Below are 53672 nucleotides of genomic sequence, written 5' to 3'. Positions count from 1 at the left end.
TGAACCATTTTAGGTTAATATTCGAAACGTTTATATTTACAAATAAAATATATGTGAATTACTCATTTTACCCTTTTATTTAAAATCTAACAAAACTAAAATATTTCTCTTTCTAAATAATATTACACTCTTATAGTTAAAACGCACAACAAAGTAATGAGATTTATTATTTTCTACTAGAATTATTTCAAAATAATTGGTTGTTATTTTTATTGATGAAAAAAAATAAATCTTCAACTTCTATTATTTTTGTGTTGACTTTAACTATAAAAGATACTAAATAATAAAATTTTAATTATAATTTTAACCCTCCCTTTTCTAAGTTCTCTAACAAATCCAAGCAATTTCGCCATTATGATTAAATTTTTATTTAATATTATTTAATTATATGATAATAAACAATTTATTATCATTTTTCTCTTTACTTTGCCTTACCAACTTCTTGCTAATTCCATTTCATCTTAGCTCTTTGACACGCTATGTTGCCAACTAATGAATCTTCAACATCTTCATTGTTCGATTGAACCTTAGAATAGTATGCTTTCAAACCTATTTTGTTTGTATACGAAGAAATTCTCTTTTCTCATAGATATCAAAATAGACCGCCCTTTCTTTGTCCTGAAGAAATTCTCTCCTCCCAAAAATCTTTAGTCATGATCAATTTTACAATTAGACTTTGTTTTAATCTAAATGTTGTAAAGATTTTTTTATTTAATTAAGTATTTAGATAAAACTGTTTGTTTGATTGAATATTTAATTAAATTTTAACATCAACAAAAGATTATAGAAATGTTGTCGATAATGATAGAGATATTAGTGGCATTGGCAACGAATGTAAAATATTATAATAATATTATTTATAATGTGATAAGATTCTGATAGTATCGTCAATAATAACAGAGACAACGATGTGGTGTTGTAATAATTTTTACTTTAGGAAAGACTAGTGGTATTGCCAATAATTTCAACTAAAAATTAATAAAATTTGTTATTAAATTCATGTTATTATTCCATTTTTTAAGATAATAATTTATCATTTTACCATAAAAAGGGTGGCAAATAGTCTCTCAATCCCATTATGTAACTAGTTTTGTCATTATGAATAATACTTTTATAATTAGCCTTTTAAACCATCATTAAAACCCTAAAACCTTCAACTCTCATAGCCTTTTTAATTAATCAAACATTTCAACGCAATTTCACATTTTCTTTCTTTTACTATTTAAATTTATCTTAAAAGTCAACAATTTTAATGACCTAAAATCTCATACTTTTGTGGGCTCGATGAGATTAATTATGTTTGCTAAGGAGGATTATAACCCTGAAACACGTGCAAGATAATGAAGTTGTCAACTTGTTTCCCTTTGTCAAATAATCATAGCATGTAATGCAAGTTTAATTATGGGAATTGGGTTCTTAAAAACTTGTCTAATCTAATCATATTACATAGCACTAAGCCTCACAAATCTAGAGACTAATCATATGAAGAAAAACAACACAGCGTAAATTGAGGTTAGGTTAAGGTTACGACAGTGACCAAACAAAGGCAGATATATATTAGCCATAGCCAGCTAGCCTATCAACCTCAATCAAGCTCATCTCTCTCATTGAGTCACATCAAATCAAACTGTGAAGCTTGACCATGAAACAGTAGCTCATTTAGATTATTGTTAGTTTTAATATTTATATATTTATATGCGACATTTACATTCTATTAATTTGTTCGGCTGAATGGCAGGAATTGCAGGCTACTGGAGAGATTAGGTAGAGATCGGGGAATCCTTCCAGAGTAGGGTTTAATTGTTTCTAAATTTGGTGTGTCTTCTTCGATCGACGTGAATGCTGTTTCAATTTTTTAATTATTATCACTATTTTTATTCAGATTGCAGGAAAATTCTTGCATGCAATGCAACGGATCCTATGTTTGAATCCCAGTACTGGGACTGGATGCTCTTGCGTACATGAACTCTTTCATTACTTGAAAACTTTGACTGTTCTTGTTACAGTGTTCGGTGTCTTATTCTGGATAAACAGTATTTTGTCGCGGGGAAAGCCTTATGTTTTTCGACTGTAATATAATAAACAATCCATTAATAAAATTATGCCGTGAATGATTTGCTCAATCAACATGTTATGGAGAAAAATTCTTCTTTTCAGTCATATGCAATAAATAAATTAATTATTAATTAATACACACACACACATATATATATATATATATATATATATATATATATATAAAACCTAACTGGAATGTTATAAAATGCATCATATATTATAACAATATATATCACATATGAAGTATGAGGCAACACATCATTACGTGTAGTATGAGATTGTGTTTTGTTGAAAAAATTCGGGCCAGAAGACTTACTCTCAGCCAAAAGACTTATTCCCACCAAAGGTTTGGTGTATTTTCAAACTTTTATCAATAAGTTTCAAAAATTAAAATATTTATCTTTTTGTGAAAAATTTTTATTATATTTAAAGGTAAAACCGTTATTTAATAAAAAATTTTAATAAAACTAAAATTTTATCTTATTTTTCTCATTTTCATTTAAAATTTAAAAAGTTATAATTTTATTTTAGGGATTTTTCCTCTTCCCCCTTTGGCTGCAACACCAATGACTTCCTTCTCTTTCTTTGTCACCAACAAAAAAGATGATGAAAGTCAAAGACCAAAGAACGACAATGAAGAACAAATGCAATAAATCAAAAACAAAAAGATTTATCTTCGTCTTTGTTGAATTGACTCTAGACAACAAGAATCAACTAATTCAATAGACAACGGATATAAAAAAGCTGACAAAAACAATGAGTTTCCTGTCTTCATTCGTTTCTTTGACAATGCTTGGATGAATCTTCTTTGCCAGTTTCTTCGGCTATCAATGGTGTCTCCCGAGCGATTGGAACAAGAAGATGGGTGGGAAGCACTAACTATTGGCTAGAATGGATGAGGTAGTTGGAGAAAGAAAAAAAAAATTTCAAGATAAAATAATAACTTTTTAAACTTTGAGTAGAGAAAATTTGTTAATTTTTAAAATAATAAAAAATTTAGATAAAATATTAATTTTTTATATATTTTTTATTAAATAATGATTTTATCTTTAACTATAATAAAAAAATTTAATAGAATAATGAATGTTTAAGTTTTTGAAATCTTACAGATGAAAATAAGTCTTTTGGCCAAAAATAGGGAATGAAAGTTTTGAAAATTTTAAAATAATTACAAAATTAAATTTATGATGTCATAGTAATTTGATCAAATTTTGATCACTATTATAAAGAATTCAACCAGTTAGCCTTCCATGTTATTCACCTTTCTTCTGATTTTCATGAATGTATAGGATTTCTTAATATACTTAAGAATCTTGAACTCTCCCCAAGAAATTAATTAGAGAGCCTTTGATCTCTCACAAAATTTTCTGGATCAGCATTGTGTGTGCTCCCTTGGAGAGAGACTTTAAGTTAAACTATATTTTCAATAAAGTTGAAATATGGTTTCACCGTGGGTAAACCTGTCACATTCATCGTATCAAAATTCACCTAGCATAAAAAGTAATTAAATAATATTAAATAAATATGATTTAATTTTATATTTTAATGCTGCAAATAAAACCTTTAATTGATATTTCAAATTTCAATATTTGAATTATTGTTATTTTTCACTTAATTATTTAATTCTAATTATTTTTATTTGCATAATTTCTGTATTAAAATTTGATTTCCATTAATTATTAAAACAAATTCATATTTTTAGATAATTAAATATAATTAGTTTTTATATATATTCATAATAATGAATTATTTTCACATGTTTTTGAATACCTAATTAATTAATAACTAATTTTTCTTTCTAGAAAATTCAAGTGTCACAATCATAATACGAATTTGTGTATCACGTTTCGACCTTTATGAACTCAGGAAAAACCAACATCATTACAATAGATTCTCATAATTGATTGGCCAAAAGACTCACCTCGCCCAGATATAGTGAGAATTTAAAATTTTACCTATCAACTTTTACAAACTCAAATATCTACTTATAGGATAATTTCTATTAAAAATTTCAGTTAGAATTAAGGGTAAAATCGTTATTTATTAAAAAATTAAAGTTTCATCATATTTTCCTTTCCATATTTAAAAATCTAGTAATTTTCCTCACTCAAAGTTTGAAAAGTGACAATTTTCTCTTTACAGGTTTTTCTCTTCTCTCCAATAACGATCCACTGTCTCTACCCATTGGTTATCCTCCCTCTAACCTTATCTCTCCTCTTAATCTCTCTTCCTTTGCTCTATAATAAATTTTTAGATGAAAATCCAAACGACATCCAAACAAAGGGGAGATAAGGTCAGAGAGAGGATGGTTGATAGCCAAAGATGACAGATCATTGTTGGAGAGAAGAAGAAAAAACTGTAAGAAAAAATTGCTACTTTTCAAATTTTGGATGGGGGGAAATGATGAGTTTTTAAATTTCGAGAGAAAAATATGATAAAACTTTTATTTTTTAAACTTTAATTGATTTACCCTTAATCCTAACTTATATTTAAAAAAAAAAAAATTGGTTCACAAATAAGTATTTGAGTTTTTAAAAATTGAAAAATAATACTTTGAAATTTCACTATACCTTGAATGGAAACAAATCTTTTAAGAAATAAAGGAGTAGGGTTGGCAACGGAGTGGGGATCTCAATTCCTGTCCACGTCCTCGTCCCAATAAAGAATATCAATCTTTATCCTTGACCCGTTATTGTTACAAAGATGATAATGATTTCTCTCCTCATACCCACAAGAAAAAACTTATTTTTTATACTATTTAAACACAATATAAATATACTAAATAATAAAATTAAGTGAAATTAAAATCAATCTATTATTTCAAATATCACAAATATAATATATTACCCACTTTAATATGTATAACAAAAACCTAAATAAATTTAAAAACATAAATAATCTAAAACTATAAAAATATGTTAATATTTTGAGTAAATACGTTAATATAAATAGACAAAGATGGAGGCGGGACAGGAAAGGGGAAGGGTGGGAAGAAGATACATGTATTTTTATCTCTAACCTGTCTTTGAATGTAAATTTTTTTTTTAATCTATGTCTCCATCTTCTTCCCTATTTCTATCAAATAATTTCTTTTCCATTATGATGGAGAGGTCAAAATCTATAAAACCGAGTCAAAATTATCATCCCCACAAAGGAGCTGCATATATAGTATAAATTTTATATTTAATTACTGGATTTTTTTTGGAAAGACATAATTTAATATATTAATTATTAACTTTACTTCATTTCACGGGGAAAGTAAAGTCGATCTTCTATTTATGTACCAAATTAAGATTCTCTTATAAATTATTATCAAAATGAATTTATTCTAACAAACAAAATTATTAATTTATGAATGAATCAATTCTGTTTTTATTCCAAATCTAATTTTTTTATTATTTAAAAATATATTATTGTCTCTACTTAAGAATTTCCGCTCCGCTGGTTAAGAGAAATTATCGCATGGATTTACATCACATTATAGTCTTATCGTGAATGAAGGGTATTTCTTCATTCTCTTGATTGCTAACCATAAATTTCAACCATCACTTTATAATTATGTCATTGAGCATACATATCCCTCCTATGTATGATTTTAAAGTTAGAACGGAGTAGTTAATATACAATAAGTAATATAATATATATTTATTTTTAGTATACAATTGATATATATATATATATATATATATATATATATATATATATATATATGATATGTCATTTTGTGATTGAGTATTATCTTATATTTAATTCAAAGTCTTTCAATGATATGATAGTATATTATCTGTGTTTATAATTATTTGGAATTGTTTGCTTGATATACCATTAATACAAATGCATATAAGGAGGACAAAATAAAGATACATTGATAAAAGGGGCAATATTATTGTAGCCATAATTTCATTTTTCACATTACACTTCAACTAACATGGCCAATATGGTAATATATACAATTAATTAATAAAATAATATCTAATTATAAGATAATATATTAATATATGTATATATTTATATTATAAATATATGTACATATAATATTATTTATTATGGAGCCTTGGGTCAAAGTGTAAGAGTTGTACAATCAAACTTTTATTGGTTTAATTGGTATATGCTAATATAATTTTCTTAAATATTATATAATATTCAATTTTACGGCTTGAATTTGGGGGAACATGTAAATTAGGTGGATGTGGCGATCTTGGTATGTCACATGCAAAAAGGAAAATACAAAGGTTTTGAATTGTTGGATCAAGAGTTAGATATTAGTCTCTTCAGGTTGAAACATTAAGTTAAAGATGGACAATGCCTGATGTTGCCAAATTAATGGAAAAATTATTTAGACAATCTCTCATTCATCAAACAATAAAATTATGTGTATATATTTTTTTTATATAATTCAAGTATATATATTTCTAATTAGTAAAAATACAAATTATTCACATTTCTATTTAATTTATGTTTTAAACACACTAATCTGAATTTTTTAACTCAAAATGTACTAGACACATATTTTATCAGTTACCTGAATTAAATGATAAATTTTGATAATGATTAAATCTTAATTATATATCAGGTTTGATAGTCAATTATATACTTTATATTTAAATTATTAACAAATAAATCTATAAAAATATTAAAATTATATTTGATATTATCATATTTTTATAAACGTATTATTGATCATGTGTCATATTAAACTCATATATACAGATTTCTATCTTTTTTGTATCTAAATTCTATAACCCTTTTTTTACAAACGTGTTTTTTACCATTTATCATATTATACCTATATAATTCTCATATCATTTTTTTTCTGTATCCGTATCTATTAACTACATATATATGATTTGTTATTATATGATTAGATAATTTTAAATTAAAGATAAAGTAATATCTAATTATATGATGATAAATCATCTATATACTTAAATTATATATAAAAAATATGTATATAGCATTGTTATTCATCAAATTTAAATTATGTATAAAAAATATATACATATAAAAAGACTTAGAAAATACAAATACGCTTTAAAAACAAACTTACAACTTTGCAAGTACAATAATATCCTTATTACAATTGAAGTTTTTAATTCATGAATTAGACCCCCCACCTTAGTTATAAAAGTAGTAATTTTATGTAGGTTCTTCTTATATTTTTTTTATTTTTTAATTGATTTTTATATTTTTATTACATCTCTGGGTTCATTTTAAAAAGAATAATATTATGTGTATATATATTTTATATATAATTTAAATAAATAAATGATATATTATTATATAATTAGATGTTACTTTATCTTTAATTCAAAATTATTATATTATATAATGATATATTATTTATATATTATAATTATGTATATATAATTTTTTTATTATTATAATATATAGTTATAAATTAAGGTTTTTCTTTTAAAAATCAACTTATTCATTAAAATAATTTACTAAAATATATAAAATTACGTGATATTTTCTACTCAGATTGAATAAACATTATCTAAAACAATTACCATTCATGTTCATCCGTTGTTGATTTAAGAATATTGATTACAAATAAATTAATAAAAATGAAATTCAAAATTTGCATGGACACGAGGCAACAAGAAACAGCCATCAATCAATAGCATGAATAAAAACCCAATAAAATAAACAGAAAAAGTAAAAAGATAGAAAATAATTGGACGGTCGAGATACTCTCAGGAAAATTAAAGGACCCCACTAAAAATGGTACGGACAGAAGGAAACTGCACGCCACCTCCGTAAATTTAGGTTAGCCTGTCCCCTCTTTATTATTATTATAACAATTAATTATTAATATTTCGACATTTTTTTTTTCCTTTCCTTCTTTCTATCCATCAACCCTCGAGTACCGTGTTTTATTTTTATTTATTTTTTGTGTTAATTAATATTTTATTAGTGGATTTAAACCTCTCTCTTGATTTTATTGGCGAATTTATTGTGCACCCAATAGGTTTTGGAAACTAATCATGGGCCCTTTTTGTTTGAAATACTAATTATTTGGGTTATATGATAATAAAAAGGTTTATTTTATTTAAATTTATTTTCCCTATTAAATAAAATGAACATTGGGTTTGGGGGTTTCAGTGAGTTTAAGAAACTCTAGGCGTGTGAAAGGTAGAGAAAAAGAAGGATTTATTATTATTTAAAGAGTCACGTGGGTACAGCTGCCTTTTATTATTAAGAAATCTGTTAATCACCGACCATGACGATTTTTTTTCTCTCTCTCTCTCCCTGTCATCTTTCTATCGAGGTCTTTTTGCCCTAGCGTTTTTTTTTATTTTTTTTATTTTTTTCAAATCCCATAAATTTTTTATTTTTATATTATATTTTACTCATAATTATTAATATTTTATTATAAAATATAGATAAAAGATAATATATATTAAATTAATATAATATAATAAATATATATATTAATAAATATATTTAAAAATTTTAAATTTTTTATAGATGTTTGTAATTTTTTTAAATAATTATATATTAATTTAATTTTTTATAATAATTATATATTCAATTTGTATTTTACAATCTTCTTATTTATCATCTTTGTTCAGACGTTTAAACCTACTAATATTTAGATAATTTTCAATGTAAATAATTTAACACCTAAATTAAATTTATTAGTCCATTTAATTAATTTGAATATCCCTTTTTTTAATCAAAAATTCAAATACAAACTAAAATATAAAGAAATGAAGTTGTATATATCAATCAAAAATATTTTTGATGAGATTTTCTATCATTAACTGATATGTATAATTTAAAATATTATGTAAAATAAATTATAGTAATGGTAGGGAGGATTAGTGCATAAGTCTAATATCTATTATGTCTGATAGAGTGTGAACATAACATAAATTACAAGTTCAGTGTCTTGAGAACAACTTTATTTTGGACAAAGGCCTTGAAGAGGGTTGTGGGATTTTTATGAGTCTTCTAACATATATTAGGATAATGTTTATCTAATCTTAAATATTGGATGTCAGCTACTCTGAGTTATATTTCCAATTTCTATGCTTCTTTTTATTTTTTTCCTCCCTTTTTATTTATACAATAGGAAGAAAAAAGAATACAATTAATGAGTTACGTTTCCTAAATAAGGAAAATCTATCTTTAGGTTGAGGTGTGAGTTGTTGCTTCTGTAGCTAATCGTTTCTTTGGTAGCTACTTCACAAATTGGAGTTTACCATACATCAATTGTCCCTCAATTTCCTTTGTGTAGGCAAGACAAACTCTCTAACCCTTTACTTGGATGACTACCACATGAAAATTCAAGATCCTTTATGATATTTAGTGATAAAGATTCATGCTATGTAAAACCTAGTCATATTGTTCTACTTATTCATGAAATTTGATTGGACATATTCTATTTGCATCACGAGATAATAGACATGTGTCTTAAGGATGATTTATCTGCTTGGTATCTACAGACTTGTAGGTCTTCTTGTGGCTACTAGGTTTTCCAACAATCGAATTTTCTTTTTCAACATTCAAATTGATTTCTCAACCCTTTGTTTTCATTCTCTCATGTTTGGCAATTTGATGTATATCAAATACGTGAGTGTAATGTGACTTGACTAATAGATTCAATTTCTTATATAATTTCACGAAATAACATCACTTGCAATTATGCATTGCTTATGCAATGTCATCAAAGCGATTTTAACCGTCTTTATCATGTCCTTTAACCTCCCGGGATATAATTATTTGATAATTACTCATTTGGACGGTCATGCACTATAATTAACTACAAATTTGCCCTAATAGCTCATGTATGGGCATGCATTCTTATCATATACGATTGTACAACACTTTAAATCATAACATTAATATACAAACCAAGAAAAATGACTTAAGTGCCCTGGAAGATGTACCTGTGGGTGTTACAGGTTCGCTGCTTGAAATCTTACATATACAATTATATTATTAATAATAACTTGAAATAGTGTTTTGATGAAGTGTGAATAGATATTACAAGAGTAGTTTACAATTAAAGACTTAATTTTGGATAAGTGTGTTGAAGAGAGTTGCACACTTTTATAAGAGTCCCATCTCATTTCTTATGAAGATACTTATTTAATCTTTGTGTTTGATGTTAGATACTCAAGGTTGTATACGTGATTTTTGTTTTTTGTTTTCCTTCTCATCTCGTTTTCCTCGATACTTTATGTTAGATATCATTCTTCTATTCATTCATTTTTTTTTTTCCATTCAACCTCATTCTTACCTCAGACCTTTTTCTAACATCTTTTTCTTCCATATTTTAGTGTTGTTGTACCTTTACAAACTGAATACCTTGATCACATTTGATGTGTGATTGAATGATTTTAAATTAAGATAAAATAATATCCAATTAATTAACAACACACGTAATATTTATCAAAATAATATTATTTTAATTCAAAAAAAATACATTTTAGTTTACAAATATTTTTGTTGAGGCCTCAATATAATTATGAGTTATACTATATGTACTCATTTTCGATATATAAATATGTATACATTTATATGTGTTATCACATAATTGAGTGTTGTTTTATCCTTAATTCAAAATTATCTAATCACAAAATATAATAACATATATGAGTATATATATATTTGTATATTTAAAATTAACACACATAATTTTATTTTATAATTATATACTATATTAAAATCTCTTTGTTTCTTACTTTGTCAATTCAAGACAATTTGTTAATATTAATTAATTAATTAAGATATTATCTAGAAAGGACAAAAATCTCCTTACGATATGCGTATTGAACAGCACAAATATATAATAGATGGTTCGTCATTTTAACACGTGAAACTCATAAAATACGTAAAACTGGTTACATGCAACGCATAAAATTTATATATTTAAAAATTCAAGAGGCTAAATTCGTAAAATACGCTTATACCTTTGTAATTGCATTTTTTAATTTATTAAAAAAATATTTTATCATTCTGTCAAAGTTGGGCTCAAAGTAAACATGGGCCAACAAACAGTGCAAACAAATCCCAGTTGAAATCATAGAAGCCCTATAAGCATGACAGAATGACCAAAATCCCCAGAAAAGTTTTCATAATAACATAAATATCCCTGACGTTAAAAAACCAAACCCATAATTGAAAAGAGAAAGAGAAAGGAAGGGAGGGTAATAATGAGATGAAAATGACTTTACCGAGGCAGAAGAAAGAAGGAGAAGGAGAAGGAACAGTGAAAAGTAAAAAGAGCGAAAGAATGGCAGAGACTGAGACAAAGACAGAGAGAGAGAGAGAGAAAGTGATGATACAAAAACAAACAACAGCCAGCCACCCAATTACCCAACACCCTAATCTTTTTTCCTTTAAAAGAAAGCGGCGCTCTCGCTCCCCAACGCACTCTGTGTTTTATTTATCATGTAATTTCAAGAATTGTAATGTAAAACAGCGCAGATCCAGTGGAGGAGGAGGGAAGGAGGGGACGCGGATGCCGAGGAGAAGGCAGAGAGTAAATGAAGTGGAGATAAAGATGGCTATAGCTTCGTCTTCATCCTCCGCCTCGAGCCCTGTGCTGTGTCCACCACCCCCACCGTCTCAATAAAACCCGCCACATTTTTACTCGCTTTCTTTTTCTTCTTTACTATCTCTCTCTGTCTCCTCTCACGCGCTCGCGTCCTTTATTTTTTACATTCCTAAAGTATATATCTCATTAAATATTTAATTATTTAATAATTAAAAGCCATAATATATAACAAAAACTAAAATAAAAAATAAAATAAATATTGATATATAAAACGAAATAAAGCGCGTGGGAAAGTGAGGGAAATTTTTAAAACGTGGAGGCACGGGGGTTGATTGGGGTTTGGTTTAAAACTGGAATAGGATAAGCCTAAGAGTAGGAGCAGGATTAGCAGGAATAGGAACTGGCAATTTCGTAGTACAAAAGGCAGAGATATTATACGTGTCATAATATGGAGGGTTTCAGTGACAGTTGTGAGTGACGGCCTGTGGTTCCAGATCTGGCAATAATATTATGACATTCTTCTTAAACTCCTCACCTCAATTTTTTTTTTCAAATAAAATTAACAAGTTAATAAATTAATTATTATTTTATACAAGTTTTGCCACATTTCGTGTCAGTAATTCAATCAATTTAGGAAGTTCAAATGGTTATATTCGGGGACGTTTAAAATAAATTAAAAAATAACCCTCCTTGAAATTAAATCATGTTTTAGTTTTTCTAAAAATAAATTATATATATTTTATATTATAGATGTTATATAATTAAATAATTTAAATAAAAAATAAAAAATATCTAATTATATAATAATATATTATTTATATATTTAAATTATATATAATATTATTTTATATTTTTAATTTAAATAATATCTTTCAATAACTATTGATAATTTTAATTTTAATTTGATTCATTTGATGGTACATAAATTCGGATTGACTTAACTTAAATGATCCTTGTATCATAAATAACATAATATTAAAAAAAGAGAACATAGAGTAGCTTCCCATATCTATAATTGGGCCTTAATAATGTCAACTATAATTTAGGGTAGAGTGCATCAAAACTATCGAATTAAATTAAGTATTGGGCTAACTCTAGGCCTATAAATATATATCCAAATTTTCCATAATTTTATTGATAAATGATAAGGTCAAAGTACTTATTTCTATTTAAAGATTATATTTTTCTCAAGTTTTTATCTTTTATTTTTTAAAAACTTAAATATTTATCAATATATTAAATTTTATTTTCAAATTTAAATAAAAAAATATCATTTAACTAAAAATATAAAAAACAAAAAATTATTAATTTTTCTTTTTTAGTTTAAAAGTCTAACAATTTTTTCTCTAATCAAAGTTTGAAAAGTGATAAATTTTCCTTTAGGGTTTGAAATTTTTTCTTTGAGAACCGAAGCTAGCCTTCCCAACCCATCTTTTGTTGGTGGCTGAAGAGGAAGGAAGGGTGACCACTTTTTGATTTGTCCGACGCTTAAAGGATAGCAAATCTTAGCTACAAATTGAAGATCCATGGCACGATTCATCTCCCTAGTGTTGTCCTAATGTCTCTCTTCATCATCCAGTCATTGTTGTGGTGGTCGAGATCGACAAATCTAGGCCTATAAATATAGATCCAAATTTTCCATAATATTCTTGAAAATTGATATTACATCTCATAGAATGGTCCCTTGAATTATACGACTTATCTCACATAGTCGGCAAGCTTTAAAAGTTGATAGTGATTTGCAAGGAGTAGAAGAAGGACCCCTACCACACTTCACTTACTTACAAATTTCAAAGATCCCAAAGTCTTTATCAAAATAATTGACAAAAAGAGTTGAGGCTTCAATTATTTTTGGTACATAAAATTTGCCCTTCTCCACAACTTTGTTATCTTATAAGAGACATTGGAATTTCAACTCTTGCTTCAATTATGTGCATAAATAAATTATCACACCCATTTGCCTACATAATTGGCAATTTATTTGGTCTACAAAAAAGTCCAACTTGGGATTGCTTATAATTCACAATTCAATTCTCCATAATTGAATATAATTCTAAAACTTGTATTAAAATTCATCACCAGCCTCTTCTTAAAGTTTCTTGACTATTTATTGCAAACCTTTCATGTGGGAAAAGTTGTTTACTTGCTGTTTTGTAAATGGGTTTGCTTGCAAATTTGTAATTGCTTTAAATTAAATGTGCAAAAGAAGTTGAAATCAATTTATAGGAATTATTTAGCATAAGTTGTCTGACTTTAAATGTAGATGACTTCTTCATTTATAAGATTGGACTCATAATTGTCAATATCATATTATGCATAATACGTATTCTATAATACGATACAATATAAGTATAAAATAATACATATCATGAAACGTATTGAATTAATATGATATAGTAAACGTATCATATGATACAATATATATTACTGATAGAGATCGATACTCTTTTTAGAAAAAAAAAATGATGATATAGTAGAGATGTATATGAAAAATTTAAAATTTTCAAAAATGTTTATGATAAAATATAATGCTCGATACATGATACGAAAATTTAAGTTTTCAATACATGATACGATACGCGATTTAACTACAGTGATTGGAATTAAAATGTGATAAAATTATAAACTATAAATTAAAATAATGTGTCAAAATGATACATAAGGTTTGTCTTGCGCGAAAAAATGCAAAATTTTTGACAAAACATGGAGAAAAGAAGAAAACATTGAAACACAAGAATGAACATGAGCAAGTTCATATTTTCATTCAGAAGGGCCAATTGGTGGGCTTCAACTTTATTGGCCCACAATTTTATATTCTATTTTGAAAAATATTAGCAGTTAGGCCTTTATTGGGAAATAATTTTTTTTTGACATTTAGAATTTAAAGTTTATCTATTTAAATTAGAAAAAAAATTAATTATTTTTTACTTTTCATCTTTTCATTTTTGGGGTTAAATCAAATGTAATTTTTCCAATCTTCTATTTTATTTTTTTTACAATATTTCAGTCCAAGTATGTTTATTCTTATTAAACTGTAAGTTATAAATTACTTCAGTTTTTTTGTATTAAAAAAAATGCCAATTTAATACATTATCACTTATGTTGAAGTTTCTTGGAGTTAAATACATTTGTAATAGTTGCTGGTTGATGTAAGAATTATTGAGAAAATATCAAATGCATTTGGTAACTAGGAAGATCTTGAGATCAGGAGAAAAGGGGAAAAAGAAAATGAAATATACAAAGATTTACCATCTTATAGCGGTGTGTATGGTCTGATTTGGTATGGTTTAAAAGTTTTTTCAAATTAAACTGACAAAAACGGTTTAAAAAATTTTAAATTAAATTAAAACCGAACTAAAAAAATACAGTTTATATTATAGTTTGAACTTATTAAAATTATTCACTTCTAAATGCATATTATTTTATAAAATTAATTGAATTATAGTTTTCTAAAATATAATATAAACATGTGAAATAAATATAAAAAAATAAATTCTGAAAAAATAAAATAGAACATAATATAAATCTGAAAAAACAAGAAACCCTGGGTAAAATGAATATCTTTAAAGTCTAAAAGGGTAACTTTGTTACAAAGTGAGGCTTGAAATCATACTTTGCAATGGAATTAGGATGTAATTATGGTGGGGGGCTGTATGTAGCTTTCCCTAGTTCAAGCGAAGATGAAAATTTTATCTTAAAAAAATTAATTGTTGAAAGGATCGACCCCCTTGTATTGGCTTTGGGCCTCTAGACTTCAACTTTTCTTGATTTAACGGGCCTTACCGGTTTCTAATACAAGATTGGGGTATTAAACAGAATTCTCATTGGGTTGCTCTGTTTCTTTAGTAACTCTCGTATATTTATCGTTTTAACGAGTGGATTAAGTGTAATGTCATATATATAAATAATATTTTTAATTTTATATATAAATAATAATATATTATTATATAATTAAATAGTTTTAAATTTAAAATAAAACAATATCTAACTATATAGTTATATGTTATTATTTGTATATAAAGTTACATAAATAAATTATGTATGTAGTTTTATTGATAGTTTAAATGTATTATTCCTTTTTATCAAAGCTTATTCAAATGGTCGAAGGTTCTAGGAGGTTCTAAATTCCTACATAGAGGAGCCAATTCCACAAATAATAAAACTATGTGTCCCACTTGAGTTCACAAATAAGTATACATTTAATGTGTATCATTATGTAATTAGATAATTTTGAATTAAGAATAAAGTAATATCTAATCACTTGATAACACACATAAATATATATTAATTTATATATTTAAAGTAAATACGTATAGTATTACTCTTCTATAAATGTATTTTTAAATGCAGTTTCTGTCATTCCAAACACAACTAAACTCGTCTAGAGCTGCATATTTCTGCAACAGGATAAAGGATAATAATTAAGCACAAAAATTAATCTAAATTAGAGTGCTTCATTTCAAGTAATTACAATACACGATTAACAAATTCTATTTCAACAGCACTGTCCAACAATTATCATTTCATATATATATATTATCAGTAATTTGTACAATTTCTAAACCCAGTAATCAATATATATCATTAATCACTAATGTCTTCTTAATTAATTTTACTAATTAACAAAAATAATCTTCGTGCATAATAAATTAACAAGCCTTCTCCTGTTGTTTCCACTCCAACCCTATGAACCTGCAAGGCGGAAACCTAATTTTTGTACTCGGAGATCGGCTCAAGCTTCGGCGACCAAACTTGATCCCTTGAACCCACCAGCAAATCGTACTGCTTCTTCAACTCCGGCGTGCTGCAAAGCAACGGACTGGCGGATCCATCTTCATGATGATCAACCTCTTTCCCTCTCTGTATAAGCCTAGTGATGAACTCGGGCACTACCTTGATTAAAACCCTACCGTTTTCGCCCTTTATGTATTCGAAGGGACGACAATGGCTGTCGAAGTTGATTATGGGTTTGGAGGACGAAGAAGAACTGAAGGCTGCGAGAGATGAAGCTGAAAGAACATTGCATGCGAAACGATCGATGGGAAGAACGAAGTAAGTTTGACCAGGCATGAGGTCGTCGTTGATGGCTAGAGCCGGGATGGGGTGGCCGATGAAGAATGAATCAGCATGGCAAACCATTTTGTCCGGGGAATCAAACATGATCTCTCCGGCTATGTGTTTGCCGTTGAGAATCTTTGTTTCTCCTCCCCAGAAGATTACCTTCACTGAAGATCTCATGGAGTTTTGCTGGAAACATGGAGAGATTGCATTACCCATTAAAGAGACAAAGATCGAGAGAGAGTAGGGTTGGATAATTATATAGAAATGGAGAGGAGATTTTGACTTGGAGAAACTCGAGGTTTGTTCTTTACTTTAACTGGGGAGAGGCAGTTTAAGGGAAATTGGCGGTGGTCGGTGGTCAACCAAGCCGGCTTTGAATTGTCTCTCTTTCTCTGTAACTCAAATCTTAATCAATGCTCGACGTAAAAGTCATCTTAACTTAGAAGGCAAATATCATATATACATGAAATGACATGGCTAAATATCCCACCGGTTTGGTGCAAATTAAGAAGATAACCTAAATCTCATAAGAGTAATATTATACTAATATATTTTTTTATACATAATTTAAGTATATAGATAATATTTTATCACATAATTAGTTATTATTTTATTTTTAATTTAAAATATCTATATACATAAATTATATATAAAAAATATATACACATAGTTTTATTAATCTTATAATGGCAAATATTCATGACCTCACAAAGTAGCAAGAGGTAAGATTCATGTATAAATATAGAAAGGTTTCAACTAAAATTTATTTTCTAGACGAAGAAAAAAGAAAAGCCTCATAAATTTAAAGGTCTAACATGTAGGTAATCAAATTATTAACTTAAGATTACTATATTAATTTACTAAAGTAATGTCTATAGTTAGTAAGATGCTACATATTTTAAGCAAGAGGAAATAATTTAATTTAAAAATTATACATAATTACCACTTTTATAATTGCCCTCAACAATTCTTTATATTACTAAAACTTTGAATAATTATTTTAGTAAGAGTAATGTCAAATATATTTCTCAGTAAAAGATAATCAATTTTCATTTAATAATTTTTAGCATAACAAATTATTTAGTGGGCGTAATTGTCAATTAAAATTTAAAAAATTTACATATTTTAAAAATTTTCAATAGGGTCAAGTGCTCTATTGGTTACATTAAAACTAAGTCTTTATGTTTATGTAGGTCAAACTTTATATGGCATATATACAGTAAACTGTTAACGTACGAAAATGTTCACGTTATTAGGGTTTTTTTTTTTATGTATTCAAAAAATGTACACATAATTAACCCAATGGAGAAAATGTTGAACTTTTGTTTTGGAAAAAGGATTATGAAGGGATTAATTTTGGTGTAATAGTTAGTAACATATAATATCATATAAATAATATGAAATAAATAAAGTTGGTGATCGTAATTAGGTTCGAGTTTCACGTTACAAATTTAATTATGATAAAATGTAAGATATTATTTATAGTCCTTTTTTTTTTTCCCATTAACCTAATAAAATCCCAACAAAATTAGTGATTCAAGTTTCAAAATTTGAAAAACAAGCAAATAAATTACAAGTTGACACCAATAAATGCAATGGATGATCCTCAAACAATTGAATTATTGACCGTCGCTTTGAAGACCTTCCAATAACATGTGAAATTAACCTTAAGGTTAGTCATTTGACCCAACCCACCCACCTTAATCAATTAGAATAAAGTTGATAAAATATTATTGTTTAATTAAAGTGCCCTGAAATTAAATGGTTCCATTCATCTTGGACTAAGTGGGTGGCATAATTTATGAACCGATTGAGACATTTTATATTTTATACATTTTTTTCAAAATACAACAGCTCAAGAAAGTACCCAATACGTTCATGTATTAATTGAAATCACATGGGTTTTTTCTTGATTTTTCCTAGAGCTGGGGGTGTTGTGAATTTTCATGTTTTGAGTTAGAAAACACTGAACCTAGAAGATAACCCAAATTAAAAGCTTACTCAAAAAATTCAATGCATCTTGTTTGTGTCAAAAACACGAACCTAGAAGAAAACACTGAACCTAAGAAATAGGCCATTTTGTGTCAAAAACACGATCTATTTCAAATTTTTCAATCTGATTGACCAATTTTAACATAAAGTATGACATTTTGCCAAATGAAAATGACTGTATTACAGCTTCTTTGTGTACTTATTTTGTCCACTACTTATAAAAAAAAAATCATAAATAAAGAAATTATAACTTAATAGAAAACTACACGTAAAAACATTTTTTTTTACTAATTTATATATGTTAATTGATATTGTAATATACGATTGTTTATTTATTTTCTCTTTTAAAAGTTATTCAATAACATATTGTCACATTTTTTAGTAAGAATAAGTTAGTAAAAAATGTTTAATATGTAGTATTACTTTTTTAATTAACATATGATAATAAAATTATGTAAACATATAAATATAATTAAAAAAAAGCCAAAAGACTCATTCCCACCCAAGGTTAAATATAATCCCAAACTCATATCTTCTAACTTTTAAAAACTCAAACATTTAATCATGAGCTAAATTCTGTTAAAATTTTTAGTTACGATTAATGATAAAATTGTTATTTTAATAATATTATTAAAAATATATATAATTTATTACATTTCCTCTCACATTTTAAAAACTAATAAATTCATCGTTGATAAAAGTTTTTCAATTTTGAAAAATTACATTTTCACGCCCAAACCAAAGGTTTTCTTTCTTCATGATCCAACCACCACCTTCGGCCATCGGCAACCTCCATGTTCCACCCTAAACCATCACCATCATCATCTCTTCACCTCTATGACAAGAGCCCATCGTCGTCTAGCTTGAAAACGCATCGTCTAAATGAGTTTTATTTGGATCTGACAAATCTAGACAATTCGTTTGGACCCATTGACGTCTAAATGAATCATCTTAATGACATTGTAGTCTAGATGAAGAGATCTTAGAGTGGTTTCTTGATGTCAACGAAAGACAATAGATGAAGGATGAACAAAATCGACAATAGATGAAATCTCTTTACTCAATTTCGTTGTTGTTCCTCGACAGTGGACAAAATGGACGACATCTGGACGAAGAGGGAGCATAGGAGAGGGAGAGAGTGCTAGGAGGAAGAGAGCGATGACAATGGCGACGAAAAAGCTCGTTGAAAAAATTAAAAAAAAAAATTAAAACCTCAGGGAAAATTTGCCATTTTTCAAATTTTGGGCGGGGAAAAATAGTAAGATTTTCAAATTGAGAGGTGAAAATATCATTAAACTTTAATTTTTAAATTTTTTTATTAAATGATGGTTTTACTCATAACCTAACTGATATTTTTAACAGAAATTAACTAATGAGTGAGAGTTTGAGTTTAAGTTTTTGAAAATTAGAAAGTATTAATTTGAGATTACACTTAACCTTGGGGGTGAGCCAGTCTTTTGGCCTAGAAGTTAATTACAAAAAAGTTACACATGACATAATAAGTTTAAACCAATAGTCTTGAGAGAATGAAACCACTGGTCTTCCTACTAGCATGCAACACAAAATTATTATATCAATATTATGAATTCTTTCAATATGAGATGATAAAAACTTTTCAAAAATGCTTAAAACTTTGCTCATTCTAAGTAGACATTAATATAACATAATTAAAAATTTAAAAATGATTCAAACCATATTGACATTAATATGATAGTGAGACAAGTTTAACTTAACAATTGAATCGTGATTTGATATGATTCACTTAATTTAATCTCAAGTCAGTCTAATCTAATAATTAAAATAAGTTTTAACTTTGATTAGATTTGTCATTAGTTTATGATCAGACTAGTTGATCCGGTTAAGGTTTTAAAACGCTTATATAAATCTATAAAAGTTTGTCTTACAATATTTCTTGTTGATGATTAAGTATGGACATTTACGTATCTTAAAATACGACATGTCTACACCTAAGAATTTCCAAGCAAAAATTCAAAGTCCAACATATGGGACTCTAGATACCTTGCAGTTTAGGGCATGGTGACAAAATTTAATAGCTCACATATATTGATATAAATACTATGAAAGGAGACAACTAGCTACCAAAAAGGTTTCTAAAATCATAAATGAAGAAGACTTTTAATCAAATTTTTACACAAGATCGACGTAGCTTTGACCTAATTTAATTAATGCATAATGCGTTTAAGACAAGTTGAAAAGTTTTTCGTGTGAATAAGAAAAAAGGATTTAAAAAAAAAAAGTTTACGGCTATTAATTTAGAAATATTGTGAATGCATGCATTTCTACACTTGACTTGGTCTTTGCTGTTTACTTCGTCAATTGACAAAGAAGAATTACTAAAATATTATCAAATACCTCAGGCCAAAAGACTTATTCCCACCCACGGTTAAGTAAAATCTCAAATTCATTTATGTTAATTTTTAAAAATCTAAATACTCATATTTCTGTTAAAATTTATCATTTAGTTATAAATATTAAAAAAAAGTAAAAATTTATTATATTTTTTTTCTACTTAAAGTTTAAAAAATGATCATTTTTCCTAGAGTTTTGAAACCATTGCTATCTCCAGTTGCATTCTCTCTCCCTCTATCATCGATCATTTTTGTTGAAGATCTTCGTTTCTGACAAAGATGATTTGGGAGAGAAGAAGAGAGACTAATAAGTTCACTAGAGAGAGAAAGAAAAAGACTAGAGACGAAAAAAACTGAAGATAGCAAACTTCACTGCCTCCAGTGATAGTTTCAAAATCTTACAAATAAATGCTCATTTTTTAAGCTTTAGATAAGAAACAATTATTATATTTTTAAATTAACGAGAAAAATATAAGAAATTTTTAATTTTTTAAATATTTTTAACTAAATAATATTTTTCCCATTAACTTTAACAATAAATTTTAATATAATGATTGGTATTTAAAATTTTAAAAATTAACAGATATAAATTTGAGATTTTACCTAAACTCGGTGGGAATAAATCTTTTGGCAATGCCTCAAAGAAAAGTCGTTGGGTTTATCCTAAATGACTATTTATTACTGTTATTATTAAATTTAATTAGCACTTGATTTTGATTCCAATGTTTTCATATGATATGACGTAATCTAATTTCAAGTGGATTAAATTGGAATTATTCAACACAATCTATTCATCAACCATTTTAATTAAAATTTAAAGATATAATTTTCATGTGTCAATTTTAATTAAAATAATTAAATTGATTACGAACGCAGACACGTATGCAACCAATGCATCACGTGCTTTTCATGACTAAATTTAATCCCATTTTTCAAACAATTTGAATTGGTCAAATACACATTAAATGATGAATTTTATATTTTAAGAAGTGTAAATTTGTTTGGTTGGTGGATTAATATTCTGAAAAATGACTAAAATATGTTACCACAAATATTAATTATTTTAATTCTTAATAATTTTTGTTTTTTAGTTAGACATTAAAATTAAAAATATTTTTAATTAAAATAAAATAATAATTAATCACGTAATGATACATATAAATATATTAAAAAAATATTAATTTTTTATAAGTATATTAAAAAAATTATTATAACAAATTAAGTGGGTGTAAATAATAAATTATTGACAATTCTACGGCCTATTTCTTGAATTTTATAAAATATAAAATCATTCACGTTTGATATCTTCTCTTTGTGAAGTATTGTTAGTTATTAATTGTCAAACATTAAGCATAATTGAGTGGTGATAAGCTCCTCCAGTAATAGAAGACAATTTTCAATAATTATGCTGCAATCACGACTTTAATTTTTTTTTTTTTAACCTAAAAGGAACATATTAGTGTTTTCTTGATAATATATATTATTTTGTTAAAATTTATTATTAACATTAAAAATAAAAATATCATTTAATTAAAAATATTAAAAAACTAAAAATTTATCATATTTTATCTTTTAAATTTAAAAATTTAATAATTTTTTTATTCAAAATTTAAAAATAATAATTTTTTTCTAAAATTTTGAAATCGTCATTATTTTCAACAAATGTTGCTGTCTTTAGTCATATTCTCTCTCCATCGTCAATTGTCTTCATCAGAGGGAGAGAGAGCGGTAGGAAACTCATCAGACAGGGGGAGAGAGAGAGAGTCTAGGGATAAAGATAATGAGAGATGACTTACTTCTCTTCTCTATCTCCTGTGATGATTTCAAAATCTTAGAAAGAGAAATGATCATTTTTCATATTTTGAGTAAAAAAAATTATCAGATTTTTACATTAAAAAAGAGAATGTGATATGTTTTTAGCTAAATAACACTTTTACTCGAACGAAACTCTAATAGTAAATTTTAACAAAATAGTGATATTTAAGTGTTTAAAAATTAATAAATATGAATTTAAGATTTTACTTAACCTTGGATGGAAAAAAGTCCTTTGGCCATTAATAAATCATAATTCCCTATAAATTCAATTGCTTATGTGTTATATATTCAACTAACATAATCGTGTGTATATATATATACACACACACACTTATTTATTTATTTATTTATTTTGAAGCACTCAAACTTATAAAATTACTAGTCCAATTTAAAATTTCTATATGTGAGATTCTTTACTATAAACTTTCTCATAATATTGTATACCCCGCTTAAATAATAAATAGATTAACAGAAGTCACATTCAGAATATTGTAAAAATAGTTTAAAATGGGGAATTTAGACAAAACTAGGTCACTAAAAATAATTAAAATAAAATCTACATAATATTGATTCGTTAAAATTAGCAATTAATCACTCAAATTGACATAATTAATTTTTAATTAATTGGATTCTATAGATTATAGAAGTAGAATATGAACTCATCTAGATTCTTGCCCCATTTTCAATTCAATAATTGTCCGCTTTTAATTTGTTTGGTTGGTGTACCATTTAAACCTAAATTAATGCCAAACCATTTTTCAAACATAAGACAATTTAATTCAAACCAATCTTAGTCCAAATTATGTACAATTTTCGCCTAATGTAGAATTGACAATTTTTAACATGATTCATTAACCCGATATAACACACAAAAAAAAAAGGTTAATGTTAAATTTTTTTGATACAAAATTTATTTTGAGTCAATCTGATATGATTTAAAATTAAATCAGATAATGTTAAGATTTATACAAAAATAATTTAGTATGATCCGAATCAATTCAAATGTTTTGAAAAAAATATTATTTTAATGAAATTTGTTAAAGATAAATTATGTAAATGTGAAAAAACAATATCAATTACAATTAAAATTTTTACAAATTTTATATAGTTGCATTTTTATATAATTATAATTACTCATATTATTTTTTATTTTTATTAAATTATTTTATATCATTATTAAGTAGTAAGAATATAATTTGATTAGTCAAATTATTGATATATTTTAAATCTCTTAGTATATAACTTTTAGAGCATTTGTAAATAACACAAAATATTATATTGTGTGTTTTATTAAGAATAAGTTAGCGTAATTTGGTGATGAAATTAATACAATAAAAATACTTTGAGGAGTGAAAATAATAAATAATTTTAAGTTAATTTAGATCAAATCGGTCAATTCGAATATTTAAAGGTTGAATTAAAGTTAAAAGTTTTTGACATAATTTTAATTCGAATCAAGTTGTAGTTAAAAGTATTTGACACAAAACCTAAACCGATATAATATGAATATAATCTGATAACATGAACTGTCAGGTCTACCATGATGCTTTCTCTTGCTTTGAGCACTTTTTTCATGGGCGGAGGTAGACAATTTTTTCTTAGGTCTAAAGTGTAGTATTCAATGAACAAGGGGATGACATTATATTTTCCCTCTTTTTTAACCCAAAAATCTCCCAAACTTGCAAGTTTATAAGTGAAACCCACCAAAACTACGGACTTTTTTTCTCATAAAAAAGCCTTGAACAAGAAGAGACATTCTTAATTCATAATGCGTTGCAAATTGAGAAACCAAGACCAAATTCATTCTCTCAAGAACTCTGAAAAGTATTTAATTATAATTCAAGAATATTCAGAAGAAAATTCATAGAGATGACACATTCCAAATGAATAATAATTCCTCTAGCTCTTAATTATTTTTAACAAAATTTTATTATAAATAATGATTAAAACAGTAAAATAACTTATTAAATGCCGGATAAGCTCTCATTGAGTTACAATGAAAACATACAGAGAAAATCTTGAAGAAAATTTTACATACTCAAATGGGTTAAATACAGACGCAGTTGTTCCACTATTTTTGCACTACACTATTCACATTCAGCATAAGTTGAAAGAGATGAAAACAATTTTAGAGTGTAAATCAAATTCATCAGAGAGCGTTTAGCCTCAAGTTAAATAAATTTTAGCAGTTCAGGTTCTATGATTTGAGCTCAAGCAAGTTTCCAACAAAGTTAAAAACAAAACATAATCGTGCTTCCCTACGATTTCCTTTCAGAAGCGAGTGACATACCTTGCACTAGAGTATGCTACTGAATTGTCTGGTAACTAATACACAATGCATTTAGCTGTCGAAGATTGTTGCTTCCTGTTGGGTGCAACCACATTTCAAAGTTCTCCACACCTAAGCATAAAAATCTAATTTAGTTTCCAGAAGAAATATTAAAAAAAACAGCAAATAGGAGAGAAACTGAGAGAGCCGGTACAAAGTAGAAAAAATTGCAGTAGGGTTTCAAGCTTCAGCATCATGATTGTCTAATGGCAGAAAGTGATGCTGCATTGCTCTATGTGCTTTGTGGTTTTCCAATACACATTGCTGCGACTTGGAAGAATCCCTCGAGCTACAATTTTCCTTGACTGCAATCTACATCTATAAATTTTCATCCCCAGCCTCTACTTATCATTTTAAATACTCTTCATATTAACTGCATGCTCAAATTGGTGAGAGTTAAAACTTCAGTTTTCATAATGTTTGAAATGCTATAAAAACAAATCAATATTGGGGATGCATTAAAGCCAAAAAAGGGATAATATAGGCAGAGACGCTATCCAAATGTTCACTACCTAGTTCATTAACAGTACAACTGAAAGCCTACTTCATAGGGTTATGAATAAATCTAAAATATGATATGAATCAAATTGAGATCATGAGAAATACAAAGTTTTTTTCATTCAGTTCAGATATCAATAAAAATCAATGAGATTTTACATATAGAGGGCCCAAACTGCAGCTGCTCAATGGATCAAATGAAGATTATCACCAAGAATAAAGCAAACGGAAGTAGTATGTCTTTGATGGTGGAATTATCCACTCCTTTACAAGACTACTTGAATTATGACCATTTTACTGCAATCATCTTAAAGTGGTAGAAATTTAAGGAAGAGTATTATGTAAAGAGGGACATTTTGTCTCTTAGAACATATTCTCATGGTTGTATCAATGAGGGTGATTCTACAACTTGATAAATGCCTTAGTTTACTTTTTCTTGGCCCAGTTCACTTGGCTCACAGACACTGCATGGGCTCTATGGATGTTTATGTCATTGCAAAATTTGTTACTATCCAAACAGAAAAAAAGCTTCAATTTATTTGTTCTTCCTCTAGTTAATTTATTTCAATTAAAATAATTATTTACAACACGTTATCAACACAATATATATTAATTCTCTATCACAAGAGCTTATTATCATCTAAGCAGTAAATCTACAATGTATATTTTGATGCAAGTCTTTACTGATTTGTTCTTATAGTTGGTAGTAAATTAGAATTTCCACAGGCCTACCTATACCTTTTCAGAATCTGATCCACTTATCTACTTCTCTCTTTCTATTACTAATTGACTTTTAAGAAAATACAAAAACTCCAATCTTAATTATCTCTTCCTATCTTATCCACTTCCCAATTTTTTTTCTCTCTTTCTCAATTTAATTATTTTTCTCCCTTTTTTCTCCTTCTCTCCTAATTATCTCCTCCATTTCTCTTTATGGTCCAAAAATCATTGACACAGGTAATTCACACAATAAAACTGGCTCCCACACAGAAACTAGATTTACCTCAAACTTTCCAGTTAAACATTCTTAAATTCGAATCACCTGTAGCACAGAAATACATGTGCAACCTCTATTTGAATGCTTAACCAAATTGAGAACATAAAATTTTTTGAAAAGTAAAAGTGGTCTCACCTCCACCAATCAGATTACATATATTGACACAAGTCACAGTGGTGATTTCAAAGCTTCCCCTATAGATAAACAGAAAGGTTACAGATACAAGAAATTCATGATTCAAACTCATGGTACAACAAAGTTGATTAACATAAAGAATAAAAGGAGTGGATATCTAACCTCCATACACGTATAATATGCTGCAAAAATGAATGAAAAATGAACTCATACTTGGTACCACAATCATTTCAATGGCCCCAAGTGAAACCAATTAAAATTTATCATCAGGGGCAAATCCCCTTTGTAGCATTTCGTCATGGAAACAGAATGCCTCCTTTATATTGTTTTGGCTGACATGTCCATTTATCAGTGATGTGTATGTAGACCTATCAGGATTTACACCTTTCTGAATCATTCTCCGTAGTATGTGCTCGGCCTCTTGCATCCTTCCTTGTCTACAAAACCCAGTTAAAATAACATTGTACGTAATAACATCAGGCACTAGTCCTTGTTTTTCCATCTTGTTAACCAGGACACTTACTCTGTTCATATTCTCTTCCTTAACAAAGGAGTTAATAAGAGTATTATATGTTATGCTATCAGGAATAATCCCTTCTAATATTATCTTACTCAAGAATTCTTCAGCCTTTGATGCATCACCTGAACGGCAATACCCCTTTATGATAATGTTACAGGTCAGAAGAGTTGGTTTAATACCTTTCTCAACCATCTCATACCACAACCTGAATGCCTCAGTTACACGACCCATACTGCAAAATCCATTTATTAAAATCCCATATGAAATGTAATTGGGGAAAATTTTTCGAGAGATCATATCAGCCCATAATTCGTTAGCTTTTTCCATTTCACCAACCTTGCAAAAACCATCAATCAGAGTGTTGTATGTCACAATGTCTGGCTTAATACTCTTTTGGGTCATCATATCGAATAGGTTCAGTGCTTTGTTCATATTTCCATCCTTACAATGTCCATGAATTAATGTGGTGAAAGTATAAAAATCAGGGAATACACCCCTTTCAAACATCTCCTTAAACAGATCATCTGCATCAGCGAGCATCTTCATCCTGCAGAGTCCATTCAAAATAGTATTGTATGTAACAACATCCATAATACAACCCTGCTCTAGCATCTCATCCCGTATTTTCAAAGCCTCCAACATGAAGCCATTTCGACAATACCCATCTATAAGGATAGTATAAACAACATTATCTGGAACTAATCCGACACTCTTCATATGTCTATAATACATCAATGCTCGATTGAGCTGTCCATTCCTCGAGAATACCCCAATCAGTGAGCCAAAGCTAACTAGATCAGGAACAACCCCTCGACTGCACATTATACGTAAAATTTCTTCAGCTTCTGAAGCATTATCCTTTTGACAACTCCCAACAAGAAGTGAGTTATAAGTAGCAGTATCCGGGTTTAACCCCATTTGCAACATCTCATCCAAAACTTCCTTTGCTCTCTCACATCTTCCCTTCCTGCATAAACCATTAATAAGAGAATTATATGTATAAACACCTGGCTTCAAACCCTTACCCACCATTGAGCTCATCAACTCAAAAGCTTCTTCCACCTGTCCTTCACGACAATAGGTGTTGATCAGCGTGTTATATGTCACAATGTCTGGATAAACCCCTTTTTCTTCCATCTTGCACATGAACAACTTAGTCCTATCAATTTTGTGATCTTTACACAATGCATTAACCATAATATTTAATGTATAAACATTCAATGCAATCCCACTTCTATCAACCTCTGCATAAACTTGCCATGCTAAATCAACCCAAGCAATCTTCACTAACCCACCAAGAAGACTATTGCAAGCATTAATAGAAATACAAATTCCTTTACTTCTCAACAGGAGAAACGCCTCCGACCCTTCTCTTAATTTCCTTGCTTGAACATAAGTCCTAATCAACAAATCAAAAACTAATTCATTAGACCCGCAATTCCTATACGTAGAAACCAAAGACTCAACAATTTCTACCCGTGAAACGCCGCTCTTTCTAACCATCCTAAGAATCAAAACTTGTGCATCAGATAATCGCCGACTTCGCACTAAAATGTGAATCGTTGCGCTCAAAGACAAGGAAGAATGCTTAAAATTGGAACAATTCAAGGCAATGAAATCAATAAATCTCTCACCCAGATGGAGATTATCACGCAGACGATATAAGACTTCAACTACATTAACCGAGTTCAAGTGAAATTGATAGTTCCGCAAAGAGTTAACATTCCATTGCTTTAAATTGAATAAGATTTTCTCCACCAGAAAGGAATCTGAAACTGACCCAGTTGACGGATTTTGGGAGACTTGCAGTGTATGTAGAGTTCTGAGGGTTTGAAGAGAGGATGTGAGAGAGAACTTCGGATGAAGTAAGCGCTGAATCTTTGACATATTGAAATTCAGGCGGGGTTTAAAGTTCGATTATCACAACTGAAAGTTTGAAAGCAACTCCTTCAAAATAATCACAACACCTCCGTAAAACAAAAAATCTTTGTAAAAGCCACTAGCCAAACACTAAAACCCATTGATGATTTTAAAAAGGGCCACGTTTCCGGCACTGGAGCTGCTTATCTTAAGTCCTTTGATGCAAACCGATACCTATGAAGCGAAGGACGGACAGGGAGAAAGAAGAGTTATTTGTCAGCCGATAATACTGCAGGGACAGGAGCGATGTAAGAAAGTGAAATGCAACAATGCAAGCTTACAAGCTCAACAGAGGTATCAGAATAGCTTGCCCGGGCCCGGAGAGAAGCTAACCAGTCTGGGCTGGGCTTTAAGTTGGGCTTTTTGTTGGACAATTAAGGGCTCTTTAAATCATTATCCTGTCAAAAATCACTTCCCTATTGCATGTGTAATTTTATTTTTAAAAAATTATTATAATATTCCTGAAATGGACAAGACAGAAATTTAATTGAAAATCAAAGCCCTGCCGTGAAGCTGCCTGGGGGATTTTAAAGAAGAGCGTGTTGAAAGAAAATGTCATTTGCCAACATTAAAAAAAAAAAGGGTAAAAATTATTAACCTATTTATGATTATAGTAATAATAGAAATTTTCCTACCATATAAATCACGTAGAGCTAATAAGGTAAATATTTACCAACATACTGTATCATAAAGAGTAATATTCTATGTGTCTACGTTTATATATATTATTATATGATTAGATGTTATTTTATTTTTAATTTAAATTTATATAATTATATGATAATATATATAAATATGTATATATTTATATATTTAAAATACATATATATATATAGTTTTATTGTATTATAAATATTACAGTATGAGGATTTTTGTCGTCTCTTGAATGTGAGGGAATTATGTTATTTAATTAAGGCCAAAAGACGTACTCTCACTCAAAGTTTAGTGTATTCCAAAACTTTTATCCACAAAGTTTTAAAAATTCGAATATCTATTTATCATTCAACTTTTGTTAAAATTTATTATTAGTATCAAGGGTAAAAATGTTATTAGTGAGTAATATTAAAAAAACTAAATTTTTATCCTTTATTTCTACCTTAGTTTTGAATATTAACAATTTTTTGTTTTATTTCATATATTTTCAATTTAAAAAAATAAGGTTTCATACTTTTCAAGATTTTTTCTTTGCAGTTGTTGTCCAAACTTTTTGAAACTTTGTTTCACCTCCTATTTCTAAGGTTTCATCTTTAGTGGGTTTAGGGCATCTGACCACTGACGCTCTCCTTCTCTCTGTCAGCTCTCCTCTGAATTGTTGACTCTTTCATCTTTGTTGTAGCGACCTCCTCTTGGTGGATTTTGCAGTGAATTATCTACCGAATTGTGCTGTGGAACAACTACATTAAGAAACGATGATCTTTGATTGGATGATGATAAATCATCTTTGTGTGGTCAATGAGAAAATAAAAGATTTACGAAGGCCAACCGATAGTTGTGACAAAGATAAACATCAGAAAAAGAGAAAAGAAAAACTCTAGAAATGAAATAATTATTTTTTAAATTTTGAATAGATAAAATTTTTTTAATTTTTTAAACTAAAAAAATAAATTTTTAATTTTTTAATAATTTTAATTAAATGATATTTTTAGACTTAATTATAATAATAAATTTTTAAATTTTTAAAATTTTTGAATAGTAGTTTAGTGGTTGAATAAGTTATTCGGCCTTCCGTAAATCTAATTTTGTTTTTTGAAATTTAAATTTTTTCTGGGATTAAAAACTTGCATGCCAAGACAAGTAAGGCGGTATTTCTTCATGGCTTACGGCAAGTCTAGAAGTTAGATGCCAATGGTCCATCCCCGTTTTACGGCACAATCTCTCTGCTGGTTGGGTGCATTTGGACTGGTAATATTTTATTATAAAAAATAAAAATTATTATAAAAAAAAATTAATTATTAATATATTTGATAATGTGTTTGATTGGGAAAATTAAAGAATATTGAAAAAGATTACCGGAATATTTGTGACAGGCTAAGATGCCCCATAGAGAAATTATTTTTTAATTCACAAGTTTTGCATAAAATTTTATGTCTTCATAATTTCTGAAAGTATCACTTTCATCCCCCAAACTTTAACGTTGTTACTTCCAGTTGAAATATGAAAATGTTTTCTTATTGCGGGTTTTATTTTAGTGTGGGTTTAGTTTTGATAATTTTTTATTGTAAAAAAGTAAAAAATTATTATAAAGATAAATTATCTAAAAAATTATTATATATAAATTATTAATATATTCGATAAGAATAATAAGTATAAATAATTATTTTGTTTAGTTAAATATAATAAAATAATAAATAAATATTTTTAATCATAATTATTTTAAAATATTTTTTATATTGTTATATTAATTGAAAATAAGAGTATTATTATCTTAAAAAATTAATAAATGAGAATAGAATTGTAATAAATTATAGATAATATGATATTATCGAGATATTTTATTTCTAACCAATCAAATAAAATAATTTTAATAATAAAAGATAAATTATTAAAATAATTTTTGAATCTCTTTTACGTTAATGGAACAAGAGTAAAATGAATTAGCAAGAAAACTAACAACCAAACATGTCTTGATAATTGGGGATAAAAGGTATATTTTTAGAAAATGTTGGGTCCCCTTTGTTTGAATCCTAGAATACTGTAGATTCTCCTCGAGACAAGCGTGTAGATATTGAAAACAGGCATTGTCAACTTATCCCATCCAATTGGAACAATAAAAAAGAAACATTTCTTTTTTTGGTTTGGTTTGAATAATATTTTATTATTAAAATAATAAGATTATATAAATTATTTAAAAGAGTATTAGATATAAATGATTATTATGTTTAATAAAATTTGATAGATATAAATAATTATTATATTTAATTAAAGATAAGAAAAAAATACTAATAAATTATTTTACTTAAATATGTTTGAATATAATTATTTTTATATTATTTATCATATTAATTAAGAATAAATTTATTTTTATTTCAAAAAATTAATAAATAATAATATAATTATGATAAAATCATGATTATCTTGGTAATATTTAAATAAATGATAATCAGATTATCATCTATATTATCTATCACTTCAGTATTGATAAAATCTTTTATTACTGATAAACCAAATAAAAAAAAGATAAGATAAATTATCAAAATAATCTTTAAATACTAGAATTAAACGGCCCTTAAAATAATTTGTGATCATTTTGTTCCCCTAATATTTTGAATTTTGAAATCTCCGAATTTAGAAAAACTGAAAAAAAAAGGTTAGGGCGCAATGTTCATACGACGAAACACAAGGGCTTCGGGAGTTTAACCTTAATTTTTTTAATAATTAAAAAAAGGAAGTATTTATGTGAGCCTCATCCTGTCACATTATTTGGGCAATTTGATCCCCAAAACTCTCTCTCTCTCTCTCTCTCTCTCTTTGGCATCGGAATTGTTCTTCGGCATCTCTCTTTTCTCTTTTTAATTTTATTTTAGATTTAGATTACTAGTTAGAACAAATAACAGATCTCCTTATTTCTTTTTTAACTTAATTCATCATCATGACTTCTTCAATCATCAAGATTGACGGTGAAGAACTGGTCAACCCTCTTGCAAATCTTTCAATCTCTGATCAGGTACTTCATTTTCTTCCACCGCTATTATTTCCGGCAGAGTTTTGATCGGTTTTATCTCGTTGTTAAGTGTTCTCTGTGTTTGGTTTGTGGCAAAACATTAGCTTTGACAATATATATATATATATATATATATATATATATATATATATATATGGAGAGAAACTTCTGAATTTGTTTTTGTTGCGGATTCAGCTGATTTGAAAGCGTTTTTGGGGCTGTATATTATGGTTTGAAAAGGGTTAGCGAGATTTTCGATGTCAAGCTATGGAGAAGTTCAAAATTGTGACTGTCGGTTTGTTTTTATGAGCGTTTGGTCGATGGAAAACATTGGATTTGGTTAAAAACTTTGTGTAGATATAATTTTTGAATCTGTTATTGTTGCGCAGGCTCCTAATTTGAAAACCTTTTTTTGGTTTATGCCTTATACTTTGAAAAGGGTTGATGAAAGATTTCGTGTATCAAGCAATGGAGAAGTTCAAAATTGGGACTTTCGATTTGTTTTTAAGATTTTTAGTAAAATGAAAAACTTTTCTAGATAATTTTATTGAATAGTGTCGGTGACATTTTATTGTATTATGTAATCAAAAGTTGAAGATTGAATTTTTCTTCTGCTTCTTTTTTTTTTTTTGGTACGATTTTAGCGCACAGCAACGCTTTTAAATATATATATATATATATATATATATATATATATATATATATATATATATATATATATATATATATATATTTTAATTTGAAAAAGGCGGATGAGATTTTCAGGTTTCAACCAGTGAATAAGTTTAGGATTGGATTTATCAGTTTTTTTTTTTTCAATGATTTTCTTCAACCTTTTCAGCTATCTTGTTTCCTTTAGTGGAATTCTTTATTTCTGGTAATATTTAATAAGTTTGGTTGTTACCTTATTGTTTAGAAGGAAATGCAAAGTAAACCTGAGAACAATGAGATGGGATTGGGGAATCATAGTGGCATTTGCGCAATTTGCTTGGATAAGATAATGCTTCAGGAAACTGCTCTTGTAAAAGGTTGCGAGCACGCATACTGGTTTGTCTGATCAAAATCTGAAATTTTTTTTTGCCGTTCTGTTACAAATTTTAAATTTTTGTTGTGGCTTTGGCCTTCTCTCTGTGTGTCTCTGAGATTTGATTCCTTACTTGAATGTTTACAAGAATAAGGTGCTTATGAAAATGTTAGAAGAAAAATACAAGGAAGCTGTCCTATTGGAATATATGGTATTAACTTTTGATGCAGGTGTAGATTTGTCTTGCATGTATGGTTGTTTTGTTGGTTTTAGGAGTCTTCTTATCAGCATTACAATAGGCTGCTGTGTCTCCTATCTGCCCTTTTGTTATTTCTTTTGCATATATATATATATATATATATATATGTTCCTTGGACTATCTTTTTACCGAATGCTTTCTTCTGATGAACTCTGTGTTATCTTCTGCATGGCTATAGATAAAGAATGAAGTGATTGTTAATATAATGAGTTGAAATTTTCCTGTTGGTTTTTTACGAGCAGAAGTTTAGGCTTAAATAGGAAGGTATTGTGTGAACAAATGAGTATGGACCTAAAAAGTTAATTTAGAACTATGATCAAAGGACTAGATTCATTTATAGTCCAAGGAGAGTGTTAGGGGGCAAATAAATATAAAGAATGTAAAATTCATTTTTTGGGTTCAGAATCCCGTCTTTCATACAACAGTGTTTTCAATTTGAGCCTAAAAATTGTGCCCCCATACTTCATTTTCAATTCTGTTGCCTATGTTCCTGATGCTGTTTTATCAACCTACGCTCACTTCATATTTTTCATAACAACACTGCTGTGATATACTTATGTTTGTTTCATATCATTCATCACAACTCTGCTGTGAATAATATAGTTGTAAACATGTGATAGTGAAAGTCAGTGAAGAGAATAAGAAAGTAGGCAGATATTGTAAATTGAGAGCTGAACTAATAACTCAGAACTCTTCTGTATTCACAAGTAATTATATTTCTTGCTCTGCTTTTAAAATTCTGTTACTCTCAATTGTTTGCATAGACTATATTTTACATCTGTTGTGAATAAAAAAGAATGAATATAATATTGAAAGGAACCAAGAGATATTTGAGGTGGAGAAGTAATGGGGGGGCCAAAGTGAAATGTCAAGCTCAAACTTATGTATTTTTCATTGACTAACCTCTTTATATATCCATTGCATATCCATTTTCTTTGACATTTTCACAACTTAAACCTTACAACCATAAAATGCATCTGCTTTTTCCTTTGTTTTGATGGGTAGAAATATTATCTTAAACTATTTGGCACTGTAGGAGATGTTCTGCAATGGGAAGTTTGACACATTTGTTTTTGCTGTTTCTATTATGAAATGACATGCAATTGTGGCACTGATGGACGTTCTTCCATTACTTTGGCTTTGCAGTGTGAGTTGTATCCTACAATGGGCTTCATACAATAATACACCGACCTGTCCTCAATGTAAAAATCCCTTTGAGTCGCTTGATGTGCACCGTTCCCTGGATGGCAGGTATTATCTCTATTCCCCTTTTCCAGTTCTCTTTCCAGCAGTCATGTGGAGTTCCTATTTAATTTTCAGGCTGACGACATTGTCATGTAAGAATTACAATTAATTTTGACACGTTATTGGCCGTGCAAATTTGAACAAAAATTCCTGGTTTATTTAGCTGAGGACTGATTAATCCAAAAATATGACAAAATAGAATTTTACTTTCAGCTTATTCTCAGTGTGAGTGATTGTGGTGATTAATACTAAGTTTTTAATGAGGATGATTTATTGGATTTCTTAACACTTGAGTGACTTCACTGTGCCTAGTTGTTATGTTGCATTATTATTCGCTAATTTTGTTTTGTTATAACAGCATTCAAGATTATATGTTTGAAGAGAGCGTCTGCTTACTTCTTAGGGCCTCATGGTTTAAGCCTTTGGTTGTGGAGGAACAGGAAGTGGTTTATGATGATCTGGAAGATTATTACCCTTATGAGGATGAAGAGGAAGAAGAGGATGATCTGGATGAAGTTTACTTCAACAGTTCATCAAGTCTTCGAATAGGCAATAGAAGATGGGGTGATAATGGATATGTTAGGGCAGGACGCCAAGAAGCAAGGCCTGTCTATCTCCCAAATCTGCAGGACTCAGGTGCTAGTTCCTCACGCCAGCGCAAAAAGAAAGAGGTTGCTAAAAGCACCCCAGCAACAGGGCGAAGAGCAAAGAGGGCTCTTAAGCGTGAAGCTGCAGATAAGGCGGCTGCAGCAAAACATCAAGAGCATCTGGTGAGGTTGGGACGGAACCTCGGACCATCATGTGCTCAATAAGTAGCCTTGAAACATTGTAGTTGATCTCCATTTTGTACAGTATCTCCATACTTTTAACTATGTGAAATAACAATGGCATATTTAGTTGGTTGGTTATGCAGTGATCACTGATCAGTAGTTGAATCACTGCAATGTTGTGTCTTCGAAAATTCAGCTCTAATTAGACAACTGCTTGACTATTCAAATTCCGAATTATTTTTACTATTGTTTATCTGGGAAGTTTAATGGAAATTAAACTGTAAATAAGGAAAAATTTTAACCATCTGTCTGCCGTTTAGTATTTAGCTAATGATCCTCTATTTACCAAATAATTATTCCCCATTGCTGTCAGTATCTTTTCAAAGAGGAAAACTTACAGAAGAAGCATGATTCAGATAAATTGTTGTATCAGATATGATGAGTGATAGACAAAGGAATTATAATTAGCTCTTATGAGATTATAAATAGAGTAATACTATGTATACCCACTTTGGGTACACAAATGTATACACACTCATATGTATCATCATATGATTGGTTATTGTTTTATTCTTAATTCAAAATCATCCAATCACATGATGACACATATAAATGTGTATACATTTGTGTACCCAAAGTGGGTACACATAGTTTTATTGTTATAAATATTTGATAGCAAGTAGTGATCAGTAATTGCAAGATCACTTTCCAAAGGACAAATTTGATGAGTAAATGTAAAGACATGAATATACTATTATGATGATGGCTTAAGATTATTTACAAGATTTTCCAAATCAGTTTGCTGGAGACATTCAGACGTGCACTAAAGCCATTCGAGGTCAAATCAACTGCATAATCACATTGAATAGATAATTGGTTTTATAATTACTGTATTGATTTAAGATAAAGGTTTAATATTGATATGACCACAAGAATGTGAAATCTAAACCTTCTCTTTCAGGTATTTCCTATTCATTGTTATCGAAGTTACTCCTTGGAAACAGTCAGTTTCCATCTGACAAAATCACTTTATTATTTAATTAATACAGTTATTATTTAATTAATATGAAAATAACTTATGGTACGTGGAAAGAACAAACTATTTCAGTATAATAATAAGGCCGAATGATTATTCCTTGTTATATTTGATGTGAATCTAATTTTTATTTATTAATTATAAAAAATTTATATATTTATTAATTTATTAATAAAAATATTTAAAAAAATTATAAATTTATCACTTTTTTTTAGATTTAAAAATTAATAATCCTTTCCTCCGTACCTTCCCTTATTTAATGTTTAAAAAATCAATTTTTTTTGAGGTTTTTTTTTCTTTTCTCATTGTAGTCGTCCTCTCCCACACAGACCGACGCACAATGAAGAGCTGAGATTTCTTTGTCGCTCTGTCATACAATAAATAGATCTTGGTCTCTTCGTCGCTTTGTTATGCAACGAAGAGATTGAAATTTCTTAGTCACACGATGATGTGATGAAGAGACTGAGATATTGATCTTGTTGTATGTTGACCAATGAGAGAAAGGACGATCGATGATAGTTGAAAATGTAGTGTGATTGAGAGAGAAGTGAGAGAGAGGGAGAACGCCACCATCTCTGATAATTAATAACGTGTTGAAAAAACCTTAAAGAGAAAATGTTGATTTTTAAACTTTGAATAAGAGAAAATTTGTTAGATTTTTAAATTTAAAGGAGAAATGTGATAAATTTTTAATAAATCATAAATTTATCCTAAAATAATAACAATAAAATTTAATAGATAAATAGATATTTAAATTTTTAATAATTAACCGGTAAAAAAATAAATTTTTACTGTACCTGAAGATGGGAAATAGTCATTCGGCCTAAAAATAATTTTAAAAGCAGTGCTGAGCCTGAAATTCCAACCTAATTAAAGCAACACAAGCTTCACTCATCTTGTCACCACCTACTCCATTAGGAACTTGTATCATCTTTTTCCATACCACCTTACGTCATTCGTATTACATACCTTAATTCCTTTTTAATTTGAAGAAATTTAGTGACTTTGTTTCTATGTTGAATTTGGAATAATTAAATTTGTATATGTAAAACCAATTTATGTGGCCAGAAATTGTAAGTATGTTCCAAACAATGCATGTTCTCTTTGATTGGTCAGAATCAACTCATCAATTTTCAACAGTGACTTTGAACATCATAAAAAAATGGATTCCCAGATGCTGAATTCGTAGTGTTGAAATTTGTGGCCGTTTTTAAAGTTTGATTTCTAGTTTATTTATATTATTATTTATTTTTTGGTCAACATTTTTAATATTTTGATTCAATTCAGATAGAAATTGTCAACTCTATACCCATTTTTTGTATTTTACAGACCCTATAGTTGATAAATTAAAGTGACTATTTTATGGAAAAGATGATCTCTCAGTCTCTCCGGCCTCTTCTAAATAAATTTTCTAGTGATATTAGGTAATTTTTTATGTGAAAATATATTAGGTTTATAAGTGTAAAAATCGAAATCTATATTACACAGAACTAATAAGTTTTTATTAAGGTTTAATCTACTACTCTTATATATCAGACGTAAAATTCTTTAATCTTTAATACCCTCCCTCAAATATAATCATATATCACTCACTTATTTGATACGAGATTCTTTAGTCTCTAATATCCTTCCTCGAGTGCAATCACTTAGATTTGTCGTTTGGTTAGGTATATTATTATTTGGTATCCATGATCTCTGATATCACATAGAAATATATTAGACCCATTTTTGATAGCATGCAAAAATACATTGGATTATAAGTATAGAGATCGAAACTTATATTATATAAAATTAATTAGCTTTTGTTAAGGTTTAATTTACTATATTTATATACTATTTACTTATATCATTTTCATTTGATGTAAAATTCTAAGTTTCCACCAATTTTATTGATAACTAAAATATTTTGTGTCCTTCCTTGAAGTTTGTCTAGAAAAAAAGATTAAACTTCAATCCACAAATTATTTTGATATTGACATTACACAAAATTTACAGAAGACAAATGTTTATATAATGGAAAGCATTTTCAATAATATTAAAAATTAAACACTCTTAAGCATGTGTGAAAACAGTTTAAATGAAATAAGTTGCTTAATTTTTACACATCCCAGGACCCAGGTGAACCAAGGATACCATTTAAGAGCAATCAAAGGAGATTTAACTTTTAATCAATTATTATCGTGATTGTTTTATTTTAATCATGGTAAGTGAATATGATGTGTGCTCATATTAATTATATTTTTCAATCATAAATCGACAATTAAATTAAAATATTTAAAAGAGTTTTTGTCAAAAAGCTTAGATAATTCATTAGAATTTTCAAGGTGAATGTCTAGATTTGAGTCTTTATCATATTTATAAAACTTTGACTTACTTAATACAATGATTGTGGGTTTAGTCTCTGTACTTTAAATTTATCTGTCCAACAAATACGAACGAGGTCCATAGTTACCAAAAAAATTTATATACAGAGGCAAAATTCTACTTAAGTTTTTGTTACTATTACATGGAATCTTTGATTATAAGTTTGGTATGATAGGTAATAAAAGATTTTAGTAAGGTTAAATAGGTTATAAAAGATCTCCACTTTAACTATGAAAAAAGAGTAACATTATGCGTATCAATTTTGAAGACACAAATAAATATATACTTATATATGTCATCAAATAATTAAAAATTATTTTATCTTTAATTTAAAATCAATCAATAATATAATGATATATATAAGTGTATGTTAATTTATGTACTTAAAATAGATACGTATAACTTTATTGATGAAAAAAAATAATAAGAAAATCTAGATTTTGTTATATTTTTATTCTTACTTATTTAAATTTTTTAAACAAAAAAAACCACATTTTCAATTAGAATAACAAATTATATTAGAAATATTTTAAAAAAATATTAGCATTAGGATAACAACTTAAAAAATAATTTAATTAATTGATCTTATTATTTGATAATAGAAAAAATAATTCTAATATATTATCAATATGGAGAATATTTTAGAAATTACACAAAATAAATACTTTAATTTAACATAAAACATGTTAGCTTAATAAAATCCACTATTAATTTATACCAAATATTTTTTTAATGGTATTTTAATAAAAAAAATTTTAGTATTATTTTATTACTATTAACTAAATATAATAATTATTAATATATAATAATTTTAATAATGTAGTAATAATTATACCTATCAAGTAAATATCTTATTGGTAATATTTCATTTTTTATAATAAAAAGTTTACCTGAATCAAACGTATCTTTATATCCAAAATATTTTACAACGTATTACTTAATGTAATGGCACAAAAAGACAAATTTCATACATACATGTATGAATAAAATTATGTGTATAATTTTATAATATAATTTTATGTATAAATAATAACGTATTATTTTATGATTAAGTGTTAGTTTATCTTTAATTTTTAATTATTTAATCACAAAATAATATATTATTGTTTATGCATAAAAGTTTATCGTATAATCATTATTTTTGTTTCGATCTTTCTCTAATAAAACTTAATATTTATATGAATGGAATCTAAGTAAGGGTGTGGTTGTTATACATTTATGGAATATTTTGCAAATTTTGCATTAATGAATGGTTACAACTATTGAATTCACCCTGAATTTGTTTGTTATGCTTTTGTTTATATCTTGTCTTGAAGCTTGGAAGAGCATCTACAAGAGAAAAAAAGAGTTGGGTAAAGAGAGATGATGAAATTAGGGTCAAAGTGGGACCTCCATTTCTCAGTGGAGAAAATGGAGTCATTGGAAGTGGAAGCTGCAATGTCAAGCAAAGAGACCTCTCCAAAAAATCCCCATCCCCACCCACCAAAATCCCAAAAAAGAAAGGGAAAAAAATTGCATTAAAAAAACCAAACCAAACCATTAACATCATCATCATCTCCTTCTTTGTATTAATTTCTTGTGTTCTCTCTTGATTCCTACCTACCACCGCAACCACCACCTCAACTGTATCTCCTTCTCTCTCTTCCATGCTTTTCCTTCAATTCATAGATTGATTATTTTCTTTCTTACTCAACTACCCACCATTGCAAAAATCATTACTCTATTTGTTTTCTCTTAATTTGTTTCTTTCCTTTCTTTGATTGAGATGGAGTCCTTCAATCAATCAACCGGGTTTAGATACATCCGGGAATCTACTGCAATTGAAGAATCAAACATCGATTCTGAATTTTCAGGAATTCTTGAAATCTATGTTCATCACGCCAGGAACATTCACAACATTTGTATCTATGACAACCAGGACGTATATGCAAAATTTTCCCTCACATACAACCCAGATGAAACAACCTCCACTCAGATCATCAATGGCGGTGGCAAGAACCCTGATTTCAATGAAAAATTAGTAGTGAAAGTTTCCCAACTTGATGCCGTTCTCAAATGTGAAATTTGGATGCTTAGTCGAGCCAGAACTTACATGGAAGATCAGCTTCTAGGATTTGCTCTGGTTCCAATTTCACAAATACGTGGCAAAGGAAAAGTCACTCAGGATTATAATCTTTCTTCCACTGATCTTTTTCCTTCCCCCGCTGGTACTGTCAAATTAACTCTTGCTTTATCCGCCAATGCTTTCCCTGAATCAACTAATAATAAATCGATTTCTTCCGAAGTTGTGTTGCTTGATCGGAAGATTTCTGAAGTTCTCCTTGATCCGGTTGAGTATTCCAGGATTGAATTTCCTGATATCAGTGTTGTCAGAGAGAATCAGCAGATGGTTTCGGAGTACTTCGATGGGCTGAAGTCCAGGCCTGATTCGGAAGGGATTGCATGCTTTCTTCATCTTGGCGCATCTCCACAGCCCGTGGATGATTATGAAATGACAATAAATTCTTCTGATGAGACTCCAGGCGGATCCATTTCTTCCAATGGAAGCATCCGAAATTCATGTTTCTTGAGTTCCACGGCTACTAGCTTAAGCGATGATAGGATTTCAGCTGATTCGGTCGAGAAGAAGAGTCGTCTGAGAGGCGAATCTTCGATCTCGCTCAACGTGTCGATCACGAATGAGACTAATCAGAGCTCAGGAGCAAGTCCGGAGACTCCAACTTCTAAGAAAGGAAGCGAGGTTAAGGATGAAAAAGATGGTAATTTCTCAAGCAAGGAAGAGGGAAAAAACCAGGAAGGAAACGGCATAAATTCTGCAAAATTCGGTCAAGTATTTTCAGCTCCTTTAGGGAACATCAATCTTGAGGCAGAGCAGTCTGCAATGCAGCAACAGATAGTGGACATGTACATGAGAAGTATGCAACAATTTACAGAATCTCTGGCAAAGATGAAGCTACCAATGAATCTAGACAAGCCTGAAATTTCCGAGGATCGTGGAGATGTCATTCGAAATCACAACAATAAACTAGAGATCGAGAAGAAAAAGGATGGATCACGTGTGTTCTATGGTAGCCGGGCGTTTTTCTAATGGCTAATCGATTCTGCTAAATGTCTACTAAGTATAAGGTTTTCGAGTTTAATTTATGAAAACTTTCGTGTTTCCCTCGGCTTCTTTGTTGGCATTTATCATAGATTTTAATCGATTTAGTTTCGGTTTAACCCATTAATATTTTACAGATTCAGTCAAGTTGTTTCAGATTCACGGCAATTTGATTGCCAGTGAAACAATAACAATATTTTCTGTAAACATTAGCTTCATAAAAAGCTCAGGATTTCGGCTCTTCTGTTTGCTCATGTACCAAATATTTCCTGTAAATAATAATATTCCAAGCTTTGTGTTTCACAGGGCAACTTCAATGAGAAAATTATTAGACATTTGTTAATTGGTTATACTGCAAAAGAACCTGCAAAAAAAAACTTGTTTATTATTATTTTTCATTATTTTCGGCTTCCTTTGGAAGATTCTTTTGGGGTGGATAATGTATAGTTTCTCCTACTGGGGTCTTATTTAATGTGTATTTTTGCATTTAGTGGCAGCATTTTGGAAACTTCTTTCTGTCCCTCTAATGATGAAGACAAGAAAAAGGAAAAACACCACAGAAAAAGGGCAGTGAAAAAGGAAGAAAACTATGCAACAACATGTTTTTGGGTACCAAGTTGCACTCATTTGCCAAATCAATCAACCCAATTAGCTGGCTGCAATTAGTACTCTGCCCCATTGGAAATTCATTATCAACAAGAAACTTGGTACATAAACTCAGGACCACATTTTTATCAATAGGAGTCTTTTTGTAATATGGGGTTTTTAGTTACAGGATAATATTTTAACAATAAAATTATATTTATTTATAATAAATATTAATAAATTATATTTTAATAATAATATATAATTCTATAATTAAATGATTTTGAATTAAAAATAAAATAATATTTAATTACACGATAACATATATCTTTGATATTTAAATTGATATTTATTATAAACATATATAATTTTATTTATTTTTTAAAAACTTTTAGGGATGGCCACCATTCACTACCACCACACTGCCATGGGCACCTCTTGAAACCTTGGATCTCGATTATCAAAACTTTAAATCTTGATGATTCCATTCAAGATTGAGAATGCAATCCCTATAAATCTGAAAGTTGTCACCTCTAGATTTGTTAGCAGTCACCTCCAGAACAACCAACCCCTCATAATGCTACTCCTATGATGTTGATCGAAGGTTAGGGAGAAGGCTTTGCCTAGGGCAACAATAGTCACGTAACTCTCATTCAACTTTTATTTTCTGATTTATTCCAATTTTTTTCTCGTAATTTCCTTCCACACCACCTTTGGTTTACAACAATTTCCCTTTGTTTCCACATATTTGTTTTAGTTTAATATATTCAAAATATTTAATTAAAATAATATTTTAATTTTTTTGTTATGTATATATAATAGTTTTTAAAATAATTTATTATAAATATAATATTTTTTATTGATTATAAAAAATTACTCTAACCTAACACATCGTTAGAAATTATTAATAAATACCCCATTTTTTGAAGTGATCAAAATTCACTTATAAATTTTGAAAAATTGTTAGAATTCTTGATTTTTCGAACTTAGAGATGCCCTCTCAAATAAAAGCCAAGTAAAAAAAGTCTCGGAAATTAATGATGTGATGCATTCATGCAATATAATATTATATAATATCTGACAACAGAAAAAGGCTGTTAAATCGGTGTAAGCCATGATCAAAGGTTGACAAAGAATGCCAACTTTGTTGAAACACTAAAATTATTTTGAAAGTGGATGCCCTTTTCTTGGTGGTGGGTCAAGATTATGGCAATTTTCAAAACTGTTTGATGCGTATCCTTTGAAAAATGATGCAAAAAGCATTTGAGAAGATGAAGCCAAGCAAGATCCAATAGAATCCAATGATCCAATAACTTCGAGTACTATAGTTTTTAGTTGTACGGTTAAAACTCTTTTTTTTTTTTAAAATCAAATTTATAGATTCCACACCTAATAGATGACTTACAAATTGATACTACTGGATGAAGTTATAGGTAAAAAAGATTGAATCTTAATTTCTTATATTTCTACTTTACGAGATTTCATACGTCCACTAATCTCGTCATTTTCAATGAATCTAACGTTTTAGTTACGACTATTTTTATATTATGGTTTTGTATAACCAATAAAGAAATTATTAAGTGTTCTTGAATCCAATTTTTTTCATGTGGATCATAAATTTTTATTTCTGTTGGACAACCCCAAACATACAAGTGCTTTAAACTAGATTTCCTTCTCGTTTATAGTTCAAAAGAAATCTTTGAAATTATCTTACTGGAAATCCTGTTTAATAATTCAAAAGAAATCTTTGAAATTATCTTATTGGAAATCCTGTTTAATAAATATACAACAATCTTTAATGCATACATCCACAATGATATGGGTAAAGACAAATTATTTATTATACTGCTAACCATATTTATCAAGGTATGTTTACATCTTTTTGCAAAATTATTTTGTTACAACATACCAAACATTATGTATTGAGCATATATATCACGTTCGTCGAGAAACTTAGCAAATGGACCAAAACTTGTCATGATTCGTTATATCTTTTGTAATGTTCACTACTTCTGTTAAATTTAATAATTTTCACTTTTCTGTCGAGTTGCCCTTAATACCTTTGAAACATCTACTAATTGAGATTTTTCACAGAGCAAATAGACAGTCATAATGTGAAAAATCATTCACAAAGTGATAAAGTATTTTACTTTACTGAAATATACAACATCAAAAGGTCCACATATGTCAGTGTAAATTATTTCAAAGAGTTTTGTGCATCCTATTGCTGTTTTTTCAGTTTTGTGAATAGTGTTTTTACTCTTAAAATACTTAACACAAATATCAAGATCAGTAAAATCCAAATTAGGAAGGATTTCATTCTTTACTAATCTTTGTATTCTTTCATTTGATATGTGGCCTAAACGTTTATATCGCAAATAAGCAAAACTTTCATCCACAAAGACACGTCTTGTACCAATATTATGATGTAGGGTCAATAATGTCTCAACAAACAAATTATCAAGTTTCAAGTTATATAATCCATCACAAAACACATCGGAACCAATATGACAATTATATTTAAATAAACTAAAACATCAATTCCCAAATTTAAAATAATACCTTCTAAATCAAATCTAGATAAGTACACTAAGTTTCTTGAAAACTCAAGTGCATAAGAGTTTGAAGTAAATCTAAATGATGTCCAATATTTAAAATTGAATGGTAGGTTTGACAACTTCAACTTGAGCTTTGACTTTATTTCCCACAAAGACAAAATTTTCATTATCGTTTATGGTTTGGGTTATAAGGAATCCCTACAATGTATTTTTAATGTGATTGGTATAACCAAAATCAATTCACCAAGTATTATGAGAAACTTATGATAAATTTGATTCAAAATATACTAAAACACTAGTTTTACCTTTTTTTTTCTAAGCATGCTTTATGTTTCAAGCAATCCTTTTGAAAGTGTGTAAGTTTTTTACAAAAATGATACTTATCATTCTTTTGTTCCTTCTAGTGGATTGGGGTAGAAAATTTAATTATCTTATCTTTCGTCCTTTTCAAACTTTTTTCTTAGTTTCCTTTTAGCTCTTGATGATGAGTCTACAAGATTAACTGAATGAACTCTTTGTTTCTTAAGCCTTGTCTCTTCTTAAACGAGCATGGTTTCTATTATGTCACATTCTATTTATCTTTAATTGTGTTATAATTAATTTGAAATGGACCATTCTTATGAGGTAAGGAATTAATAATGAATTGAACAAGGAAACTTTCATCCACAATCATTCCTATAACCATCAATCTTATTGTTATTTGGCCATTTCAGGCACATGCTCATGCATAGTATACAAACCGCCAAATTTTTTGTTGGTAAGTATACTCATTAATATTGCAAAACAAGACTTTTTAGCATATTTAGATTGACAAGCCTTTTTAACAACTTCATGTATTGCTTAACATTATTAGTGTTATCAATGATCGATTTAATATTGCTAGTCACTGTCATCCGTATGAATTTAAGACTCAATTTGTTTGATTTTTCCCAAGCTTTATGAAGAGATCTCTCTTCAGTTGTACTAACCTTAGTGAATTCAATAAGCTTATTATAAAAAAGAGATTGACCCAAGTCTAACACTTCTAAGTTAAACTTAACCTGTTCCTTCAATTTATTAACGTTTAGCCAATTGAATTTCACTATAAATAAAGCCTACAAATGTAGTGAAATAAGAACTAATGCTGTAAAATAAAATAAGTAACATAAAGCTCACACACAATAATGTTTTGAGTAATTACATAAACCTATAATACATATGGAAATTATTTTATAATGTTAAACATTAAATGTATATTGTCGTTCTTGTTTGGGAGTTATGACAATAAACAATTTTAACCATAATTGATATTTTATTTAAAAAACTTAAATGTGTTATGTCATATATTCCAATTAGATATACTTACTTCCTTTGGGCATACTAACCTAACTAAGTATATTCATTAACCATAATTGTGTTTATGATTTTAGAAATAATTAATTAATGTTTGAGCAACCCTTAAATATTTTATAATAGATGAACTTCAATTACTCATGTATAACATTCTATATCTTCATGTTATTTTTGCTCATTTATGATTTTTGTACTACCATATGTGGGGTGAAATAACCAAAATACTTATGAGAAATACACAAGTCGAAATGAGAAGAAGTTTGAGAAAGATTAAGTCTGGAATGGGCACACACCCGTGTCTAGAGACACACATGCTCGTGTGTAATTGAAATTAGTTACACGGGAATGAAGGTAGTGTGTGACATAGAGAACTGGCAAGCCTATGTTATAGAAGTAACACGCCTGTGTGTGTAACATTGTAGTGACATGCTTTTGATGGGGATAGTCCTGTCTCATGCCTAAAGAAAAGTACATGCTTGTGTATCCTAGCATGGATGCTCATGTATGAAAGGCAAATTAAAGAAAGAAAAGTGGGAGAAGGGGAGCAGAAGGAACTAGGCTAGCAATTTAAAGGTTGTTTGGAGATATAGTTTACACATCTAGGGTATGTAGTAGTATCTAATGTACCCAAGATACGAAATTATAGTAGGGCATGAGTTATGATTAGAGTGAAAGCTAAGAGAAGCCCAAAGTGATCTGAGGCTCGAGATGTACTCATACTAGATGTCATAGGGTCATTATGAAGGGGTAACGTAAGTATAAACTCCTTATACTGCCCATAGTAGGACACCATACCCATAGTAGGGTACTAGCTCATAATAGAACCTAATTATAAAATGTTCAATAGTCCAATAGAGGTGTAGGTGAGTGAACTGTACAATGAGTGCTCACATGGTCAAGATATCAAATCTTAATTTTCAATCAAATCTGATCCGCCTATGAGATATAACATATAGATGACATATGTTTTCACTTAAAGATGATAAGGTCATATTAGTAAGGATTCAAAAAGTAATTCCTTAGTGATCGAACGAGACATAATTTGACTTGAGAGTTATGATATGTAGCCTAAATATTCTTAAGATCAGTATGAGTTATAAATATAAGATATATGACCCATTATCATCCTAATAGGAGTTTAGTGACAAAGTTTGAAAGACAGAGATAATATTGGTCAAGCTAAGGGCCTTTTAGAGATTATATAAAAGTTAGTAATAGAGTCTTCTACTTACTGAGTGTTTTATCGCTCACTCTCCTACTTTTATGTGTGTAAATATAAGTGATCATGATGACTACAAGATGAGCGGTAGTTAATGAGCATAAAGCAATTGAGGGCATTTCCATCATTTCCAGTTTATGTATTAGATTTCTTTATTGATGTAATTGCTACATAGTTTGAGATGTTTTGCTTATGTTTATGTTATATTTTGGACATCCTTTGATATGTTTCTATAGTAAATTATATAAGGGTATTTTGGTAATTTATAATGATAAAAGATGGTTTTAGTTAATTAGTAATTTTTTGTATGCTCAAATAGTCTAAATAATGACATCTTCTTCTGAAAGACAGTATTTCTGAAAAAAGGTGTTATAAAAACTTACAGATTTGACACCTACAAGATGACTAGCCAATAGATAGCAACAAGGTGCATGATCAATAATTTGATGCGCTGCCTATATGTGAGTCGAGCACGTGTAGAAGCCTTAAGATTTAGACATAGTGGGAAGAGTAAAACTTGATAGTCATTACTGTTCTTACAGTCTCATCAAGATATATCGAGTGTTTTCTCTTATCATAGGAGATGAGACCACTTTCCATAAAATCATCGGTTACAATTTGGAGTGCAATTACTCTGCTACAATTTCAACAACACATGATGTCCTCACAGTAACTAAGATTATTAAATTTATTGTATCATAGTTTTTGTATTGAATTACACATATAATCCTAGCCATTTCCTCCATACAAGATTCATATACAACATTTTTTATTAATCAAGAATGTATAAAGACTTAGGGATATATCATAATTGTGTTAGAATTTATTTATTCTAATTAACAATGTAGATTTATAAATAATAAATCGAATAACATTAAAAGCAATTTATCGTTCATTATTCTTATATTATATTTCATCACTGTACAATATACATCTCATTAGTGCAATTTTCACCGTAACAAATAATTTTACAACATGAGTGAGCTTGTTAAGTAAGGGTAATAAAACTATATATACAAATATTATATATAATTTTATGTATAAATAATAATATATTATTATATTATTTGATATTGTTTTATTTTTAATAATAAAATAATATTTTATTATTTATTCATAAAATTATGTAAATTATTTTTACATATAACTTTACTCAATTGGGATGTCATGCTTTGGGGGGTGTGTGTGTGAACACTTTAATTTTTAATCATTTTCTCGAAATAAATAAAAAGAGGTACTGGGAAAGTTTCTTATGATTAAATAATTTTTACATCACGAACAAGCCCTTTGGCCCTCTATATAATATGAACATAAATATAAGTTTACGGCGGATGTCCATTCAATTACTTTCACTCCATGTATGTGCCATCTACCTCAAGCATTTGGATGATTTCGTAGCGCAATTGCCCCTACTCGCGATAAGAAATGGGCCAAATGAGTAATTTCCCACCCAAGGTGTGATGCCAACCAATTTTTTTATTCATTAATTTTTAAAAATTTAAATACTTACTTTTTTGTTAAATTTTATTATTATTATTAGAGATAAAATTATTATTTAAAAATTTTATTTAAATTCATATATTAGATTATCTCTTAAATTTTAAAAAACTACTTTTTTTTTCCAGATTATTTTTTTCTTCAGGTTTCAAAATATGCTATTTTCCCCTATGTCTTAGGGCTTCCTTGGCAAATTGCAAAAACCATTCACATATTTTTCTCTCTGCCTACCACCACCGTAAGGTTTTGAAATATTGTCGATACACACTTTGATCTCTTATTTCGATTGCTACTGTGTTTTTAACTTCATCCCCTCCGTCTCCAACCACCAATCTGCCATAGGCTAAGTTGTCATCAAGCCTAGTACCAATCTTTGGTGAGTTTGCTCCTTCCCAATGACCTCCAAATGCAGTTTTTTTCTTCTTTGCATTGCCATCGAGTGCCTCCTTCTCGATTTCTTGCCGTTGTTATCCACTGAGATTGAGCAAGTCTAGTGTACTCCATTTTGCCGGCGCCAGCCTTCCTCCCCGATGATTCTCATTGACACAAAATGGAGCCAAAATTGAGTGAAATCTCTTGCTTGATTTCAATCTCATTTTGCAACGATGAGAGTCACCATAAGAGGGATAAAGATGTCAACAGCTCGACTTCGGAGGAAAAGCACGTCGATGATGGAGAAGGATGTCGGTGACGATAGAAAACTAAAACTGAAGAGGGGTGAGTGTGATTTTTCAAAAGACAAGGGGGCAACAAGATGGAAAAAGTATGATTTGGAGGGAAAAAGTCATTTTTTAAACTTATGGGGCAAAAAAAAATTTTAAAACTTAAAGGTAATAAAAATTATAAGTTTAAATAAAATTTTTTAATGATAATTTTATCTCTGATAATAATAACAAAATTTAATAAACGGGTGAATAGTTAAATTTTAAAAAAATAATGAATGAAAAGTTCAAGTTTGCATTAAATTTTAAGTGGGAAATACTCATTGTCCTAATCCTAAGAAATGAGACAAAGGCCATTATTATGAGTTTCTACCTTAATTAGGCCCAATAGAGTTCAGGAGTGCTATGACTGTTACCAGTATAATCCATTTTAAACAAAAATTTATTTATAAATTTGTTTTTCAAATCTATTTACTTATTAGTTTATATTAAATCATTGAAAGAATTGGAGCACAGGTTCCATATTGAGTCCATGCAGGTGCCTAATACAAATTCAATGGTTAGATTATTTTAATATATTTTACATATTTGATTATTTAAATTAGATCATACTTTAAATATTTAGTTTTTTATTATGTATTATTATTTATTAATTAGTTTGATTTTTGTTTTTTGATATTATTATTTATAAGATTTAAGACATATATAAAATTTATATATAATTAAGAGATTGGTATATATATAAATTATTCTTTCCAATTCTCAATATGATATCAGAAACTTGTAATATTCTTTAACACCTTATCAGTTTAAAAGCATACTTTTTCATCCCTAAAAGTACAATTTTAAATATTTTTCTAATATCAGCCACCATCCCTTACTTTTGAAAACTTTCAACTTAACTCTACACAAAGAAGAATTTGTTTTTTTTCGGTCAATCAGTCTTTATCCAACGACGCTCTCTTACTTTCTCCAGCCATCATCGCGTGAGTTCTCTTTTCCGATGCTATTTTCCCTTTTCTGGTTACTAGTTCCACCTTCCGACTGTTTCCTTTTGATTTTTCGGCCATCGTTGGCTCTTCATCAATCGAATCTTGTTTTTTTGGTGACAACACATCAATCAGATATCACCGATGCACGCCAGATCTTTTCTTAGTCTTTTCCAGCGATGAGCAAGTGATGACTTCCCAATGTTGTAACAGACGAGACTCTTTTTTGATAGTCGAGTTCTGTTTTATCTCGTTCAAAAGGATCATTTTTCGGCGGTTTCACGAGGTGACTAATTTAAGCGTGTGATCTCCTGAATTCTTTCACCTATGAACCGTGAGAACCTTTTTTTTTTTTAACTTCATGGATTTGGTGGATAACTGGAATTAGATATTTGATTGGAAAACTCTTGAATTGGGCTTGCCTGCATTATTTATTGGAATTTTGTGGATATTGGATTGGGCTTGGATAATTATTATCATTGGGTTGTTGGCTGATTATTTATTGGATAGTTGGGCTTGGTTTATTATTAATATTGGGTTGTTGGCTAATTTTTTATTGGATAGTTGGCATTGAATAAATATTTATTAGGCCATTTGTTGAACATCATTACTATGTGTATCAACTTTTTATATACAAGAATATATACATGTTATGTGATATTATATAATTAGTTGTTATCTTATCATTAATTCAAAATCACTAAATCACATTATTATACATCTATTTGTGTGCACATTTGTGTATTAAAAGTGTGTATACATAATTTTCTTGTTTGTTAAATGTTGGATAATTGTTTGTGTTAAACTTAGATTTTGGGTATTCTTTTGCTGGTGATTGTGTTGGATATTGGATTGGTTTCATTTAGCCTACTAAATAGTATTTAGACCCATTTGTGACATGGAAAAGATAGATATTTTAAACCCATTAGTATCATCCTTAATCGTATCAATTATGTTATTTGGGCTTAATAAATGTCTAACTTTCTTAAAAGCCGAAAACTATGACGTTATGTTGCTGGTGATATACCCTAACCAATTAAAACAGAAGATATAGAGATATTCAATTATATTGCATTACTTAAGGAATGAGATAACAAAAATTACCAAATTATTATATGGATTTGTAATACCTATGTTCCAATAATCAAACTTTAATTCGGCTGTCTTGAGACTGCTAAAGAAATATGAGATTTGCTTGCTAAATGCTACTCTACTACTAATGCCATTCATCGATTTCAATTTTATGGTAACCTCAGTTGTATGCATAAAAATCCGGTTTAGTCCAATAAAGAATTTCTCTAAGAGATGATTGTTTTATAAGATCAATTATCATTCTTTGAACTAAAATGACATGATCCTTGTGATGTCATACTCTATACAAAGAAAGAGATGAATTTCAAGTCTATGAGTTTATAATGACATTAAATGAATAGTTTGAATTAGTTCGATCTTCTTTGTTGCATAGGGATACATTTCCTAATCTTGACACAATGGTTACAGGGTTATGTGTTGAAGAGACTCGACTTACAACTTTGAAGTTTCGTCAATCTATTATATACATTGACACTATTTTGGCTATTCCTACTTCATCATCACAGCACAAAGTGACTTGTCACTACTGTTATGAACTAGGGTATGTTGTGTTTGACTGTTTCAAGTTGCAATCCAAGAAAGACATTTAACGATACAACCAAACCAACTATAAGTCTGGAAAGGCAATCACTACAATTGCTGTTACCACCTAGGGTTTATCTTCTAGTCAATCTTCTCTCATAGATGAATTTTTTAGTAAGGTAGACTTTGATACTCTAATACAAGCCTTAGCTTAGTCCATCATTGCTACCTCCACTTCCTTTGTCTTATTTGTCACCTTAGGTAGATCTTCATCTTAGCGCATTGACTTTGTGTGTTGTAATCATATGACTACTAATTTTTGTCTTTTTAAATTTAAGAACACTATTTTATATTCTCCTAGTATTCGTACTATTGATAACTCTGGTTTAGATGTTAGTCACATTGGTAGTATCTCCACTTTTACTTTATCGTTATTTAATGTCTTTCTTGTTCCTAAAACTATTATTAAATCTTATTTTTGTTGAACAACTACATGATCTAGGTCTTGAAGTACATTTTTATTGTCATGGTTCTTTTGTGTAAGATTGTAAACAA

The 53672-nt window shown here is 28.6% G+C and overlaps 4 protein-coding genes and 1 long non-coding RNA gene across 7 annotated transcripts; 3 read left to right on the top strand and 2 right to left on the bottom strand.

Annotated features, from left to right (window-relative positions):
* Positions 1 to 16273: 16273 nt before the first annotated feature.
* Positions 16274 to 16843, bottom strand: LOC123208563. Its single transcript, XM_044626098.1, has one exon. It carries the CDS (start codon positions 16841 to 16843, stop codon positions 16274 to 16276), a length of 570 nt encoding a protein of 189 aa, XP_044482033.1.
* A 7874-nt stretch (positions 16844 to 24717) lies between these two features.
* On the bottom strand, positions 24718 to 29470 carry LOC123197596 (pentatricopeptide repeat-containing protein At5g01110). Of its 2 annotated transcripts, XM_044611930.1 has the most exons (4): positions 26925 to 29470; positions 26763 to 26821; positions 25287 to 25505; positions 24718 to 25204 (listed from the first exon to the last, which is right to left on the bottom strand). In XM_044611930.1, exon 1 carries the CDS (start codon positions 29167 to 29169, stop codon positions 27016 to 27018), a length of 2154 nt encoding a protein of 717 aa, XP_044467865.1. In that variant the 5' UTR covers positions 29170 to 29470; the 3' UTR covers positions 24718 to 25204; positions 25287 to 25505; positions 26763 to 26821; positions 26925 to 27015. The 2 variants fall into 2 exon arrangements, with proteins under 2 accessions (XP_044467865.1, XP_044467857.1); XM_044611922.1 differs by having other exon boundaries at positions 26763 to 29470.
* Positions 29471 to 32624: 3154 nt separating this feature from the next.
* Positions 32625 to 36422, top strand: LOC123209671. 2 transcript variants are annotated; one of them, XM_044627803.1, is made up of 4 exons: positions 32625 to 32866; positions 33783 to 33910; positions 35293 to 35397; positions 35750 to 36422. In XM_044627803.1, exons 1-4 carry the CDS (start codon positions 32792 to 32794, stop codon positions 36201 to 36203), a joined length of 762 nt encoding a protein of 253 aa, XP_044483738.1. In that variant the 5' UTR covers positions 32625 to 32791; the 3' UTR covers positions 36204 to 36422. The 2 variants fall into 2 exon arrangements, with proteins under 2 accessions (XP_044483738.1, XP_044483737.1); XM_044627802.1 differs by having other exon boundaries at positions 32626 to 32866; positions 33780 to 33910.
* Positions 36423 to 41031: 4609 nt separating this feature from the next.
* On the top strand, positions 41032 to 42964 carry LOC123204746. Its single transcript, XM_044621550.1, has one exon. It carries the CDS (start codon positions 41327 to 41329, stop codon positions 42647 to 42649), a length of 1323 nt encoding a protein of 440 aa, XP_044477485.1. The 5' UTR covers positions 41032 to 41326; the 3' UTR covers positions 42650 to 42964.
* Positions 42965 to 51270: 8306 nt separating this feature from the next.
* Positions 51271 to 53190, top strand: LOC123209536. Its single transcript, XR_006501084.1, has 2 exons — positions 51271 to 51837; positions 53004 to 53190. It is a non-coding gene; the product is annotated as an uncharacterized LOC123209536 (long non-coding RNA).
* The last annotated feature ends 482 nt before the right edge of the window (positions 53191 to 53672 follow it).

Source organism: Mangifera indica, chromosome 2 (assembly GCF_011075055.1).
Source record: "Mangifera indica cultivar Alphonso chromosome 2, CATAS_Mindica_2.1, whole genome shotgun sequence".
Taxonomy (NCBI): Eukaryota; Viridiplantae; Streptophyta; class Magnoliopsida; order Sapindales; family Anacardiaceae; genus Mangifera; species Mangifera indica.
This window is presented reverse-complemented; position numbering and strand designations above follow the sequence as displayed.

What these genes read in the sequence shown, in the direction of transcription:
- LOC123204746 (XM_044621550.1), top strand. Translation starts at nt 41,327, where the DNA reads ATGGAGTCCTTCAATCAATCAACCGGGTTTAGATACATCCGGGAATCT.
- LOC123209671 (XM_044627802.1), top strand. Translation starts at nt 32,792, where the DNA reads ATGACTTCTTCAATCATCAAGATTGACGGTGAAGAACTGGTCAACCCT. An exon ending in GGTTGCGAGCACGCATACTG is followed by an intron (nt 33,911 to 35,292) that starts GTTTGTCTGATC and finishes TTGGCTTTGCAG; the next exon opens with TGTGAGTTGTATCCTACAAT. An exon ending in CACCGTTCCCTGGATGGCAG is followed by an intron (nt 35,398 to 35,749) that starts GTATTATCTCTA and finishes TTGTTATAACAG; the next exon opens with CATTCAAGATTATATGTTTG.
- LOC123208563 (XM_044626098.1), bottom strand. Translation starts at nt 16,843, where the DNA reads ATGGGTAATGCAATCTCTCCATGTTTCCAGCAAAACTCCATGAGATCT.
- LOC123197596 (XM_044611922.1), bottom strand. Translation starts at nt 29,169, where the DNA reads ATGTCAAAGATTCAGCGCTTACTTCATCCGAAGTTCTCTCTCACATCC.